This window comes from Raphanus sativus, chromosome 9, assembly GCF_000801105.2.
Source record: "Raphanus sativus cultivar WK10039 chromosome 9, ASM80110v3, whole genome shotgun sequence".
Classification (NCBI taxonomy): domain Eukaryota; kingdom Viridiplantae; phylum Streptophyta; class Magnoliopsida; order Brassicales; family Brassicaceae; genus Raphanus; species Raphanus sativus.
This window is the reverse complement of record NC_079519.1, coordinates 17,935,673-18,003,348: the sequence shown is the minus strand read 5'-3', so window position 1 is coordinate 18,003,348 and position 67,676 is coordinate 17,935,673. Positions and strand designations below refer to the sequence as shown.

General features: G+C 39.5%; 5 protein-coding genes, 1 long non-coding RNA gene and 1 pseudogene across 6 annotated transcripts; 3 read left to right on the top strand and 4 right to left on the bottom strand.

The window, feature by feature from the left end:
* The first annotated feature begins 204 nt into the window (after positions 1-204).
* Positions 205-1,070, top strand: LOC108838403 (plant UBX domain-containing protein 4-like; annotated as a pseudogene).
* A 14,617-nt stretch (positions 1,071-15,687) lies between these two features.
* On the top strand, positions 15,688-16,632 carry LOC130499593 (protein SINE1-like). The gene is made up of 2 exons (XM_056993822.1): positions 15,688-15,977; positions 16,058-16,632. The coding sequence occupies exons 1-2, from the start codon at positions 15,924-15,926 to the stop codon at positions 16,454-16,456; spliced, it is 453 nt and encodes a 150-aa protein (XP_056849802.1). The 5' UTR covers positions 15,688-15,923; the 3' UTR covers positions 16,457-16,632.
* A 7,069-nt stretch (positions 16,633-23,701) lies between these two features.
* On the bottom strand, positions 23,702-25,729 carry LOC130499557 (uncharacterized). The gene is made up of 2 exons (XM_056993727.1): positions 25,451-25,729; positions 23,702-24,976 (listed from the first exon to the last, which is right to left on the bottom strand). Exon 2 carries the CDS (start codon positions 24,969-24,971, stop codon positions 23,976-23,978), a length of 996 nt encoding a protein of 331 aa, XP_056849707.1. The 5' UTR covers positions 24,972-24,976; positions 25,451-25,729; the 3' UTR covers positions 23,702-23,975.
* A 5,304-nt stretch (positions 25,730-31,033) lies between these two features.
* Positions 31,034-32,738, bottom strand: LOC130499525 (putative defensin-like protein 256). The gene is made up of 2 exons (XM_056993665.1): positions 31,580-32,738; positions 31,034-31,400 (listed from the first exon to the last, which is right to left on the bottom strand). The coding sequence occupies exons 1-2, from the start codon at positions 31,635-31,637 to the stop codon at positions 31,198-31,200; spliced, it is 261 nt and encodes an 86-aa protein (XP_056849645.1). The 5' UTR covers positions 31,638-32,738; the 3' UTR covers positions 31,034-31,197.
* LOC108824935 (plant UBX domain-containing protein 4-like) lies at positions 32,258-33,068 on the top strand. The gene is made up of 5 exons (XM_056994852.1): positions 32,258-32,261; positions 32,324-32,466; positions 32,531-32,626; positions 32,705-32,829; positions 32,945-33,068. Exons 1-5 carry the CDS (start codon positions 32,258-32,260, stop codon positions 33,066-33,068), a joined length of 492 nt encoding a protein of 163 aa, XP_056850832.1.
* Positions 33,069-39,373: 6,305 nt separating this feature from the next.
* Positions 39,374-41,419, bottom strand: LOC130499770 (uncharacterized). The gene is made up of 4 exons (XM_056994153.1): positions 41,054-41,419; positions 40,472-40,860; positions 40,310-40,403; positions 39,374-40,201 (listed from the first exon to the last, which is right to left on the bottom strand). Exons 2-4 carry the CDS (start codon positions 40,504-40,506, stop codon positions 39,509-39,511), a joined length of 822 nt encoding a protein of 273 aa, XP_056850133.1. The 5' UTR covers positions 40,507-40,860; positions 41,054-41,419; the 3' UTR covers positions 39,374-39,508.
* Positions 41,420-42,929: 1,510 nt separating this feature from the next.
* Positions 42,930-44,849, bottom strand: LOC130499771 (uncharacterized). Its single transcript, XR_008938633.1, has 3 exons — positions 43,460-44,849; positions 43,322-43,370; positions 42,930-43,065 (listed from the first exon to the last, which is right to left on the bottom strand). It is a non-coding gene; the product is annotated as an uncharacterized LOC130499771 (long non-coding RNA).
* Positions 44,850-67,676: the final 22,827 nt, after the last annotated feature.

Below are 67,676 nucleotides of genomic sequence, written 5' to 3'. Positions count from 1 at the left end.
TAGTTGAACCGAAAGCCTTTTCAAAAAAAAAAGTAATATGTTAAACTTTAGGTATATGGATTCTTTATAATCTCATTTGTACATTTGATTTTGGATCCACATTAGTCTACCACTCTACCTTATAGAAGTATACTTACATGGAAAATGTGTATTTTTGTATGTATATCGATTATATGTAGTAAGTGGATGCTTGATTTTGACTCAATGAAGATCCATCGAATAGCCGTTCGCCGTAAAAAAAAAAATCCATCGAAGAAAGATGATGTTGATGAGATATTCAATCAAGCTAGACAACTGGGAGCTGTTGAAGGACCTCTTGAGACTCCTTCTTCTTCGAGTTCCAGAAGCTTTACAGGAACTGGGAGGTTGCTTTCTGGTGGAGAAAGTGTTTCAACTGCTCCTCCTCAACAGCCTGACCCTGTGGCTCACACCATTATCTTCTGGTCTGATGGTTTCACCATTGATGATGGTCCTTTGAGGAAGTTGGATGATCCAGACAATGCTTCTTTTCTCGAGGTACTACACCTGAACCAAAATGTCCTCTTGTCTTTTCTCTGTTTGACTTATGTTTTTTTGTTCTGTAGAGTATTCGAAAGTCTGAGTGTCCAAAAGAGCTTGAGCCTGAAGATAGAAGAAACCGATCCGACCACATCGATCCAGATTAGACTAACGGATGGGACCCGGCTTGTGGGTAAGTTCAATCACCATCACACGGTCCATGATATTCGCGCTTTCATTGACTCCTCTAGACCTGGAGCTCCGGTTAATTACCAGCTTCAGACAACGGGGTTCCCACCTACTCCTTTGGCTGATCTCGCTCAGACCATTCAACAAGCTGGTTTAGCCAACTCTGTCGTTCTTCAGAAATTCTAGAAATTTCTAGATTGTCTGTTCCTATTTTTTTTTGGGTCTTTCTATATGCATTATGGATCAGAGTTACATAACTGTTATTATAATCAAGAAAATGTTGGCGTCTCTGTAAGCTACTTCTACGCAGCATAAATGGGTTTTGGGAGGAAAAGACTTGTCGTATAGATTTCTTAATTTGTTGAAAACAATATTTTCATTAAGCGTTTTGGGGTTATTCATGTTTTTCAGTTATATATTTTTCTGTATTCGTTTGGTAAGTGTATAATCAAATGTCATCTTGATGGTAACAGTGATTGTATATGACTAGTTTGCTAGGAACTAGGTACCAGTTAATATAGATTATAATAAACTTGTTGAGTATAATAGGAAATATGTTACTTTTAGCAATTATTTAGCTCACTAATTAAGTTTCTTTTTGGCAAAAAGTATACAGTAGATTTTTTTTTTGGCATTTTCTTCTATATATATATAGTATCTTATGAAAAAATATTTTGGAATTTTTTATATGGCCTCTAAAATGTTAATTGTATGTTTAAAATTTTGTGATCTTATTTTTTATAGTCTAAATAATCGAAAACATGAGTGAACAACAAAATTCTTAAATGAAATTATATTTTAGTCGGCAAATAACTAATTATATCAAACATATTATCATAACATGATGTGCTTTATATAGGTATTAAAAGTAGATAATTCGTTATAGATAAATGGAAATAGTACAAATCCTAAATCAATAAGGAAAAAGTAAATCGCCTAAGTGAAGAAGAAATTGCATCTTTGGTTATTGCATTTATTAAATGTTTTATAAAACTCTCCCTTGAATGTTATAACCATTAAAATCTTGTAATACGCTTTGGATGTTGCCTCGTTAAAACCTTTCTATGAAAACCCAATGGGACAAAACATGTAATTGTCTTGTTTCATCATTGTAGGAAAGAGAGAAGCCTAAGGTTTCATTTCAGGGTGTTGGAAGGACTCTTGGTGGTACCTCATTGGTGGCTCCTGATTCCGCACCCGTTCCTGTACAAACCCTAAATTCAATCAACAGCTACAGTTAGTTATATAACAAAACCATATAAACCCTAAACTATGAAAATTGCAAATTCAAAATCCCGATTGAACCACCAAGCTATCTAACTATGCTTTCAGATAAAAATAAAATCCAACATGTATATGCAAACAAAGAAGCAAATAACAATAATTAATATCATAGATTAAGTTTTAAACCGGTTGTAAAAAACCGGAACATAAGTCCGAACATGAAACGGAATAAACATAAGCATAATTATGTAACAAAGTCTGACAGATTTAGAAGCCAAGGAGTCACTAAAACATATCTGGTTCACCTAGCTTAAACCAATCGATGTTAGGTACCTTAACATTGGCCATCTTCCTCTTTGCAACCCTAACATCTGCTTGAAGTTTAACTTTCTCAGACATCAGGAAGAGGCCTCGTTAAGATCGTCAAGTAGCTCCAGTTTGGCTCCAATACGGTTCAGCTTGACGGCCTCTTCATGTTTCGCAACAATAGCACTCGTTTGTGCCTTGTACATAGCAAGCTTCTTTCTATAATGCGCCTTGGTTTTCCTGCTTCCCTTTTTGAAAGCATCTTTGGAAGATGAACCGTAATCGATCTCAGCCGGACGTTTTCCTTTGAAGTCTCTGTTGTCTGCCATGTTCACCTATTTTTTGCTAGCATTCGTCTAAATCTCCTTCATCTTTTCAAGTTTGACAGCTATGAAGATATGTCAACTGTTTCGGTAGTCATTTTTTTGCGCTTAATGGATGGAGTTGACATTTCCTCGCTGTTATCTTCGTCATCGTTGAGATGCAAAATACTCTAAAGACATTTTCATTAAAATTATAAATCAGATTCATAGGTATAAATTAACAAATCTACAAAAACATGATTAAATACCTCTTCACCACTCGTTAATGTGACACATTTGTCTGAAAGAGAATATGTTTGAGTTCCGTCAGTGTTCAAGCATTCCAATCTGTCTTTATAGACCCTTCCAACCTTGTAAATTTCGGAACCATATACAATATGCTCATTCTCTACGTAGATTCCGAAAGTGAAAGTCTTGCCAACAATCTGAGTAATTGCTTCAGACAAGTATTCCGGATCTTCGAGCTAACAAAACAAACCTCTAAATAAATATTGCAATTTAATCAGGAAAATACAAAAACACGAATATTGTACCTCGTCAAAAGAACCGTTTAAAAGTTCGGTTGCGGATTCTGAAATCAATCCAGATGTAACCATGTCGAGAAGCATGAGGCTTGCTTCTCCGGTATCATCCTTCACCATCAGATGAAGCTTAAACCTAGAAAATGAATATAAGCATCTCACATATTTGGTAATATAGATAATTGTTAAACATTTAAAAATTATCATATACCTTGGGGATATAGAAGTAATGTGAAATAATCTCTTGTCCGTTAAGAGTCCTCAGTCACATTAGTTCCCACCTTAGAAATATTTTTGTTGCATGTCGAACAAACAAAGTAATACCATCCCCAGTCCGAATCAATTGCATAGACAATACACATGACCAAGTTTTTTTCAGCCTACGTTTCAAGTTAAAAAGCAGTCATGTTTAAACTTCATCGGACATCAAATCATTAACGTTATCTACAAATCAAAAAAGAACTTAAAAATATCACTAACCTCAAGACATCCAGTTAATTCACTTATAGTTCTTCGCGGCGACAACAGCCACTTGTCACGCTTATCTTGCACACCATTAAGAGATTCGATTTCGGGTTTTTCATCTCTAGTATCACAAAGGGCAAGGGGTTTTTCGTCTTCATTAAACTTGTAGAGTGTTAATTTTATATCAAATCAACCTCTCATCTAATAACTAATAATTATAATTGTAAATCAGGAATGTTAATCGGAATACAAACCAAAATTCTTTGATTGCGGCAGCTTCTAATCTAACTGGATTAATAACGATGTCAGACGCTTCAAATGCATTGCACAGTTGTATTTCTCATGTCAAATAAAAATCCTGCTGATGTCAAATAAAATAAACTACCACCATATATTAGTTTCAGGTTAAAACATTTTAAGAACATAAAAAGAGCTCTGAATCATCCAATCTTCGCCCATCTGATGAGACAAATTGTCATTCCATCTTCGTTCTGTGTGCAACCTTCATACAGGATCTCGGCGTACTTTCCCCATAAACAACATGTAATCCTTGAATCACTGTATTGCACAGAATACTCAAAAATTATTACAGTATTTAACCTTAACATATAAATTAACTCATAAAAATATAATATGATCTTGAAATATAGTTAGTACAGAACAGAATTGATGTCGCGCAGATGAAACTCTAGTTTCCTCATTGGTTTACCTGAAACCTAAATTTTTTCAAGCTCTCCCAGGTCAACAACCTGACCAATAACGTCTGTAATTTTATATCAAACAAAATATGTTTTCAGAAAATTATTAATAACAAAAGAAATAATGTGTATAAATTTAAGAAAATTAAATTGTGTATAATACCAATGAAAAAACATTGTTGAAGGGATCCACTCATAACCAACTGAAAATCGACCAAACTGAGAAACATGTCCTCGTCGACATGAATGGATCTGGTGATTGTGGTATTCTGAACGAACGCCATCGTATAGGAATGCTCAGTTGGTCGGTACATCCTTGTGGCAGGGCTTAGTGAGAAATTTTGAATATTTCTCCAAGCTCCAACTGGTCCGGATTCTGTGCGAAAGCCAATGACAAGTAACCAAATAAACACGGATAATATGTGAAGACAATAAATCGAGTTTAGAAAAAGATCTTTATATCGAATCCGCGTGAGAGCGTTGCGATCATTACAAAAGGTTATACAAAATATAGCATATATAACGCTTTGTCCTCTTGCTAAAAAGTATTAATTTTATTATCCATATATATATATATATTAATAAAAAATAAAATTAAAATATGCATTTTTATATTGGATGCCATAATCTACCCCTAGAAAATTTGACCGCAAGAGAAAGGGGAAACGAAACTGCAATAGCAGAAACGTTCTTCTACACCTTTAGAAGTAATACTCTTTTCACATTTACTACATCGATCAATATTCTTGTTTTTTTTCTTGAAATCTCTTAGGCAACTTTGTATTCCATCATTGCCACATTTTCCAGGGAAAAATTCTCTACTGGTATATCTCTTGGGAGAAGGAGGATAACTGCAATGGCAGAAACTTGTTCGGTACCATTTAAGACTTTAGTGACTACACATTTACTACACTTATTAATATGGGAAATTACTTACAATAACACATATCTTTTAAGTAATGACTAGAATGACATACCAAAAAAGAAAAACATAAAAAGGTGAGTTAAAGTCCAAAATACCCTAATTTTAAATGAATTAAATCAATTTTAAAAATAAACATTCCTAAACAATTTTAAATATATAAGAAAAGGTAACAAATCTTAAAAACAGTCATTCATAAGCTACGATGAAAAAAAAATTGAAACCTCTTTCTCCCGACCCTGAATAGCTTGTTTTCTAAATTCTTCAGTCTCTTTCGTTTTTACTCAATCTCCCGGCCCAGACTCCCCCAGACTCGTGATCTTCTTATCACCCTTCTCTGCAACTAAAAGCTTCCAATTCACAAGGGTAGCAAACTTGAATCCGACGAACCCTAAATCCCCTTTCTGAAATTCTGGGTTATGTTGATAACGAGTACAACATGACAGAGGACACATTGTATACCAGTAAACAAGTGAGACAAATAAATTGTCTACAAATAAATTGTCTAACTAAAAGCAAGAAACAAGTGAGTCAAACTGTATAACCAGAAACAAGAAACAAAGAAACAAAAGGTGGGAAGAAACCTTACAATTGACAGATATTCTCAATTTTTGCTGAGGGTGTGTCAAGAGTAAGATTCTTCAAACTCTTCCTGCTGACATGTAACTCAGTTCAATGTTAACATGTCCTCTATCTAATCTGTAATCCGTAAACCATTTTTATCAAATCTTCGAAGCTTGGGTTGTCATCAACTAGAATTACTTTGGTTCCTCTTCTGTTATCAACGTGAAACATCCACCTTCCGTTCTCAAATAGCCACTGACCGCAAACTGTTTTAAGACCTTTCATCAATTTTTTTCTTGGGATTAACGTGAAATCCAGTTGTTGATAAAGAAGAAAAAGTGACTTGGAGAAGATGTTACGGCTAAACCTAGGAGTTAATGATCGATTTTTTTTGGGCTTAATTCGTCCTTACTTAATCAGAAATTTTAATCTTACTATGTTCAATTAGTAAACCGGAATCTGGTTTATGTAAAAAAATCTGTCACTACATAGAACTCAAAGTCTGCCATTTCGTACATAAAAGTATGCCATGTCGTACATTACCTTATAAGTTTGCTATAAAGAATACTATTAGAAAACTTTGCCATAGATAAAGTAAGATAGTATAAGTTTGCCATCTCGATTATTAAAAAAATCTGCCAAAATATAAAAAGTATGTGAGAAAAATCATAGATCCAAAAAGAAGTCTTTCACATATTAAGAATCTGCTATCATAGGACTAAAAGTCTACTAAAAAAGTCTTCCAGGTTGAACAAATCTGCTAACTTAAATATGTCTATTGTAATGTATGGCAGAGTTTTCATAAAAGTCTATAACAATATTAAGTCTGCCTAGATAAATCTGCCGGAGAAAATTAATTTGCCAGAAATTAATAAATCTGTTATCATGTATAGCAGGTTTTTAACGGCATACTTTTTATCAATTTCGAAAATAATAATTATTTTTTGATAAAATTTTAGTGGTATTTTTGGTAAATATATTTTTTGTTAACAAAGGACATGAGGGCAATTCGGGTACAAAAAACAGTTTTGTAAATAAATAAAAATAAGTGTTAATCTAGTAATAAAAACAAACATTAGTATTATTATAGTAATCTTCCCTGAGGCAACTCTGTATTCCATCATTCCCGCATTTTCCGCTGAAAAACATTGAAGTGGAACAGCTCCGGGAAACAGCTTTTGATTCTACTGTTTTATATCAACAAAGAAAAAGAAAATTTATATAATAAATAACAAAGCTTAGTTTTTCTTTTCAAAATGCAGCAATTTGAAAATTAGGTTTATACCTCTGTCTCTATAGTCATAAATGAGTATTATAATATATACCTTGAGGATAGTTTAAAACGAACAACAAAACAACACAAGAAACAATGAATAAAATAGGAGATTTCATAGTTCAATATATGATATGAGATCGCATAGACAATGATTTGTCCTCTTGTTAAAAAACTGCATCCTAACGCTCATAATATATACACACAACAGATAAAGTAAAAATAGTTTGTTTTATTCAACTTGTAAAAATAGAAAAATAGAACGAGGTCAACGAAATTATTGTGATCAGCAGTTTTTTCATATTTTTATACTAATTTTGGAAAATAAAAAACTCAGTGCACAGAAAAAAAAAGGAAATTGCAAAATCATAATTGACCAAGTCAATATGAAAACAAAGAAATTTCATGTATCAAACAAATATTTTTGTGAAAGTTTTTAGTGTTGTCACGTATATTAAAATCATTATTATTATTAAAATATATCATTTTATTATTATTTAAATTAGGACTAATAGTAATTCAGTTAACTTAACCAGGTTTTAAAACTAAATAATAAAACAGAAAATAATGAATACTAATATGTTTAGGAGTTATCTAGATACTAGGTTTTGGCCCGCAATTTTGCGGGTAATAATATTATATACAGAAATATATATATCATCTTTACCCTGTTATAATTTTTGAATAATAATTAGAAATTTAAAATTTTAATTCAAATATTTGAATAATCAAAAATTTCAGTATATATTTTTAGAAGATATGTGAGATTTAAAATAGTTCAAAAACATAAACCTTAGTCATTACAAAAATTTCCCTTAGAGAAAAGAATATTATAATTGATTCAGATAATTGGTTGTAGAATTACTTTATATTTTAGTTTAACACATGAAAAACCGAAAATACTCTAGCTTTCAAGAGAAAAAAAAGAGAGTGTATATATTTTTGTGTAACTCCAATATAACCAATATAATGATTGGAGGCTTTTATCATGAAAGATCTTTTGTAAATGGTTTTGTGTGGGATTAAAAACATAAAAGTTATAATAATTCCTTACCTACAAATATAATTATCTTATATAATATTATATAACCAATAAATTTATTTCTATAAAAATGCGAAAGTATTTTATTTAATTATATATAACTAATTGATAAGGCATATATATTCTTTCTCTAATTCTACAATTAGTTACCATAAATCATAATTTGTAATATCATTTGTGTTATTAGGTGATTTGTATTAATTAGTTCCAGAATTACCTTTTACTTTTAGATCTGATTAACATAATAACTAATAAATGTTAACAACCAATCAAATTATAGCTATTTTTAAACTTAACCTATTAAAGACACATAATCAAAAATCATTTTAGTGGTTTTTCAATTAATATAAAGTAGGATTTATCTCTTTAAAACTAAGGATAAATTTGGTTAAGGTAAACTAAAAACATGTATTAGGAAAATGGTAGTTTAAGCAATTTTTCTCATAATTTTTTCCAAATCACACTTTCTCACTGCAAATCTTTCATGTATGTGTCATCGGCCCAACTGCCAATTGAATAGTTGCCTTCTTTGTCGATTGTGTCATCGTATTGGTACTCGATCGCTGTTGGAGGCTGAGTATCGAAAGCAAAATTCAGATAGCAGTGTCTTGGTAAGACGATGTTGTTACTAGCATGTGCACTATCGGTCGATTCTCAAAGATTTGTGTCGATCGATGATGGACTAGTGCTGTCGATCGATTGTTGAGAGGGGTTGTCGATCAATGCTCCATTCTCTGACTCGTCGTCATCTTCACAATAGCATGCTGCTGTATAAATTTCATGTTTTCAAAATTTATCAAAATTTTTTTAACATAATTAATATTATAAAACGTTTTTCAAATTAGTTTTTATTATATTTATATATAACGAATATATTTATTATAAAAAACTGTAAATTTTATTTTACAAAATGGAAATAAAATAATTGCAATTATATATTTAAATATTAAAAAAAATATATTTACGAAATTTCCGACGAATTATATCCGTCAAGAATTTCCGATGGATAATTTTTTTTGGAATTTCGTCAGAATTTCTGATGAATTTCGAACGAATTTTTTTTTCTGACCAAATGATATAAACGACGTCTTTCGTCGGAAATCCATCGAAAATAACTTATTCCGACGAATTTCCGATAAAATCTTCCGTCATAATCAACTTGTTTTCCTGTAGTGCACCAAAAACCAAAATACTCGAACCAAAACCGAATGTTGGAGACTCATAATTCATAATGCATCTACGTTTAAATGGTGAAAATAAAACATTCTGCTTTTACTATTTATTTAACTCTTTTTAGTGGATTACACATGTGGTTATAGACGTATTAAGATATAGGCATGTTTTTTCTTTGTTGACACTGTTCATATTCGATTATGCCACTTCCATTGACCCCAAAAAGAAAATTATTGTGATTTTGTTTGTTGGATCCTCGCAAGTGTCAACACTAGAGACCCAATCTTCGTTAAGCTTACTTTCTGAAGCTCATTCAGATTCTCATAGTCTAGTAAGTTTTCACAAATGCAATCTTGAGACAAGTCCATTTTGATAAGTATGATCTGCCACAAGATGGCTTTGCTCGAAGAATAAAAGTTCATCCTGCATTTGTTTAGTTAGTATTCTCACAGACCGAACACTTGAAAAAGCTAATGTAGGTCTTTCTACGCTTTTGATTCCCACATCTTTAGAGAAATGCTTAAATCTATCCAACGTTGCTAGGTAGTCAGATTGAGAAGCAAAGTAGTAACTCAGATTGAGTTCTATGATTATTTTTTATCGATTGTGCTTTGGAAGTTGTTCCAAAGAGATAGGAAGATTGAGTTCTATGATTATTTTTTATCGAGGCTGTTGATACACACGGGGATAAGGATATTGTTAGGACCGCTACAAGCTCAAAGGTGTCGACTTTCCTTGAGTCTGAAGCAACTGTCGTAAACCGAGACAGAGAAACCGAACCGCAACCACACAAAAGCTCAAGAACAGAGCAAGCGTGAAACAGAGTATCCCAAAACAGAACAGAAGAAAAGAAAGCAGTAAAGAACACAAGCAAGTTTATCCAGTTCGTTCCCGTTAACGAGGGTAGCTACGTCTGGCCGAGTCGGTAACTCGGAATCCACTATATTCAGGAATACGTGTGTCCACACTGATGCCCTTCACTAGCACTCAATGCACATGCTATCAGTTTCTTCCTTAGAGAACTAGCAAGATACAAAGTTTATACTCTCAAGCTATTCTCTCTCAGCTCTGTTTACAAACCATACACTTATGATTTCTCTCAACTCTCTCTCTCTCTCTCTCTTAGCCTAGCGCACATATATATACTAATACACACTTCTAGGGCTTACTCATTGTCTTCTGTCACCGCCGTTAGATGAAAGATACGCTCCTGCATCTTGACAGAGTAGTACTCTTGCAAGCTGGACAATTAGCCAAATCTTCTTTATGACTGTACCTTAACACGCCATCAATCATCACCTCCTTTTGAATGAGCCGTTGCTGGCGCGTTGTCCTTGGTGTTGCTTTTCACTCAACCATGGTTTGGTTTATACCACCTTTGGTTAAGCTAGAGTACTCCTAGCTGGCAATTTCAAATAACTCACTTGCAGATCACGTTAACATCTTTCACAAATCTCCACCTGTTAACATTATCATACAAAACCAGATTAGGCAATGAGTAACTTAAGAGAGAGATAGAGTTATAACTTTCTGAATATAGTATCTGGATTCCCCGACTCGGTTTTCCTGAGCTTTATTACTCAGCCTTGACACGGAGCAAGTTCAATGCAGTCTGCAACTTGCCCGTAGCCAAGATCTTCGTGAAGATATCTGCCGGATTTTTCTCTGTAGAGATCTTCACCACCTCCACAGTGCCTTCACTGATGATTTCCCTGATGTAATGACACTTTACATCAATATGCTTCGCTCTTTCGTGGTGCACATTGTTCTTAGAGAGAGCAATGGCACTTTGGGAGTCGCAATAGATCTCCACGCTTCTTTGACTGTAGCCAAACTCCTCCAACAACCCTTTTAACCACACTGCTTCTTTCACAGCCTTAGTGAGAGACATGTACTCTGATTCAGTGGTTGAAAGAGCAACCACTCGTTGCAGACCCGACTTCCATCTTATGGTGTTTCCACCAAGAGTAAACACTAGACCCGTGATGGATCTTCTTCTGTCTGGATCAGCAGCAAAGTCAGCGTCACAATAACCCACAATCTTGAAATCATCACTTCTTTTGTAACACAGCTTTGTGTTAACCGTTCCCTTGATGTACCTGAGCCACCACTTGACTCCTAGCCAGTGCTCCTTGATAGGATTGCTCATGTAGCGACTGACAATGCCAACAGGATAGGCTAAGTCAGGCCTGGTTCAAATCATGGCATACATAATGCTGCCTACAGCATTGGAATAAGGCACTGTCTTCATGAACTCTTCATCCTTCTCTGCCTCTTCTTCAGTCGCTGCCTTCATCTTCAGATGAGCCCCAAGGGGAGTTACAGCATGCTTTGCGTTTGACATGTTGTAAGTCTCCAGGACTCTCTTCAAGTAACCTTCATGAGATAACCAAAGGGACCTCGAGCTTCTGTCCCTCACAATCTCCATACCTAGTATCTTCTTAGCTGCCCCCAAGTCCTTCATCTCAAATCTCAGACTGAGATCCTTCTTTAACTGATTTATAGCATCAAGACTGTTGGCTGCTACTAGCATGTCATCTACATAGATGAGCAGATACATATTGGAGTCATCTGATAACGTCTTTATGTATGCACAACTGTCGTAGTTGCTTCTCACGAACCCAATCTCCATCATGTAATCATCAAACTTCTGGTTCCACTGCTTTGGAGCTTGTTTGAGTCCATACAAGGACTTGTTGAGCAGGCACACTTCGTTCTTCTAAAACATAGACTCATAGCCTTCCGGAGGAGTCATATAGATCTTCTCATTCAGTTCTCCATGCAGGAAGGCTGTTTTGACGTCAAGCTATTCCAGCTCCAAGTCTTCTTGAGCAACAATAGTCAGCAGTATCCTGATGGATACATGCTTCACAACCGGGGCAAAGATTTCATGATAATCAATGCCTTCTCGTTGTGCATAACCTTTGGCCACCAATCTGGCTTTAAACCTTGCTTCTTCTACACCTGGGGTTCCAAGCTTATGCTTGTAGATCCAGCGGCTTCCTATAATCCTCTGATTCCGAGGTCGATGCACAATGGTCCAGGTGTTGTTCTTTACTTGAGATTCCATTTCCTCATCCATGGCTTTTCTCCACCTGTCCCAGTTTGCATCTCTGGTAGCTTCATTGTAGTCTGATGGCTCAACTTCTTCACCATCTTCTGTAGTATAATGAGCTTCAGAGAAGTAGTCTTCATCATCAAACCTTCTCGGAGCTCTTACTTCTCTTCTTTCACGATCTCTTACGAGATGGTAGCTTAACGGAGACTCAGCATCAGGGCCATAGTCTTTGTTATTATCAGTTGGAGCTGGAGTAGGAGACCTTGGATCACTTGCAACAATAGGTCTCCTCTGTTCTCCACCCGAGGGAGTATCACTCTCAGCTTCAAGATCAAGATCCAAGTGTCCACTATCTTGATCGTCTTCTTCTAAGGGTTGAGCTTCTTGCCGTTTCTTCAAATCTCTGTAGACTGCATTCTCTTGAAAAACAATGTTTCTGCTGACCACAAACTTCTTCTCCTCAACCAACCAAACCTTGTATCCCTTTATCCCTGAAGGATATCCAACCAGAACTCCCTTCTTGGCTCTAGGACTCAGTTTCCCATCATCGGTATGGACAAAAGTCACACATCCAAACCGCCTCAGATAGCTGTAAACTGGAGCATTGCCATGCCACTTCTTGTCTGGGATATCAAAATTCAACGCAGATGAAGGAGTCTTGTTGATGAGCAACACAGCAGTGTGTGTAGCTTCAGCCCAGAAGCGCTTTGGTAGACCAGAATCACTCAGCATACTTCTAACTTTCTCCATTATGGTTTGGTTCATGCGCTCTGCAATCCCGTTTTGTTGAGGGGTGTAAGCGCATGTCCGGTGCCTCTGGATTCCCTTGTCTGCACAGAACTCATCAAACATCTTGTTACAAAACTCTAAGCCGTTATCGGTTCTCAAAGTTTTGATCTTCTTATCACTCTGATTCTCCACCAAACTTGCCCAATCAACGAATTTCTGAAATGCTTCATCTTTTGTCTGCAGAAAGTATACCCATACTTTTCTAGTGTAGTCGTCAATGAACGAGATGAAGTATTGACACTTCCCATGTGACTGAGGAACTGAAGGAGCTCCCCATAAATCAGACGAACGTACTCCAACTTCTCTGCTGTGTTGTGTTGAGCTAGCGTGAAGCCAACTCTCTTTGTTCTTCCATAAATGCATGCTTCGTGCGGGTCGAACTCTGAAACCTTCTTCTTGTCTAGTAGACCTTTTCTCACCAGCAGTGTCATGTTCTTCTGGCTCATGTGACACAGTCTCCTATGCCATATGACTGTGTCGTCTTCTCTTCTGCTCACAGCGTGAGTTTCTTCAAGAACACGCGACCACTTCATTAGATACAAAGTATCATATCTTCGGCCTGTGAGAATGGACTTGTCTCCGGCTTTTATACTCAACACTCCATTTCTTGACTCAAAGCCATAACCAGCCTTCTCAAACGTTCCCAATGATAGTAGATTCCTATCCATATGAGGAATGTATCTCACATTTGACAGTACAACTGTCAAGCCTTCTTCGTTCTTGACTTTGATCGTTCCTACTCCTTTAACCTGAGCGTAGGTTCTGTTTCCCATTCTGACAGAACCTCCAGCCTCTTCATCAAGGTCATCAAACCACTCTCTCTTATGTGTCATGTGATAACTGCAACCGGTATCCATGATCCATTCATCCTCCAGATGTATATCTGTTGATGGCAATGCTTCAGAGACGTATAAGCCATTGGCTTCAACTAGATGACCTGCTCCATTTGAGGACTCTGCTTTGTTGGAGCCTTGATATCTGGTTTTGTGGTTCGTCTTCCCTTTGTTTGGACAAGCATTTTCGAAATGCCCATCCTCTCCGCATGTCCAACATCCTCGCTTACTCTTGGATTTGGACCTTGAACGCCCCGTCTTGCTCCCCTTATCTCTGTTCTCGCTTCTACCTCTTGTCTCAGCTTTATCTTTGGCATAAAGTCCTTCAGCTTGACCTTTAATGCTCTTCTTGGTTGAGCCAAACTCCAAATCTTTCGAGTAGATAGCAGCTGTGACTTCGTCTAGAGACAGGGTAGTCCTTCCTGAGCCATACTTGAGTGTGTCTCTCAACTGATCAAATGGCTTCGGCAGAGACATGAGTAGTAAGATAGCTTGATCTTCGTTTGATACTAGAACATCTGTGTTCTCCAAATCTGCTATGATATGAAGGAACTCATCAATGTTGCCTTCTATAGACAGGTTCTCAGACATCTTGAAACCGTAAAGTTTCTGCTTCAGATAGATCCGGTTTGGAAGAGCTTTAGACATATACAGTTTGTCTAAAGCGCTCACCATAGAAGCTGCAGTCTTCTCTTTCTTTATCTTCCTCAGGACTCTATCAGTAACACTCAGAACAATGGTGCTCCGAGCCTTCCTATTCTTTTCTTCCAAAGCTTCTAGATTTTCTTGCTTCGCTTTTTCATCTTCTTCGTCGCCTTCTTTCGGATCTGAGACTTTAGCAGTAGTCTCGTCTTCTTCTTTTAGAGCCACACTCAGACCCATGATGTCTAAGTGCGCCATCAACTTCTCTTTCCACATCGTGTAGTCCCCACGACCATCGAACTTCTCTACCTCTATCCTCGCCGACGTCATGATTCAGAATCGCCTTTCTGAACCAACACGAAACCTGGCTCTGATACCACTCTGTTAGGACCGCTACAAGCTCAAAGGTGTCGACTTTCCTTGAGTCTGAAGCAACTGTCGTAAACCGAGACAGAGAAACCGAACCGCAACCACACAAAAGCTCAAGAACAGAGCAAGCGTGAAACAGAGTATCGCAAAACAGAACAGAAGAAAAGAAAGCAGTAAAGAACACAAGCAAGTTTATCCAGTTCGCTCCCGTTAACGAGGGTAGCTACGTCTGGCCGAGTCGGTAACTCGGAATCTTCTATATTCAGGAATAGAGCTTTACAAAGTGAAGAAATGATACGTGTGTCCACACTGATGCCCTTCACTAGCACTCAATGCACACGCTATCAGTTTCTTCCTTAGAGAACTAGCAAGATACAAAGTTTATACTCTAAAGCTATTCTCTCTCAGCTCTGTTTACAAACCATACACTTATGATTTCTCTCAACTCTCTCTCTCTTAGCCTAGCGCACATATATATACTAATGCACACTTCTAGGGCTTACTCATTGTCTTCTGTCACCGCCGTTAGTGAAAGATACGCTCCTGCATCTTGACAGAGTAGTACTCTTGCAAGCTGGACAATCAGCCAAATCTTCTTTATGACTGTACCTTAACACGCCATCAATCATCACCTCCTTTTGAATGAGCCGTTGCTGGCGCGTTGTCCTTGGTGTTGCTTTTCACTCAACCATGGTTTGGTTCAGACCACCTTTGGTTAAGCTAGAGTACTCCTAGCTGGCAATTTCAAATATCTGCAAGTCACGTTAACATCTTTCACAAATATGATTCTTATCACCTGATGAGTCTTTGTCACCTGAGTCGCGGACTCTTGGTGGGTCTTTTAGTGGATATGATTCTCCTATCGAGTCTTCGCCGCGTAGTTCTTGTAAAGGAGTGTGAACCGGAAACTATGGAGAACTAATGGACTGGTTGATATCTCTTTGAAGGATGGTCTGTTCTCTGGAGACACCACTGTGTCTGATTCACCTCTTGTCCCTTGTGAGAATGGAAGTGATGAGTTTGAAGGTTTTGTAATGGGAAGTTTGAGGAACAGGAAGATGCAGAACTCAACTCCTACTAGTCCACAGGTGAGAAACTTTGATCATTATCAAATCCATCTTTATTGTTCTAATTTGCTTGTTTCTGACTTTGTTTTTTGAAGCAACAGAGACAGTGTTGTTCAAGAAACATGAATGCTGAAGATTTCAACATCTATAGCACACCAAGGAAGCTAATCAGTTCTCTTCAGTATCCTGATGATGTGGACTTGTATCATTCTGACATTCAGAGTCCAGTGCTATCTCGCGAGAAGACTAAAGTCAAAATACAATCGCCAACCAAGGCTGCTGAAACAATCTCATCATCATCCCCTGTCAAGTATAGTGAAGAAACAACACCTCGATCACAGATGATAATGAGTAAGAAGAAGAAGAAGAAGAAGAAGAAGAAGAGCATGAGCTATAGCAAACTCATGTTTGCTATATCCTTTTTTGTGGTGGTGCTGTTTACAAGTGTGATGATGTTCAATCAAGATGATGATGTTGGTTACCACACTGTTCCCACATGATGATTCCACCTCTCTTTGGTGGTAAGTTTAAATCCTAGTGTAACGGGGAGACAAGGTTATTTAGTTATCCAATTCACATGTTGGTTATTTGTAATGTACTTTTAGTACAAGTTGTAAAATCTTCTTCTACTCTTTGTTGGCATTTTGTTTTTAATGCAAATCTACATTGAAACAAACACTGTTTTTAGTATAAATCTAGGGGTTAACCCGGGCTACGCCCGGGACAATTTTAATTTTTCAAATATTTTGTATACAATTATTTCGTTGGATGTTGTATTCTGACTATATATTTTTGTGAATTTATGAATAATTTATATTTATAGTATGCATAATAAAATTTGAATATTTTTTAGTTTGAAATTATTTTATTTTACATTGATGTAAATATTTTTGTGATAATTGATTTTTTTTTGTTTGTATTTTTTGTGATAGTTTAACCTTTGAAAGTTTTGTATGTATTTTAACTCTTATTTCTATTCTTTATGGAATCTAATAAATATTTTCCAACGGAATTTTATATTATATAATCAGAACATTTGATATAATATATGTTTTTATTTTGACTAAAAATATTTTTTTCCTATCATTTTGTTTTTGTTTTTGAAAATTGGCTTTCAAATTAACCAAGTCAAATGTCAATTAAAAACCAAAAACATGTCAACTGGTCTCAGGTTGTATCTCAGTGAGGAAGAACTTAAATGCAAGAGGGTTGTCAAGGGATACACATTGCGATAGGTGCGGAGCTCCAGAGGAATCGATTGATCATGTGTTCTTCGAATGTCCTCCAGCGATTCAGGTTTGAGAATTATCTCAAATTCCATCTAATCCAATAGTCTTTCCCACCGCATCCTTTTTCACAAATATAGACCATTTATTTTGGAGAGTCTCACCGAAATTGGAAGATCATCAGTTCGCATGGATCCTATGGTACATTTGGAAAGCTCGAAATAATAAGGTTTTTAGCAATTTGGATGTGGATTCTAGGGATACTCTCTAGTTTGCGGAAGTAGAATCAAGGCTTTGGGCAGAGGCACAAATATTGATTACACAAGCGACAGATCGACAAGACCCGACAATACCGTCTATACCAGGACGATAGTGCTTTGTGGATGGATCTTGGAAGGACACAAAGATGTTCTCAGGACAGGGATGGTATAGCACACTGGAAAGATATACGGGTCTAATGGGTGCCAGAAATGTAAGGGTTTCACTCTCTCCACTTCACTCTGAAGTAGAAGAATTACTTTGGGCAATGGAATGTATGCGGAATTTACGTCAGTTTAGAGCCACGTTTACAACAGATTGTTCTCAATTCTCCCTTTGCTCTCCAAGTACGCCTTCTTGCAGGTAACATGAATTTTGTATCTCTGTTTCATGTTCATAAACAAATGCATTAAAGTTATTAACATTAAGATGAATGCAAACAAATTATACACTATATTCAATGAATTAAATAATTAAAATGAAGTATTGAAAACTTACATTTTCGTCTGATAGATCATTTCAATTGTTCTTCCAGAGACGGAGTTGTACTGTTTCCAGCTATGTAACACTTTCACGTGAACCTTCCAGCCGCATCTAAAAGGCTTCACTTCACTCAACTGCGTGAAAGGCATAAGAAAACTCATATTATTTTTGTTTTTCGTTGAAATGGTTGTGAGTTTTAAGTAGATGGAAATAGTTCTATTTATAAGCAGATATACAGACAGGGTGCTCGCAAAACCTAAATTTTATTGTTAAAGAATATATAGATTCATATTTTAGGTACTAAAATATCTGTTTTTTGAATACTCATCTCCTAAAGAACAATTATGCACTGAAGATAATATTTTTCATAATATTTATGAACCTAAACTTGCGGATCAACTAACCATTTCAAATTAATAAAGAGATTTGTTTCTAAAACAGCGATATTTGCCTTGAAGTGCATTAGCTGTTTAATCAATAGTATCTATACTGTTAGAGTATCGACCAAGTATGTAATTAATGCACCAAGAAGATATAGAAGCTTTGCATAAATTTGTTGGTTAATGCATTGACCATCAACCAAGTTTTATTGAGCATTCAAATTCTAGAAGGACTGAATAACTATTTTGATTTTCAAAAAATGTAAACGAAAATAAAAACCCCCATATTGTTAGGATTATAATAATTCAGGGTTTTTTAACTATAGCTATAACTGATTAGCTATAATTGTTTTAAATGGAAGGTCTAAACAGTTTCACCGTAAATGTATTATAGAGATAGTATAATCTAAATACTAAAAAAACAGTTGTTACACGACTGAATAACTATTTTGATTGTAGAAAAATGTAAACGAAAATAAAAAAGCACATATTGTTAGCATTATAATAATTATAGATTTTTTTAACATAATCTGTAACTGATTAGCTGTGTAAATAAATACATATGTAAAATCTGTTAATATTTTATAACAATCCATGAAAAACGACATCAGTTAGCATGATCAGGAATATACAAAAATATGGATTGTATAACAGATGCTTTCATGTTTGAAAAAAAAAACATTACGTATTCGGATCAGGGGTTGCGTTCTTATCTATGAACAAATTTATGTATTAGTCAAAAGAAGGATTTTGTTCATATGATGAAATGTTGAGATCATGGGATCCGAAGGCTGAGATGAATTGGTCACTGTAAATAGCAATCATAATATGAGTGCGCCGGTGACAATTAATCGTCAATATGAAATAAGATACTACGTTAGAGGATTCAGGTTTGAGTCACGTGGGTTGAGCGGAGGTCGAATAGTTTGAATTTAGGGATTGGACCCCTAACTGTGTTGTCATTTGGTTCCAGGGAATAAATCATGGTATACCGGATGAGATAGAGGTTGAAGTGGTCTAAAACCAAACCAACAAAACGGTTTGAGAGAAAAGACGCAGGCTCGAAATGGAACCCGTCTCGAAAGAGCAAAACGACGCAGTTTCAGACAGGAGAACAATGGCATGATTATTTGATCTGGTTATCTAATCGGAATGTAGGGAACCGAAGAAACGGTTTAAAGGAAAATGGGTATCGAAGGTCGTTTCTACCCTCGACGCAGGGGACGGCAATGATAAAGCGCAGGGGCATTGGGAGTAAAAAGAGGAGGGGTGCAAGCTCTTTTAAATAATACCTGATCCAAGTAGGCGATAACCACCGGTTATTGCGTAACCGATAACGGTTAAAAAGTAACTGGAGCGGAAAGTCCTAAACTACCCCCTAATGAGACGCATCTGAATAGGCGATAACCGCCGGTTATTGAGTAACCGAAAACGGTTAAGAAATAACCGGGGCTGAAAGTACAAAACTATTCTTACTGAAAAAAAGGAAACGCTTAACCGGTAGGAACAAAAACAGTAAAACGTCCGAAGTGTATCTTGTTTTAATAGTATAAATATGTTATTTTTAGCAATTATTTAGCTCACTAATTAAGTTTCTTTTTTGGCAAAAAATCTACAATTTGTTGTGAAATAAAAGAAGATAACAAAAAAATGAACTGATTTATTTATTATGTGTATGTGTGTTTGTGGAAAACACGAGGGAGAGAGTAATGAGTGTTTGTAAACGTTCAACTTAATTATAAAATGAACGTGAGACACTCCTATTTATAGGAATGAAAATACAGCTTAGTCATCTCTCATTTTACAAATACAAGACATGTATTGATGATGAAGCTGATATAAAAACAGGACATGTGTCCATTGGATAATCATCAATATTTAACACTCCCCCTTGATTATCCAATTTTTATCACGTAGTGCCTCGTTAAAAACCTAATCATGGAAAAACCCAATGGGATAAAAACCATGACAAGGGAAAAAGAGTACACTGACGTAATCTCTCCCTGAAAGTAATGGACATAGCTTTTTCTTCATAAGTCACGCAAACGCCGCATCCCGATACCGTCGACGTGTTTCCGGAATGTTGTAGTCGGAAGAGACTTGGTGAACAAGTCAGCCGGATTGTCGCATGACCGTACATATTCGATGTCCACTTCTTTATTTTTCTCGAGCTCCCGAATGTACGAGAAAAATCTTGGAGGGATGTGCTTCGTTCTGTCGCTCTTAATATAGCCTTCTTTGAGTTGAGCGACGCAAGCCGAGTTATCTTCAAAAACTTTCGTCGGCTCTTTCTTGTTAATTATTCCGCTTGAATCTTGTATGTGGTGACTCATTGATCTTAGCCACACACATTCTCGACATGCTTCGTGAAGCGCAATAGTCTCTGCATGATTCGAAGATGTTGCAACCAGAGTTTGTTTTTGGGACCGCCATGAGATCGCGGTTCCACCAATTGTAAAAACGTAGCCGGTTTGCGATCGAGCTTTATGAGGATCTGATAAGTATCCTGCATCTGCAAAACCAACCATACCAAACTCGGGTTTTCTAATATACATTAACCCTAAATCAACTGTACCTTGTAAATAACGGAATAAATGCTTTATTCCGTTCCAATGCCTGTGAGTAGGAGCAGAGCTATATCTTGCTAGGAGGTTAGTTGCAAAAGCAATATCAGGCCTGGTACAGTTTGCTAAGTATAAAAGCCCACCGATAGCACTCATATAAGGTACTTCAGGACCTAATATCTTCTCGCTATCTTCGCAGGGTCTAAAAGGATCACTCTCAACATTGAGAGATCTACCAACCATTGGAGTACTCAAAGGAGTTGCTTGATCCATACGAAAGCGTTTCAATAACCTTTTCGTATAGTTTGATTGATGCACAAATATTCCTTCTCGTAGGTGCTCTATCTGGAGCCCAAGATAAAACTTTGTCTTGCCGAGATCTTTCATTTCGAACTCCTCTTTCATATGAGTTTGAGCATCATCAACCTCCTTTTGAGTTCCAATCATGTTCAGGTCATCTACATATACAGCGATGATCACAAAGCCAGATGACGATTTCTTAACAAAAACGCAGGGACATATCGCATTGTTCACATATCCTTTACTCAAAAGATAGTCACTTAAGCGATTGTACCACATGCGTCCGGATTGCTTTAATCCGTATAGTGATCGCTGTAACTTGACCGAACATACTTCCCTGGATTTCTCTTTCAATGCCCCTGGCATTTTCAATCCTTCAGGGAGTCTCATATATATATCATTATCCAACGATCCATACAAATAAGCTGTCACAACGTCCATGAGATGCATTTCAAGATTTTTGACGCCGTAAGGCTCATCAAAAATCTAAATGTAATTGCATCCATTACCGGGGAATACGTTTCCTCAAAATCAACTCCCGGTCTCTGAGAAAAACCTTGGGCTACTAATCGGGCTTTATATCGTGTTACTTCATTCTTTTCATTTCTTTTTCTCGCGAATACCCACTTATACCCAACAGGACTTATATTCTCAGGCGTTGTGACGATAGGTCCAAAGACATTCCTTTTATTCAGGGAGAGTAATTCAATTTGAATGGCCTTCTTCCACTCCTCCCAATCATGTCTTTTCTGACATTCTAAAATGGACCTTGGATCGGGGTCATCACTTTCGTGATCTATTTCTTTGGACACAGAAAAGGAGAACATTCCATCGACATCTTTTATTTTATTTCTGATCAATAATTTTTGATCAAGGGCGTAGTTGATGGAAATCTCATACTTTTCTGTTCCCTCCTCGTCATCTGGATCCTTATCTTTATTTGGTTCTTCTTGAACCTTTTCATCTATGCCTTCTTTCAGACATTTTTCAATATCAGGTTCTTCTGGAACCTTTTCACTTTGTTCAACCAATTTCTTTTTCTTTCGGGGATTTTTATCTTTTGAACCCGCTGGTCTCCCCCTCTTTAACTGAACCCCAGGTTCATTTATTTTGTTTCCATCAGTTTGTTCCCCAGAAACAACAACTCTTGATGGAACATTTTCAGCGGGTATATATGATTTTGTCACCCTTCTCGTATCTGTGAACGCATCTGGTAACTGATTTGCCAATTTATGCAAATGCACAATTTTCTGAACTTCCAGCTCTCTTTGATTCGTAGGGGGATCAAGGTGTAACAACGACTGTGTACACCAAGTAATCTCTTTAGGAATTTCTCTAATTCCTCCCCCTAATGCTGGAAATTCATCCTCATTAAAATGGCAATCGGCGAATCTTGCCGTAAACATATCACCAGTTACTGGTTCCAGATATCTTATTATACTTGGTGACGTATAACCCACATATATTCCCAATCTCCTTTGTGGGCCCATTTTTGTTTTTTGTGGCGGAGCTATCGGAACATAGACCGCACACCCAAAGACACGGAGATGGGATACATCTGGCTCTTGCCCAGATGCCAATTGTGATGGGGAGTACTTATGATATGCACTCGGTCTCAACCGAATTAGTGCAGCTGCATGCAAAATAGCATGACCCCATATAGAAATTGGGAGCTTTGTTCTCAAGACTAACGGTCTTGCAATCAACTGCAACCGTTTTATCAACGACTCAGCCATGCCATTTTGTGTATGCACATGGGGAACTGGATGCTCTACATCAATCCCCATTGACATACAATAATCATCAAAGACTTGCGATGTAAACTCACCAGCATTATCAAGCCTTACTTTCTTAATGGCATACTCTGAGAACTGCGTTCTCAGCTTTATTATTTGGGCAATGAACTTTGCGAAAGCCGTATTTCGTGTTGTCAAAAGACACACACTTGACCATCTAGTAAATGCGTCAATCAATACCATGAAATATTTAAATGGCCCGCAAGGTGGGTGAATCGGCCCACATATATCACCATGTATTCTTTCTAAAAACATTGGTGATTCATTGCCTACTTTTGCTGGTGATGGCCGAGTTATAAATTTTCCTTGAGAACATGCTTTACATGTAAACTCGCCCGTTTGCAAAACTTTTCCGTATTTCAACGGATGGCCATTCGAGTTTTGCACTATCTTTCTCATCATGACTGAACCAGGATGTCCTAGCCTCTCATGCCAGATTTTAAATGTATCAGTAAACTTCATGTTTACCACGGCATAGGACTCAGTCATGTTTATTTTTGTACAATATAGTCGAGAGGATAACATTCTTAACTCTTCCAATATATGTTTCCTCTCGGACTTAATGCAAAGAAACTCAATGCCATCTTTACTCATAGTCTCAATATGATATCCATTCTTTCGGATATCCTTAAAACTTAATAAATTTCTATGAGACTCGGGGGAATACAATGCATCACTTATCTCAAATATTGTCCCCCCTGGCATTGAAAATTTCGCTCTACCAGAGCCCATAATAATCTTTGCATTACCAGATATTGTACTTACGCTTCCAACGTAATCTTTCATTTTGAGACTGGAGAAATATTTTCTATCTTTAATTATTGTGTGCGTTGACGCACTATCCGCCAAGCACATATCTCCATCCAAAGTCTCAAAGTCTGGCATTCTTTCTGAATTTAAAATATTTATAAAACATATATTATTGAACATGAAACAAGAAACATAACATATATCTTACAACAAAAGATAATGATACTATAATACAGTAGACTTATATCACATCGATCTTATATCACACATCGATGTTTTCTGGCTCAACCAGAAAATCTGATACGTCGAGATGAGTATCATCATTTAAATCATGAAAGGATGGCCCGGGTTCATCCGAGATGAAATTCGTTTCACCTCCACTTTTCTCTTTTCCCTTTTGGGATTCTTTATACAGATCGGCTAAGTGTCTTGGTGTACGACAAGTACGTACCCAATGACCTTTCATGCCACATCTGTAGCAAACCTTTTCTGTTTGCCTTTTATCATCCCGGCCCCTTTCATTCTCTTGGGAGTCCTTTTTAGTTCTTTCATCATACGGACGGAATCTTCTTCCTCGTCCTCTCCCACGACCATGATTTCGACCTCGACCACGTCCACGTCCTCGTCTTCTCCAATTATCATAACTGGATGATGCAACATTCACTTCGGGGAATGGAGCAGATCCAGTGGGACGAGCCTGATGGTTTAATAACACGAGTTGATTATTTTGTTCCGCTACAAGGAGGATTTGCATCAACTCCGAATAACGCTTAAATCCATTCACCCGGTACTGTTGCTGCAGGACTACATTTTCAGGATGGAACGTGGAGAGAGTTTTCTCGATCATATCATAATCGCTTATTTTCTCTCCACATAACATCATCCTTGAAGTAATTCCGAACATATCGGAATTAAACTCACTTACACTTTTGTAGTCCTGGAACCGGAGATGGATCCACTCGTGTTTGGCTTTTGGTAAGATCACATACTTCTGGTGATCAAACCTCTCTTTAAGAGATTGCCAGAGGTCCCCAGGATCCTCTTTCGTAATATATTCATCTTTTAAACCATCATGTATGTGGTGTCGTAAAAATATCATGGCTTTAGCCTTTTTCTCATCCGACACCGTTTTAGTATTATCGATGGTTTCCAAAAGCCCGCTACCTCTTAGGTGCATTCTTGCACCTACTGCCCAGGTCATATAGTTATTTCCCGTAATATCCAGGGCATTAATTTCGAGCTTTGTCAAATTCGACATGATTACTGTATTCATAGAATAATAATATAATATAGACGAGAATTAAAAGCATAATTTAAATGCAGAAATTAAAAGCATAAAGTAAATGCAAAAATTAAATTGCGTAAACTTAAATTGCATAAATTTAAATAACATAAATAAAATTGGGGGTCCAGCCCACCATATGATCCAGGAGTCTTAGACTTCCATATTTGATCATTTTCAAAGGTTCGAGGCGACATAGTCGGCCATATTAACCTTTTCTTTTAATCAAGGTCCGAGGAGGCTTAGCCTTCCATTTTTAACCTTTTATTCACGGAGGTAAAACCTACCACGTGTTTCTTTGATCGTGAAGGCTTAGCCTATCTTAACGATCAGCCGGGGAAGGCAACGCCTATCATCCCGGAAAATAAATAGAGAAGGCCTAGCCTCTCACTCCGGAATAATAAATAAAAATTTAAATAAATTAAATATATTTAAGACATAAATTTAAACATCACCTCGCTTGCTTGGTCTAAGAACGGTCGGTATAAGAGAGCTCGTCGTGCTGATAACGTGTTGTGAAATAAAAGAAGATAACAAGAAAATGAACTGATTTATTTATTATGTGTATGTGTGTTTGTGGAAAACACGAGGGAGAGAGTAATGAGTGTTTGTAAACGTTCAACTTAATTATAAAATGAACGTGAGACACTCCTATTTATAGGAATGAAAATACAGCTTAGTCATCTCTCATTTTACAAATACAAGACACGTATTGATGATGAAGCTGATATAAAAACAGGACATGTGTCCATTGGATAATCATCAATATTTAACACAATTGAATTTTTTGTTTTTGGGCATTTTCTTCTATATATATATATATTATTTTATAAAAAAAAGTATTTTGGAAAATTTTATATGACCTCTAAAATGTTAACTGTATAGATTTAAAATTATGTGATCTTATATTTTAATATAAATAAATAATCGAAAACATGAATGAACAACAAAATTCTTAAATGAAATTATATTTTATTCAGCAAATAACTTATATCAAACATTTATCATAATTTTTATCATTACACTTTTAATTGTTTTGGTGGAGGACCTCCACGACAACGGGATATTCTGGGATACACGGATCAATGGTAGAAGCAATGTTTATTGCATTTATATTGTATAAATTAGAACACACGCAACTTCCACGAATATTGCAATAGCCTCCACATAACTTTCTGCAGTCATTGTTGTTCTTGCAAAAATTCTCCACTGCAAGATTCTGACCTGCAACACATGAAAATGTAATAAAAGGATATTAAAAATAAATAATATACTAATTTTTTTAAAGATAATTAATCTAAAACTGATTTCAAACAAATATATTTTCCTCTCTCTAGAATGGATTTATGTATATTGGTTAAAAATATACATTTTTTGTTTGTTTGAAAATTATATGCATGCATACTTACGAAAAATGACGACAACAAAACAAGCCAATAACAAAAACTTAAAGGAAATGGTCTTCATTTTTCACCTAAATGGTTTTTTTTTAAAGACTTAAGACTTATTTTTGGGTTCACCCCTTAGAGTGAACCTCTAGGTTCACCAACCAATAGTGTTTGAGTATTTAATATTTGATATCTTTTAAAAAAGGAAGTATAATTGAATTTCTAAATTAGATTAAAATAAAAAATATCAAATACATAAAAAATAGTAATATTTACAAAAATAAATAAATCAATATTATTAAGGCTTCAGTAAAATACTAAATCCTATATCCTAAATCCTAAAACCTATACCCTAAATCCTAAACCCAAAAATTCTAAGTAAACCATAAGCCTTTTGATAAATCCTAAACCATAATTCATAAATATTAAAAACTAAATCATAATAACACTAAACCCTAAATCCTAATCACTAAACCCTAAATTCTTGGGTAAATCCCTAACCCTTGGATAATTCATGAACATTTAAGTTCACCGACCAATATATAATGTTTGAGTTTATGATTTATCCAAGGGTTCGTGGTTAATCCAAGGGTTTAGGGTTTAGTGATTAGGATTTAGGGTTTAGTGTTAATATGATTTAGTTTTTAATATTTATGATTTAGGGTTTAGGATTTTCTTTACATTGAACCAGAGGAATTCCGCCTCCTCCGACTATCAAAAGGCTTAGGTTTATCTCAAATTTTGGGTCTAGGATTTACCTAAGATATTAGGGTTTAGGATTTAGGGTATAGGGTTTAGTATTTTACTGAAAGCTTAATAATATTTTTTTTAACTATTAATATTTTTATGTATTTATATTTTTTTATTTTTAAAATATAATATACTTTGAAAATTAAATTTTATTTCTTTTTTTAAAAATATCAAATATCAAATACTCAAACACTATTAGTTGGTGAACCTAAAGGTTCACCCTATGGAGTGAACCTAAGAATAACTCAAGACTTAAATGGTTATTAATGATGAAATGAAGCTACTCTTCATGGCTTTTTATAGTCCAACTACATGATGGTTATAATCAACCATAAAATCTTGAACAATTGTTTTTTTTTTTAGCTTTTTTGTATATATATTTTTTTGAAAAAAACATTCTTTTTGTATATTTACTCAAGGAAATATAGAAGGTGTAATTACCAGGCCCGTCCCTCCCTTAAAGCAGATGAAGCATTGGCTTCAGGTCAAAAAATATAAAAATAAAATTTGGGCCACAAAAAACAAAAAACTATGTAGCTTAACTGGTTGTGAAGATATGTTAGAGTTCCTTGTCCCTGGTTCGAGGAACACCAAAGTCCTTTCATGGAAGATTTTTTGTTGATAATTTTATTTTTAAGGGCCACATATCTTAGTAGGCTTTAAGCTACATAAAGGTGTGGGACAGCACTGGTAATTACTACTATATTTTATGTCCAATCTACTAAAATTAATTGGGGCAATTTACAAATAAAAAGTAGCTACTATCAATAAATTTGGACATGTAGCGAAACTTTTTATTATTATTACTATATTTTTCTAACCAAATATGGTTATATTGAATGCACTAACAAAGTTGTTCGAGGTACTTCCAAAATCCAATTCAACTTCTTTTAAATGTTTTTTGGGGGTAATTAGGCTACGATTAGATTTCTACGAGCAAGTAATTAGTTGAACTTTAGGTATATGGATTCTTTATAATCTCATTTGTACATTTGATTTTTGGATCCACGTTAGTTTACCACTCTCCCTTATAGAAGTATACTTACATAGAAAATATGTGTATTTTTGTATGTATATCGATTATATGTAGTAAGTGGATGCTTGATTTTGACTCAATGAAGATCCATCAAAGAAAGATGATGTTGATGAGATATTCAATCAAGCTAGACAACTGGGAGCTGTTGAAGGACCTCTTGAGACTCCTTCTTCGAGTTTCAGAAGCTTTACAGGAACTGGGAGGTTGCTTTCTGGTGGAGAAAGTGTTTCAATTGCTCCTCAATAGCCTGACCCTGTGGCTCACACCATTATCTTCTGGTCTAATGGTTTCACCATTGATGATGGTCCTTTGAGGAAGTTGGATGATCCAGACAATGCTTCTTTTCTCGAGGTACTACACTGAAACCAAAATGTCCTCTTGTCCTTTCTCTGTTTGAGTTATGTTTTTTTTTTCTGTAGAGTATTCGAAAGTCTGAGTGTCCAAAAGAGCTTGAGCCTGAAGATAGAAGAGCTCCTGTACACGTCAATCTGATGCGAAGGGAAGAGAAATGTCCAGTTAGTGTTCTCTCCTCTCTATACTCATATCCATACATCATCAACAAACAACATGTAATGTCTTGTTTCATCTCATTGTAGGAAAGAGAGAAGCCTAAGGTCTCATTTCAGGGTGTTGGAAGGACTCTTGGTGCTACCTCATTGTGGCTCTTGATTCCGCACCCATTCCTGTACAAACCGGGGTCGCAGCAGCAGCAGCACCATCTCCGTGTCTTGTAATAGATGAAACCGCTCCGACCACATCGATCCAGATTAGACTAACGGATGGGACCCGGCTTGTGGGTAAGTTCAATCACCATCACACTGTCCATGATATTCGCGCTTTCATTGACTCCTCTAGACCTGGAGCTCCGGTTAATTACCAGCTTCAGACAATGGGGTTCCCACCTACTCCTTGTAGAAGCCGGAAAACCGAATCAAATAAACGATATTATAAATACGAGATGTTAAGGAAAGAAACGATTGAATATACGAAATAAAACCGGAACGGTAAACGTTTTCACAAACGATTATGAAGTCGAGATATGATATCTCTTTCCTTAACTCTTTATATTCGCTCCGTAGTGAGACGGGACTGTACGAATATAGAGTCCCAGGATAAAACCATGGCGACGATTCACGCTTCACTCGTGAATGCCCTATCGAACTATAATTGCTACAAAACACTCTGGAAACTAAAGACTTACGCTAAGGGATTTTTGCTGTGATGTGAAAAGTAAGTAAGTAATGAAGGAAGAGAGGAGGCGATATTTAAAGAGACGGAGACGACTCACTTCCCGCAACAGATGCTGCACATGGGCGACGATCTCGCGGAAATCGAGAGAGTTGAGTTGAGAAACTTTCTCTGCAAGATCTTCTCTTTTGACTTGTTCTCATCTTTGGGCGAACTGATAAACGTCGTGTTGTTTTCAGACGAACGTCATGCCGTTTTTAAAAAATTAAATGGCAAAACATTGAGCTTAACTTGGTCCAAAAAATTTAGTCTTATTGAGACGGGGGCCCAAGACCAAAGACCCAAGCCCAACCCAAGCCGGACGGCGACGCGCGCTTGGGGAGCTCTTCCTTCCACTGAGCTGATTAACCTCTCATGTCTCAAAGACATATATATGCAACTCCATTTTGTCTCTCACAACCGATGTGGGATGTTTGTATTAACATTCATTAAAGTCACGGGCTTTTAATGAATCCCGCAGGCCCATTTCATTCACCATTTGCCTCTTTTATTTAAGCCATTAAGCTTTAATAAATTGGCCCAACACTCCTTAGGCTGATCTCGCTCAGACCATTCAACAAGCTGGTTTAGCCAACTCTGTCGTTCTTCAGAAATTCTAGAAATTTCTAGATTGTCTGTTCCTTTTTTTTTGGGTCTTTCTATATGCATTATGGATCAGAGTTACATAACTGTTATTATAATCAAGAAAATGTTGGCGTCTCTGTAAGCTACTTATACGCAGCATAAATGGCTTTGAGAGGAAAAACTTTTGGTATAGATTTCTTAATTTGTTGAAAATAATATCTTCATTATGCGTTTTGGGATTATTCATGGTTTTTTTTTTGAATAATTGTTAAAATTTATTTATCCAAAACTTTTGTACGTCCGATATAACCTTGAGATAGAAATGCATATCAATTGACTATTCTACTATTTTAAAGAATCATCTTCTCGCTCCAAACCATATGCCTAGCCCTTAATCCATCATATGATCTCCTTCCCTCCTAATGGTAGAAAGTCTGTTCCTTACATTTTTATCAATGGTTTTAATTAGTAGAGTATAATCTTTTTCACCATGTTTGCGTCTATTTCTTTCCCTCCAGATCACATGGACAGCTGCTTGAAAAGTATATCTTAGCAAAAAATTCCGTATAATTTCCTGTCTAGAATCCATGAGAAGTGCAACTATTTCCTCATAATCTTCTGTGTATCTATCGGAGTATACCTCTCATCAGACTCTGCCAAATCTGGTTCGAGTATGAACATAGATAAAACAAATGATTTGTCGTTTCAACTTGTTGTTTGCAGAGAACACTGAACACATATAGGATTCATGTTTGAATTGTTCATGGTTTTCAGTTATACATTATTCTGTATTCATTTGGTAAGACCGTAAGAGTAATCAAATGTCATGTTGCTCGTAACAGTGATTGTATATGACTAGTTTGCTAAGAACTAGGTACCAGTTAACGTAGAGTATAATAAGCATGTTGACTATAATAGGATATGTGTTTTTTTAACAATTATTTAGCTCACTAATTAAGTTTCTTTTGGCAAAAAGTATACAATTGATTTTTTCGTTTTTGAGCATTTTCTTCTATATATATATAATTTTATAAAAAAGTATTTTGGAAAATTTTATATGACCTCTAAAATGTTAACTGTATATGTTTAAAATTATGTGATCTTATATTTTAATAATTAAATAATCGAAAACATGAATGAACAACAAAATTCTTAAATGAAATTATATTTTATTCAGCAAATAACTTATATCAAACATATATCATAATTTTTATCATTACACTTTTAATTGTTTTGGTGGAGGACCTCCATGACAACCGGGATGTTCTGGGATACAAGGATTATTGGTAGAATCAATGTTAATTGCATTATTGTATACATTAGAACACACGCAACTTCCACGAATATTGCAATAGCGTCCACATAACTTTTTGCAGTCATTGTTGTTCTTGCAAAAATTCTCCACTGCAAGATTCTGACCTTCAACACATGAAATGTAATGAAAAGATATTAAAAATAAATATACTATTTTTTTAAAAGATAAACAATCTAAAACTGATTTCAAACAAATATTTTTTCTCTCTAGGCTGGATTTATGTATATTGGTTAAACATATACTTTTTTTTGTTTGTTTGAAAATTATATGCATGCATACTTACGAAAAATGACGACAACAAGACAAGCCAATAACAAAAACTTAAGGAAAATGGTCTTCATTCTTCACGTAAATGGTTTTTCTTTTTAAAGACATAAATGGTTATTAATGATGAAATGAAGTTACTCTTCATGGCTTTTTATAGTCCAACTAGATGATGGTTATAATCAACCATAAAATCTTGAACAATTGTTTTTTCTTTAGCTTTTTGTATATATATATTTTTTTTTGAAAAAGGGCATTCTTTTTTTTTACATTTACTCAAGGAAATATAGAAGGTGTAATTACTACTATATTTTATAACCAATCTACTAAAATTAATAGGGGCAATTTACAAATAAAAAGTAGCTACTATCTATAAATTTGGATATGTAGCGAACCTTTTTTATTATTATTACTATATTTTTCTAACCAAATATAGTTATATTGAATGCACTAACAAAGTTGTTCGAGGTACTTCCAAAATCCAACTCAACTTCTTTTAAATGTTTTTTGGGGGTAATTAGGCTACGATTAGATTTCTACGAGCAAGTAATTAGTTGAACCGAAAGCTTTTAAAAAAAAAAAGGTAATATGTTGAACTTTAGGCATATGGATTCTTTATAATCTCATTTGTACATTTGATTTTGGATCCACGTTAGTCTACCACTCTACCTTATAGAAGTATACTTACATGGAAAATATGTGTATTTTTGTATGTATATCGATTATATGTAGTAAGTGGATGCTTGATTTTGACTCAATAAAGATCCATCGAAGAAAGATGATGTTGATGAGATATTCAATCAAGCTAGACAACTGGGAGCTGTTGAAGGACCTCTTGAGACTCCTTCTTCTTCGAGTTCCAGAAGCTTTACAGGAACTGGGAGGTTGCTTTCTGGTGGAGAAAGTGTTTTAACTGCTCCTCCTCAACAGCCTGACCCTGTGGCTCACACCATTTTTTTTGTTTCTGTAGAGTATTCGAAAGTATGAGTGTCCAAAAGAGCTTGAGCCTGAAGATAGAAGAGCTCCTGTACATGTCAATCTGATGCGAAGGGAAGAGAAATGTGCAGTTAGTGTTTCCTCTCTATACTCATATCCATACATCATCAGCCAACAACATGTAATGTCTTGTTTCATCTCATTGTAGGAAAGAGAGAAGCCTAAGGTTTCATTTCAGGGTGTTGGAATACCTCATCGGTGGTGGCTCCTGATTCCGCACCCGTTCCTGTACAAACCGGGGTCGCAGCAGCAGCAGCACCATCTCCGTGTCTTGTAATAGATGAAACCACATCGATCCAGATTAGACTAACGGATGGGGCCCGGCTTGTGGGTAAGTTCAATCACCATCACACGGTCATGATATTCGCGCTTTCATTGACTCCTCTAGACCTGGAGCTCCGGTTAATTACCAGCTTCAGACAACGGGGTTCCCACCTACTCCTTTGGCTGATCTCGCTCAGACCATTCAACAAGCTGGTTTAGCCAACTCTGTCGTTCTTCAGAAATTCTAGAAATTTCTAGATTGTCTGTTCCTATTTTTTTTTTGGGTCTTTCTATATGCATTATGGATCAGAGTTACATAACTGTTATTATAATCAAGAAAATGTTGGCGTCTCTGTAAGCTACTTCTACGCAGCATAAATGGGTTTTGGGAGGAAAAGACTTGTCGTATAGATTTCTTAATTTGTTGAAAACAATGTTTTCATTATGCGTTTTGGGGTTATTCATGGTTTTCAGTTACATATTTTTCTGTATTCATTTGGTAAGTGTATAATCAAATGTCATGTTGCTGGTAACAGTGATTGTATATGACTAGTTTGCTAGAAACTAGGTATCAGTTAATATAGATTATAATAAGTTTGTTGAGTATAATAGGAAATATGTTACTTTTAGCAATTATTTAGCTCACTAATTAAGTTTCTTTTTGGCAAAAAGTGTACAATTGATTTTATTTGTTTTTGGCATTTTCTTCTATATATATATAGTATCTTATGAAAAAACCAGTGTTCTAAAATTTGGGTATGAATGAAACGATTTTTTTTCAAAACGATTTATTTAAAAATCGGTCTAGGCGTCCGAAAAAATCGGCTTAGGCACCCGAATAAACAATAATCCTTTATAAGACGTCTAATCACCGCCTAACGGTTTTTAGAATATTGGAAAAAATATTTTGGAATTTTTTTATATGGCCTCTAAAATGTTAATTGTATGACTAAAATTTTGTGATCTTATTTTTTATAGTCTAAATAATCGAAAACATGAGTGAACAACAAAATTCTTAAATATAATTATATTTTAGTCGGCAAATAACTAATTATATCAAACATATTATCATAATTTTTTTATCATTACACTTTTAATTCTTTTGGTGGAGGACCTCCACGACAACCGGGATGTTCTGGGATACAAGCATCATTGGAAGAAGCAATGTTAATTGCATTTATATTGTATAAATGAGGACACACACATCTTCCAGTAATAAGGCAATAGCCTCCACATAACTTTATGCACTCATGGTTGGTCTTGCAAAAATTTCCCTCTGCAAGATCCTGACCTTCAATACATCAAAATATAGTAAAAAGATATTAAAAATAACCATACTAATTTTTTTTTGAAGATACAATCTAAAACTGATTTAAAACAAATCTTTTTTCTCTCTCTCTAGGCTGGATAAATATGTATATTAATTAAAAAGATACATTTTTTGTTTGAAAATTATATTGCCATGCATACTTACAAAACATGACGACAACAAGACAAGCCAATAACAAAAATTTAAGGGAAATGGTCTTCATTCTTCACGTAAATATTTTTTAAAGACCTAAATGATTTTTAATGATGAAATGAAGTTACACTTCGTAGCTTTTTATAGTCCAACTAGATGAAGGTTATAATCAACCATAAAAGCTTGAACAATTGTTTTTTCTTTAGCTTTTTTTGTATATTTACTCAAGGAAATATACAAAGGTGTAATTACTACTAAATTTTGTCACCAAATATTGCTACTGAAATTAATAGGGGAAATTTACAAAAAAAAATATCCACTATCAATAAATTTGGATATGTAGTGAAACTTTTATTATTATTACTATACTTTTTAACCAATTATGATTGTATTAGGTATTTTTCTACACCATGTGTAGAAATAAAAGATTTAGAATCTAGATATTATATTTGAAAAGTAAGTTTTGTTAATTTTTAGATTTCATTATTTGCTTACAATTTATAATTTAAATTTTACATTAATTATATGTAAAAATTAAGATAAAATAAATATTTTTTATTTGTGTTCAATATTATATATGTATATATATATATATTAAATTATAATCTTGGAAATATTTTTAATCTATTTATTTTGATTAAAATATAGTAAATAAATTTCTATAAAATTAAGAGAAAACTTGTTAGGTATATAAATATATATACTATTATTTGAGAAGTAAATTTTTTTAGGGCTTATTGCAAAAGTGACTCAAAACTTGAATTCAAACAGAAAACTAACCTTTTCTTTTGACTCATTTTTTTTTGAGTTTTTAACCCCACATCTGCATTTTATCTACGAAAATGCCATTAACCCTTTTTTTTTGTTTTTCGAAAATGGCTTCTTTACTGTCTCAACCTTATTTTCTTCAAGTATTTACAATATTGCCACTGCCATGAATAGTGGGAACAACCTTGTACGAACTGTTTGGAGCTTTTAATGCCCTTTAATGCACGTAAATCTCTTTACACTCTCTCTGTTTCAATTGTTATGAACTAAAAACAACATTTCTTTCACTTTCTCTCCATATTCATCCAAAAAACTGAAGCTTTTGATTCAAAATATGGTCGATGGTTGACAGAGCCATATTTCTTTCGTTTTGACTTACGGTTGCTTTCGTTTGAGGTTCTGGGTGGTTGGAGAAGACCCTGTGTGCAAACGAAGTCATCTCACCTAGTTTAAGGTACGAATTTGATTTTTTTTCAAAATCTGTTCGCGTAGAAGACTTACAAGTAAGTCATCTGTATATAGAAGACTTACTGATGAGTCTTCTGGTGAAACGGACGACTTAAACTAAGTCGTCCAGCTTTTTTTGTTGAAAAAAACACTCCAGACGACTTATATAAGTCGTCTACGAGAAACATGCTAGTTTTGCATTTGACCGAATCGTGTCAGATCTTTGACTATTTCTGGACGACTTATAATTCAGTCGTCTCTGGGAAAGTTAAAATTTCAATATTTTATTAAACTAGACGACTTACGTGTAAGTCGTCTTAGGTTAGTTTTGTAGTTGAAAAATAAAACTTCATAATTTAACTTTTACCAGACGACATAATATAAAGTCGTCCCGTCAGAAGACTTAATTTAAAGTCGTCCGGGGAAAGCAAAGTCGTCCAGAATTTTTCCCAATTAAGTCGTCCAAACCTTGCTTATCCCGGACGACCTTAAATTAAGTCGTCTAGCTGGACGACTTTTAGTTAAGTCGTCTGGAGAAAGTTAAATTTCAAGTTTTATTTTTCAATTACAAAACTAACCTAGGACGACTTACACGTAAGTCGTTTAGTTTGAATAAAATATTGAAATTTTTACTTTCCAGAGACGACTGAATTAGAAGTCGTCCAGAAATAGTCAAAGATCTGACACGATTCGGTCAAATGCAAAACTAGCCCGTTTTTCGTAGACGACTTATATATAAGTCGTCTGAAATTTTTTTTTTAACAAACAAAGCCGGACGACTTAGAATTAAGTCGTCCCTTTTAATTTTCAATTGCAAAAGTGACCTCTTTAGACGACTTACCTTTAAGTCTTCTGGACGACTTAAATCTAAGTCGTCTGTGATAATGTTTATTGAACTTCTTCATTTTCTCTATGTTTACTAATGTGTTTTATTTTGAATATTTGCAGATGATTTTTAAGTTACATGCAGTGTATGGAGAATGGTTGTTGAGAGATTTCCGTTGGGATTTTGTGGTTGATGATCTCAAAGGAGCAAGATTGTTTTTATTGAATGAAGATTCAACACATGCTGAACTTGTTGCAATGGCTCAAGAAGATTATAACCTGGACATGAGATCAGTGACTGTGGAGATTAGCTACTCATTACCAGCAGAAATGATGATGACTCTAGGCAGTCCTCCCATTCATGTTACAAGTGATAGACAAGTTCGAAACTTGCTCGAGATACTCAAAACGCATAGAGTATGTCTTTGTGTATCAAGCCGCAGCAAGGTGGAAACGGTTTCAGAGAAAAGAGAAGAAGCTGGTGAATGGGAAGAAGATGTTGGTGATAATGATGAAGCTGGTGAATGGGAAGAAAATGTTGGTGATAATGATGAGGCTGATGAATGTTTTGAAGATGTTGGTGATAATGAGTCTGTTGAAGATGAAAATCAAGATGGGAAGGAGGAAAATGGGGAGGAGGAAAATGGGGAGGAGGATGCTGATAACACTATTGTTGGTGAAACGGATCAGAATGGTGGGGATTACAGTCTTTATGGAAAGGTTCTAGATGAGGACGAGGAAGATGATGATAATATTTGTTTTGAAGAAATTGAAAAGACATATGCTAAGACAAATGCTATTGAAGGAGGAAAATCGGATTGTACCAGCATCTATGTCAACCAGAGTTTTGTTAGCAAGGATGCACTGCTTTCAGAGCTGCGGTTGACAGCAGCGAGGGGTAGGTTTTCTTTCAGAATATACAAATCAACAAAAACTCTCCTTGTGGCAATATGTCGGGTTAGCGGTTGTGGATGGAAGATCAGAGCGAGTGTGAAACATGGGCCAAACACGTTTTGGGTAACAAAGTATGTGGAAAAACATTTATGCTCAATTGGAGACCGAATCGCTCAGCGGAGACACTGTACTCCAAAGTATGTTGGTAGTCTTTTCATTGATCGTGTTGGGATCATTGATGGGATAACTCCACAGCATATCACTGATGCAATGAAGAACATGTTTGGCATAACGCTTGATTACACCACTTCATACAGAACACTGTTATATGCACAGAAATTGGTGAGAGGATCAGCAGAAGAAGGGTATTCGCGTCTGCCTTCATATCTCGAGCAAATCTCCATTGCAAATCCTGATTCTATCACGGCTATAGAACTTGATTTTAAGAAAAGATTTAAGTATCTATTTCTCTCTTTTGGAGCTTCTATCAAAGGTTTTAAGTATCAGAGAAGGGTCATTGTGGTGGATGGAACTCACATAAGTGGAAAGTATGGAGGTGTTATGTTAGTTACAGCCGCACAAGATAGCAATTTTCAGATATTCCCATTGGCTTTTGGGATCGTGGATGCTGAAGATGAACCTTCTTGGGAATGGTTTTTCACAAAATTGGCTAGTTGTATATCTCATGACAAGCCTCTGGTGATAGTCTCTGACCGGCACGCGGCCATTAAAAGTGCGTGTGAGAAGGTGTTTCCTTGGGCAACCCGAGGAATATGTTATTATCACCTTTAAGATAACATTGTCAAAAAGTTTAAAGGGAAACATCTCATGTACTTGGTGAAAGGGGCTGCTTATGCATACATGGTTTACGATTTTGACCGGTACATGGCTGAGATACGGAATGCAAACCCGGAACTTGCAACGTATTTGGAGAAGGCCGACGCCAAGCTATGGTCAAGGGTTTATTGTAAGGGGAACATGTTCAACATAAAAACAAGCAACATCGCTGAATCTATTAATTCCGCACTGAAGCGAGCAAGAGGATTTCCGATTCCGTTCCTGCTGGAGTTCATAAGGCAGAAGTTAGGAAAATGGTATTGGAAAAGGAGACAAGATGCTTTGAGTCTCCCAACTGAACATAATCGGGGTGTTGAATACTTGCTTGCTGTTCGATCAGAGATAGCGGATACGATGACGGTCGAACCAATTGATGGATGACGTTTCTTTGTCAAAGGTGGCAAAATGGACTGTGTGGTTGATTTGGAACATGTAAAGTGTGATTGTGGTGTCTATGGAGTGGAGAAAATACCTTGCTCTCATGCTATAGCAGCTGGAACACATGCTGGTGTGCATATCGACACACTTGTATGTCCACTTTACTCAAAGAATCATCTGTATGCAGGATACTCAGAGAATATATATCCTATCGTGTCACAACATATTGAGGAACGAGAATGCTTTTCTCCAAACGTAAAGCGTGGTCCGGGGAGACAGAAGAAATCAAGATGGCAATCTTGGTTGGAGCTATCTAGGATGAGATGACACAAACCCAGGAAGAAACACAGGGCACGGAGATGCTCAAACTGCAAGGAAACTGGCCATACGAAACCACAATGTACACAACCAGTTGACTAGTTGTCCAGACGACCTAAATTTAAGTCGTCCAGTCTTGATTACCCGTCCAGACGACTAATTTCTAAGTCGTCCAGTGTTTCGTCTACCTTCTACGAAGTCGTCCAGTGTATTAGACTACCTTCTATTATCCCTTCAAGTGTATTTTTTTAGACGACCTTTTACGAAGTCGTCCAGTGTATTTAAGTCGTCCAGTGTTTAGACTACCTTCTACTATCCCTTCAAGTGTATTTTTTTTAGATGACCTTTTACGAAGTCGTCCAGTGTATTTTATTTTTAGACTACCTTCTACTATTTTTAGACTACCTTATTTGTAAGTCGTCCAAACCTTCCAGACGACTTATTTGTAAGTCGTCCAGCTAGAAAACCTTCCAGACGACTTATTTGTAAGTCGTCCAGCTGGAAAACCTTCCAGACGACTTATTTGTAAGTCGTCCAGCTGGAAAACCTTACACAAGTTAGAAAATCTATACAAGTTAGAAAATCTATACAAGTTAGAAAATCAAATAAATCATACATGCCCACAAATATACAAATAGATTTGTGTATACAAATAGTTCAAATATACAAATAGATTTGTGTATACAAATAGTTCAAATATACAAATAGATTTGTGTATCTATACAAGTTAAAAAATCTATACAAGTTAGATTTGTGTATCTAATCATACATGCCCACAAACATACCACCATCCTCATTATCTTTCAAATGCTGATCAACAAGCTCCGTCCATATAACCAAAGCCATATTATCCCTCATAGTCTTCGCATTGGACCTAGCAAAGTCTTTAGGGCTAAAGGGGACCCCAAGAGCATGACATTCAATGTACTTTGCAGCGTACACGCCACAATCACCATTGTTGGCCGTGGGTACATCTTTCAGCAGTCTCTCATATGTGTATCGCTCCAACCCATGCATCTGGTCTCCGCACTCCACAATCAGATAAGGGACCATCTCGAGAAAAGGCTCCATTATCTCATCCCATCTTTCTGGTATGGTAGTTGAAGGTATGATGTCCCAGACGACTATGTGCCTCTTAGGGATCGATATCCAAATAGCAACCCAATGTTTGTTGTCCAAATTCAGTGGCGCATAGATATCATCAATGTCCTCCCCCCACTTCTTGTTTGATTGGCAAAATGAAGGCATTGATCCGTCATACAAACTCGCCGCCCCACTAGGTAGCATTTTTCCTAAACCATTGTGATCAGACGACAATGCTTTGAAGAACATATACTGTTCTCTCCAAGACTGGGTAAAGTTGTGATCCAGGAAGCACATTCGCTCGCTCCAGAAACATTGTGGGTTCTCCTTATACCTCTGCCTCAGCACATTCATCCAAGCATCTATATGCTGCATATAAAATAATACAAGTTAGAACCTTCCAGACGACTTATATATATTTACAAATCTATACAACGACAAGTTACCAGACGACTTAAAGATAAGCAGAAGACTTACTACATCTTTCAGCCATGCTTTGGGTGTCCGGAGTTTTTGATACCACCAAGTTGGTGATGTACGTGGTTTGTCCTCTTGCTTAGTGAAATAATCACTGCAAACAAAAAAGCAATCAGTTTTGGTAGACTAAATCAAGCTATTATGGGTAAAGCAATCACTTACGGATCAGTTTTCAACCAATCAGCGAGCTCCTTCATCTTAGGTCTGTTTAGTGTGGGAAATGGATTATACTTTCCAACTCTAAGGAGTTTCCTTCTCTCTGCCGTATAAGGAGATATCTGCGTGGGAGCAGGTTTCTTCGTTCGTTCACTCCTTGCACGCACAGAAGCAGTGGGAGCTGTTTTGTCCAATACAACCAGGCTCGGTTCTGAAACTGGAACGCTTGGATCGGTGGAAGCGAAGCTCGGTTGTTGATCGTTGGAAGTGAAGCTCGGTTGGTCAGTGGAAGTGAGAGGAACAATCTCTTTGGAGGTGACACCATCTGCTTTATCCTCCGGCAAGATCTTATATACCGAGATCGCCTCATCTGCTGTATCCTCCGGCAACAATCTCTGCAATAAAAGTTGCAAGTTAACCCTGGACGACTTAAATAAAAGTTGTCTGGACGACTAGTTGACCCTGGACGACTTAAATAAAAGTTGTCTGGACGACTAGTTGACCCTGGACGACTTAAATAAAAGTTGTCTGGACAACTAGAAGACCCTGGACGACTTAATTCTTGTTGGGAGAGGATTTGATACTAACCTCTTTGGGCAGAGGAGAAGGATGTTTCTTTTGAGGAGAAGGCTTTGCCTTTTGAGGAGTAGGCTGTTTCGTTTGAGGAGCAGGTTGTTTCGTTTGAGGAGCAGGCTGTTTAGTTTGAGGAGCAGGCTGTTTCGTTTGAGGAGTAGGCTTTGCCTTTTGAAGAGTAGGCTTTGCCTTTTGAGGAGCAGGCTGTCTGGTGGGAGGAGTAGGATGATTGGTTTGAAGTGTAGGCTGATCCTTTTGAGGAGTAGTCTGTTTGTTACTAATCCCGGTTTCTGGGGCTAGAGGGGTAGGCTGTTTGTTACTAACCCGGTTTCTGGGGCTTGAGGGGTAGCCTGATTGGTGACACCAACCTTCTTCTCCACAGCTTCCAATCTATCGGACATCTTCCTAATCTCCCTGATGCACTTCTTAAACCATCTTTCATCATGTCACCTAAGCCACTTCTTAAGTCCTTGAACATATTTTCTAACTCCTCTCTGGTCACCCAACTAGCCTCTTCTCTAGCCTCTTCTGTAGCCTCTTCTCTAGCCTCTGTAGGAGCCTCTTCTCTAGCCTCTTTAGGAGCCTCTTTACGAGCTTTCTTCTGAGGTCTCTAATTGTCTTCCTCCACCTCCTCCACAACCATCTCTTTGGCTCTTTTCGATGGAGTCACAAACTTAGGTTTTGTACCAGTGACTTTCCAGCAATCCATGATCCACTTCCACGGTCTCCGATCATACATGACTTTAATGATGTTCTCCGCGGGCACGTCCTCAACCTCAGAGTCCCATTTTGGCCACATTTCACTAATGTCCTTCTCAACAAAGTTGATCACGCGGGTCTGCAGTAAATAGAAGAAGAATCGAGTTAGATATTTGAAACAAAATACTAAATAGACTACTTAATTATAAGTCGTCAACTAAGTCGTCCAGCTGGACGACCTTCCAGACGACTTATTATAAGTCGTCTACTAAGTCGTCCAGCTGGACGACCTTCCAGACGACTTATAATAAGTCGTCTACTAAGTCGTCCAGCTGGAAGACCTTCCAGACGACTTATAATAAGTCGTCTACTAAGTCGTCCAGCTGGAAGACCTTCCAGACGACTTATAATAAGTCGTCTACTAAGTCGTCCAGCTGGAAGACTTTCCAGACAACTTAATTAAGTGAAGATGGAAAGGTACCTGACTCAAGATAGCAGCTTTCATGAATCTGCGGCCTCTGCTGCCCTCGTAAGCCAGAATCGGTGGAGACGGACTGTTTGCTCTGGGTAGACCAATACTAGCACCCAATCCCGAAATAGCTGTGTACGCCCAGACCTGAAGAACTTGTATAAACCCATCCACGGTGTAACAGCCAGTAATATCTTTGTTCCACAAAGAGTCCATCAGCACCTTAAACGTGACTCTCCCCCATGGATAATTCTCAAACCGTTCTAAATCCATCACTAGCCTTGCCAGAGTAGCTCGTGTAGCGCTTGAGAACTTTCTCCCTTCAATGAATCCAGTGAAGATGGAAAGGTACGCGAGTCGCTTGCGATCTTCCCTGGACCAATCCCCGCATCTCTTCAGTGCTGCTATTATCTGATCAGTAGTTGGCCCAGCTTCCCGATAAACTCCCATCATCCCCAGAAAGAAACCATCTGTGGGGTAACTTCACATTCTGGTGTTTCAAGGTCCTCGATGTACTCGCAGTTTAGACCAGTGATGTTTTCATACTCTAACAGTGAAAACCTCGCAGGTTCTGGACCAACGAGACACCACATCTCGTACTTCTTCTTAATGTCTAGCTTTAAACCGAGCAAGTAGTGAACCAGCCTTGAAGCCCAACCAAATCCCTGCTCCTTGAACTTGATGAAAACTCCCAATCTCGACTCCTTGAGCTCTTCAAATTCAGCATCAGTGAGAGCTTCCCTAAGAGCAGTATGCAACTTCGTGTTATCCGTATGATACGAAATGCTATTGTGGGGTTCTGGCTCTTCCCCTAATGTGTATAACCTACGGGGGAGTTCTGGAATATCCATCTTTTTGTCTGCAAAATAATCAAAGACAACAATAGAAGTCAGAACACAAGCTAAATCAATCACGCCTTAATTGTTACTCGAGACGACTTAGTAGACGACTTAAATATAAGTCGTCTAGAAAGTCGTCCAACTGGACGACTTAGTTGACGACTTATATTTAAGTCGTCTGGAAAGTCTTCCAAATGGACGTACTAAGTCGTCCAGGTTGAAGACTTTCCAGACGACTTACTTACAAGTCTTCCAGTAGAAAAATTTCAAGCGGACCTGATTAGTCGCAGAAGGAGTTCGAGTACTCGTCATTGTGGTTATAGATCTGAAAAAATAAACGTGAAACGGTGAGAATGAGTAAATTGAAAGAGACAACGTTTTATGTTCATCTTTTCCACGAGTTTGATGACTTACCGGCGTTAGGGTTTACAGAGAAACGGCGCTACGGTTTACAGAGAAGAAACGGCGGCGCTAGGGTTTAGAAGAAGCAGCAGCGCTAGGGTTTAGAAGAAGCGGCAGTGCTAGCTAGTGTTTAGAGGAAGCGGCGGTGAGAACGTTGGTGAGCACGGTGGCGAGGGCGACGGTTTGTTTGGAAATAGTGGAAGCGGGGGCGCTAGGGTTTAGAGGAATCGGCGGCGCTAGGGTTAGAAGAAGCTGCGGCGACAATAGTGAGAATGAAGTGAGATAGATAGCCGACGTTGAGAACGATGGTTGTTCGGAAATAGTGGGAATTCGAATCGCCTTTGATATCGCCGGTGAGAGAGAACTATTAGGGTTTTCTGTTCGCGGAAAATGAAAAAAAAAATCACCTTATATATTGGGTAAATAATCCGGTTATCTTTAAAAGTACATTGGTAAACTTTAAGGTTTGGTCCGGTTTAGACGACTTATTATGGCTGATAATGTACATCAGACGACCTAATATTTAGTCGTCTGGGAACAGAAGACTAAATATTAAGTCGTCCAATACCCTAAAATGAACCCTTAAAGTAAAATGACTAAATTAACTTACTAACTGTGGGAACCGAAATTCGCACTGTCGATTTTAGTTAAGTTGAAACGTAGGAAAACTAAGTTGACCTAGTTTTCCCCGAGGATCCCGGCTATCTGCTGGGCCACGCACGACAAATTTAAAACAAGTCTAATTCGAGAATAAATGCGTAAAATGAATAGAGCAAAAAGAAAGAATCTTATTTCCGAATCTGCGGAGAACGTTTGGACAACAGGTCGAGATCTCGGCTGTAAGAGCTGTCGATCGTCGCTAGTCTCGAAACCTAGATCTAACCTAGTTGAGTCGCAGCTCGCTAAAAAGGAAATAAGCGCCTAAGTTCTAAATTGCTCTGGAGTGGTTTCTTTCTTCTGATTTCGGATCCCCCTTCCTCTGCTCCTAGCATTGCTTATATACTCCCATATGACGGTCTATCCTTGGTGGGCTGAGTCTGCCGTGGGCTGGACTTTTTCCATTTTCGTCGGCTTTCGTGTTTATCGGGAAAGTTGACATTTATCTTTTCGGAAAGTTGACATTTATCTTTTCGGAAGTTTATCATTTATCTTGTCATGCGAAGATAATTGTAAACCGTCGCATCTATCCTTTAGAAAATCGTAAACTGGTCGTCCGATCGGAGTTGGTCCCTTTCGGGCCGCATTCCGGGCTTCCGCTGTTTTTCTACGATTTCTCTGAAAGGATGCTCCTACTAGGATGTCGAGTCTCTCGGAAGATCTTCGATCCATTGCTGAGGTGAATGGTGTTGTACGATAACCATCACCGTTTTATACGAAGTCTTCCTATCCGTTGACGTCTTAGGGGTTTCAGAAATCCCGGAACAGAAAAAAGGAGTTTTATTTATAAGGACTCGGAAAGTCGTGAAACGCGGATTTCTGGCGACCCGGAGGCTTGGAACTTATGCACGAAGACTAGCCGTCCGACGACCCGAGCGAGCACGGGGCTAGCCGCCCGGCGACCACGGCCAGCACGGGCGCTAGCCGCCGGCGGCCACGGCCAGCACGGGGCTAGCCGCCCGGCGGCCACGGCCAGCACGGGCGCTAGCCGCCGGCGGCCACGGCCAGCACGGGGCTAGCCGCCCGGCGGCCACGGCCAGCACGGGCGCTAGCCGCCGGCGGCCACGGCCAGCACGGGGCTAGCCGCCCGGCGGCCACGGCCAGCACGGGCGCTAGCCGCCGGCGGCCACGGCCAGCACGGGGCTAGCCGCCCGGCGGCCACGGCCAGCACGGGCGCTAGCCGCCGGCGGCCACGGCCAGCACGGGGCTAGCCGCCCGGCGGCCACGGCCACGTCCGGTGTTGGCTGCTCGATTCCTTCGGCGCGTTCGTGTTCTTTGCGTTTTTAGTTTTCCGTAGGTTTTTTCCTTGTGTAGAAAATGTTTCTAGCAGTTGATTTCGAGACGATGAATCTCGAACTTAATTTTTTCTTAAGGTTTCTCGATTAACAATTAGTCTCTCGAGGTTGCTTTCACATCTTTCATATTTTTCCGAGATTTTCGGACATCGATTTCGTCTTGACCGATTTTGACCCCAACAGTTAGCCCCCCAGCTAGCTAGGAATCGTAGGGTTTGGAGATCCTAGCTTGCGGTATGGTTCATGAGGAAAGAATGGAGACGAAATCGTATCGAAGGTCGGGGTGAATAGTAAAAATTTTTTTGCCTATAAGTACTTGTGAATTCTTTACCATTCTTACTTCACCCAAGAATCTCAAGCTAATCTCTCTCTTGCAAATTCTCTCTCTACTTTTTAAGAAAAGAATGACTTCAAGATCGAAATTCTCGAGGAGGCAGTCTCACTCGTCTTCGGATAGTTTTCACGCTGAAGAAAATCCGAAGCCCGAGGTTTCAGAGATCAACAGGAACGCGTACTGCGACGCTGTCTTTGGCACTGATGCTCCCCTTCCCGTGATCCCGATTCCCCGGCGACCTCTGAGGGCGCGTGGAGAAGTTGACTCACCGAGCGAAGTATCCCCCGAATATCTCGAAACTCTTCGAGAGTTTTATGGGGTTCCGGAGGGAGTTGTGTTTCGCATTCCCTGCGGGAATGAGAGTTCGGAGCATCCTCCGGAAGGTTACTTTACTTGTTACGAGGCGTTCTTGACGCAATGTCGACTGTGGTTCCCAATCCCTGGGGTCATTGTTCAGGCCCTCGACCGTTTCGGAATCGCAATCAGCCAGCTGAATGTGTCAGCTTTGGAGAGCTGGCTCGGCGTTGTGATTTTGAGTTACGAGTTAGGGATAGACCTTAGCCCTGCCGATTTCGAAGGGTTATGGAACTCCAAGGCGACGAGCATCAATGGAGTTTACTCCATGAAGGCGAGGACCAACTTTTCGGTAATCAATGGAGTCACCTCGCACGCCAAGGATTATGTCGATCGTTTCTTTTTTGTGAGGATAGACGGAGAGTCTGTCGAGGAAGGCTTTCTCCATCTATTCCCGACAGACTGGTTGTACCAGCGAGGTAAGATTGTCGCATCCCCTCTCTTATAATCCGAAAGGCGAATACCGAACGTGTTTGTTTTTTTTTTTTTTAGAGAACAGGTGTCTCGCGCATGTTCCTTCCGATCTTTCGGTCAGGAGGGATCTTTTTAGGTCGAGGCCTTGTTCCTGGAACTCCTTTACTCTTGACCGGATTCGAGGGGCGGTCGCGCTTCACCGATCGCGAGGTGGTACACGTCCCTGTGTGAACGATAGGTCCTACGTTTTTGCCCCTTTGAGGCAGAGGCGGAGACCTCGTAAGGATAAAGGGATCGCTTTCGAGACTTCGTCGGGAGATGGCGCGCCGCCGAGATATGATCCTGGCTTTACCTCAGAGAATCGGGATGTTCCTCCCCGGGTGACTTCTTTGACGAACTCCCTCCGGCGTTTTCCCGTGACGAGTCTTTAGACAACGAGGAAAGGGACAAGGTGACTGCGGAGGGTGCTCGCTTGGTCAACGAGGTTTGTTTTTGAAACTTGAGTAACTCCACTTTTCTTTTTATTTGACCTCGGCTTCTTTGCAGGCCGTGAGAGTGTGGAATGCATCGATCGATGGGAGTTTCCGCACTGCCCGGCTGGCCCGTTTCAAAGCGGAGGAAACGGAAAGGGAATTTGCTAAGTATCGGCTGGAGGTGGAGGAGCAAAATCGCCGGCAAGCCAAGGTCCAGGCTCGAGCCCTCGCTCGTGCGGAAAGGAGCGGACGGAGAAGAGCTGCCGCCGAGATGAACCGAAGGGCCGAAATTTTTTCTACTGAGTTCGAAGCGTACAAAGAGGCTCAGGACTTTGTAGGTGATTTTCGCGAGTGCCGTGGTTCGGTCGGTACCCTCAGCAAGATGCAGCGTGAGGACTTCTCTCTTTCCGGCGAACTTGCCACGATGGATGGCTCGATGAGGATATGTGCCAGCGCCGAATCCTTTGTTCCTCCGATTGAAGGGAGAATTCGAGAACTGTGGAATCCTATCCAAGTCTCGGAGGATACGGCGGATGTAGGCGAGGGTTCAAACGCAGGCGACGGGGGTGAGGAGGTCGACCAGCCCGATTCTTCGTTCGGAATATCTCTAACCGACTGCTATGCATTTGATTATAATTTATGATAGGCCAAGTGTGGCCGTTTGTATGTATGTGTCGCGACCCCTAGGAGGTCGCGTGACTTTATGTTTTTCGGGATCGGCCGTTGGTGGCTTTCGAATCCCTGTTATAAATGCCTTTTATGAACTATGCGTTTTGATTTATACTTTCGTCAAGTGTTGAGGGTTTGAATACGCGTAGTCACTTCGCATTCAATCTCTTTTTTTGTCGCTAGGTCCGTAGGTCACTTCGTAGTGAACGTTAGGTTTGTAAGCGATAAGAGGCAAATTTTGGGATCTCGTATTCTGGATACTTATGCCTATGAGATGTCTTAGATACCAGCAAGGCCGGGTTTAGGGCAAGACCTAGGTCTACTTTCGGACTGAAGCTGTGCGATGACAAATCGGCTTTCGTTTTGCTTGTTTGCGATTTTGACCTGACTCGTACCGTTCTAGAATCTGCGAAGTGCTTATCGGCTTATATGATTCGTTTGGGTACGAGTCGAGCTACTTCCTTTACGAAGAGCTAACCAAAATTTGGATTTTTTGTATAGCGCGCTATGATATCCTTGTCGGATGCAAAAGGACTTCGTTAGAAGCCGGACTACGAATTTGATTGAGTGAAACGTTTCTGTATTTTTCCGTCGGGGCCAATCGACGGAAATGGTTTTTAGAGTCGCGGATGGACTGTTTAGTGGAGTTTTTAGAGTCGCGGATGGACTGTTTGGAGGAAAATGGAGAATCGAGACCTTTTGGGAACTAACGACGTCTCGCGTTCCTTAAAGATATGATTTTCGTTTTCCTTAATGTTTATGCGTTGAGTAAGCATTTGAATCAAAAGGATTTATCATTTATAATGTAGACTACATGCGAAAAGTGTTTTTGCGGGAGTACAAGGATATCCGTTCCCATCTCCCCCCCCCCTTTTTGGCGAGGGGGATAGCTGAACTCGTCGGGTTGCGACGAGCTGCCTACGTACCTCTTGCGAGGATCAAGCCATCTCGTAGTTCTGCTTCTATCACGGTTGTTATTACTCCACGATTTCTGGCGCCTTGACTGTTTCAGCTAAGTCGGCGGTCGCGTCGGGAGTTGGATCATCCGTTTTTTCGGCGACGGACTCGAGGATTTTTCCAGTATCCTGAGTTGTGGCCTGTTCGGATAAATCCGAGTTGCTTTTTGCTGAGTTCTCGGAGGTACTCAGGTTCTTCTTGGTTCGCTTCGGGTTAGCTACTGGGGCGTTCCGATTGCTGCGAAGTTTATGTTCGGCTAGGAAGCAGAGTCGCGACTGTTTTTGGCTTCCCCAGATTACCGCTGTTCCAGTTGGTGTTGGAAATTTGACGCCGAGATGGTAAGTGGACGGGACTGCCTTCATGGCATTTATCCAAGGAGTTCCCATTATGGCGTTATAGATAGCCGGGTTATCCACTACCGCGAATTCGACGATCTTCGTGACTTCTTTAGCCATGACCGGGAGTCTGATTTTTCCGAGGGTCATGGATGTGACGCCCGAGAATCCAGTTAGTGGTCTTGGCTCTGGGATGACTTCTCCGAGGGGTATGTTCATCCTCTGCAGAGTGTCGCGGAACATGATATTGACCGTGCTTCCTGTGTCGATGAGGATGCGGCCGACTTCGAGATCTTGAATCACCAAGTCGATGACCAGAGGATCGTAGTGGGGTTTATCGAGTCCGGTCGTATCCTGTTCCTCGAAGGTGATTGCGTGACTGGGAACGTCGTCCTCCGGACACCATCCGGGGCTTGTCTCGGCCTTCCGTCCGTAGGCTTTGATCGACGACACAGAGTCCTGGTAAAAATGCGATCCTCCGATGACCATGTTGATCCTTTGGCGGTTGTTGTTGTTTCCTTCGCCGTCTTGTCTCCGTTCGCGTTTTTCGCCCGATTGAGTTCCAGGAGCGTTATTGGGATTGGCTCCGTCGGTCCTCGGCGGACGGTCAGAATCTAGGATCAGGTCTTTCATGCTCTTGACCGTTGCTAGTTTGCCGTCGAGCAGCTTCATAATGAGTCTAGCGCCGAGGACTTTGCAGTTGGCGGTGGAGTGACCTCTCGTCTGATGGAACTCGCAGCTGGAATTGTCCTTGTACGAGTTCCGCGTCCAGGTGTTTCCGGAGGTCCTTCCTTGCTCGGAATTAACGGCGTAATTATGTTCGCCTTGGACGTCTTCCCCCTCGTGATGGACGTACTTGTCGTTACGAGAGGTTTTCTTCTTGCCGGACGCTTTCGGCGGTCCATGCTTTTGCGCTAGGATTTTCATCTCTTCTTCCATGATGATGAAATCCGTTGCCTTGTGGAGGGTATCTTGGATGGTGCGTGGCCTTTCCAGAGAAATCCACTTTCGGAACTTCGATTTGTACCAGAGGTTCTTCCTCAGGGCGTCGATGGCGACTCTATCGCTGAGGCCTGTTACCCTGGACATCACGAGTTTGAACCTCTTTATGTAGTCGCGGAGCGGTTCGTCTTCCTTTTGAATTAGGCTCCAAAGGTCCACGTCGGAAGTTTCCCTGTCCATGAACATGGAGAATTGCTTCAGAAAAGCTGAAGCAAGCTGGCGGAAACTTCCGATGGAGTTTCTTTTCAAGTGTGAGAACCATTCGAGCGCAGCACCTCTGAGGTTCTCGACGAACAGGAGACAGCAGCCGACATCCTTTTCCCGCTCCGGAAGTTTAGACCTTGCCATTGCAATCTGGAAAGACTGCAGATGTGCCTTTGGATCTGTGGTTCCATCGTAGGTGGGAAGCTTTATTTTCCCAGGATCCGAGACTCGCGCCTCCGTGATTCGAGAGGTGAACGGGGTTTTTCTCGACTCCTCGAGGAGCAGGTCGATCTCGGGGGCAGTGCTGGTCGCGTGGTGAATCTGCGATTTTACCGCTTTCACCTCGGCTGCAGTTTTGGCGATGTACTCACGCAGATCGTGAATCTCGCTGGTGCCGTTTGCGCTCTTCTGTCTACGCTGGCGGCGATAGGCCCGAGTCTGGTCCTCAGCCAGCCTTTCTTGCTCTGACCAGTAGAGGTCTTCTTCCTCTTCTGTCATGGGTTTTTCGAAGGCTGCCGCCAGTCGAGCTGACTGACTTCGGGTCCTTCGGTGGTGGATGTCGGCGTCTTCGTCGGACGGATCCGATTGATCGCTGATATCCAGATTGATTCTTTCGACGTCGTCTCCTTCGTTGTCCCTTGCGGGAGGTGGAAGGTTGCCCGTCGTTTTCTTCTGCCCCGTCGGAGTGGTATCGTCAGGGACGAGTTCCGGGGATTTTCTCGGGGCATCTTTTTCTTGGTCTTCGGAAGGTCCGAAGTCCAGCCTCCTGACACGCCTCACCTTGGTGGATCCGCGCGGGAGTTTGCTTTTCGCTGTTAAGGTATTGACCTGTTTAGCGAGTGAAGCCATTAGTTTCTCCTGTTCTTCCGACCGTTTCTGGGCGGTGGCGAACAGTTCCTTCATCTGGTCCAGCATCGCGGTGTTTGCCTCGGCAGTGACCGTCGATACGTTTCCGTCAGGAGTCTTCTCAGCGTTGACATCGACGGCTGGTCCGTCGTGTGTTTGCTTGTCTTTTTCCGCGTCAACAGACATGCTTAACTGGGCGTGCGTAGTTGCGAGAAAGATAAAGCCGTGAATCCCCCTCCTTCTAGCGCCAAACTGTGGGAACCGAAATTCGCACTGTCGATTTTAGTTAAGTTAAAACGTAGGAAAACTAAGTTGACCTAGTTTTCCCCGAGGATCCCGGCTATCTGCTGGGCCACGCACGACAAAGTTAAAACAAGTCTAATTTGAGAATAAATGCGTAAAATAAAGAGAGCAAAAAGAAAGAATCTTATTTCCGAATCTGCGGAGAGCGTTTGGACAACAGGTCGAGATCTCGGCCTCAAGAGCTGTCGATCGTCGCTAGTCTCGAAACCTAGATCTAACCTAGTTGAGTCGCAGCTCGCTAAAAAAGGAAATAAGCGCCTAAGTTCTAAATTGCTCTGGAGTGGTTTCTTTCTTCTGATTTCGGATCCCCCTTCCTCTGCTCCTAGCATTGCTTATATACTCCCATATGACGGTCTATCCTTGGTGGGCTGAGTCTGCCGTGGGCTGGACTTTTTCCATTTTCGTCGGCTTTCGTGTTTATCGGGAAAGTTGACATTTATCTTTTCGGAAAGTTGACATTTATCTTTTCGGAAGTTTATCATTTATCTTGTCATGCGAAGATAATTGTAAACCGTCGCATCTATCCCTTAGAAAATCGTAAACTGGTCGTCCGATCGGAGTTGGTCCCTTTCGGGCCGCATTCCGGGCTTCCGCTGTTTTTCTACGATTTCTCTGAAAGGATGCTCCTACTTGGATGTCGAGTCTTTCGGAAGATCTTCGATCCATTGCTGAGGTAAATGGTGTTGTACGATAACCATCACCGTTTTATACGAAGTCTTCCTATCCGTTGACGTCTTAGGGGTTTTCAGAAATCCCGGAACAGAAAAAGAAGTTTTATTTATAAGGACTCGGAAAGTCGCGAAACACGGATTTCTGGCGACCCGGAGGCTTGGAACTTATGCACGAAGACTAGCCGTCCGACGACCCGAGCGAGCACGGGGCTAGCCGCCCGGCGACCACGGCCAGCACGGGCGCTAGCCGCCGGCGGCCACGGCCAGCACGGGGCTAGCCGCCCGGCGGCCACGGCCAGCACGGGCGCTAGCCGCCGGCGGCCACGGCCAGCACGGGGCTAGCCGCCCGGCGGCCACGGCCAGCACGGGCGCTAGCCGCCGGCGGCCACGGCCAGCACGGGGCTAGCCGCCCGGCGGCCACGGCCAGCACGGGCGCCGCCCGGCGGCCACGGCCAGCACGGGGCTAGCCGCCGGCGGCCACGGCCAGCACGGGGCTAGCCGCCCGGCGGCCACGGCCAGCACGGGCGCTAGCCGCCGGCGGCCACGGCCAGCACGGGGCTAGCCGCCCGGCGGCCACGGCCAGCACGGGCGCTAGCCGCCGGCGGCCACGGCCAGCACGGGGCTAGCCGCCCGCGGCGGCCACCACGGCCGGCTTTCGCGGCGCTAGCCGCCGGCGGCCACGGCCAGCACGGAGCTAGCCGCCCGGCGGCCACGGCCACGTCCGTGTTGGCTGCTCGGTTCCTTCGGCGCGGTCCGTGTTCTTTGCGTTTTTAGTTTTCCGTAGGTTTTTTCCTTGTAGAAAATGTTTCTGCTTGATTTCGAGACGATGAATCTCGAACTTTATTTTTTTAATTAGTTTCGATTAACTTTCTAGTAGTCTTCGAGATTGCTTTTACATCATTGCTTTATTTTTTCAGATTTTTTCGTTCGTCGATTTCGATTTCGATTTTGACCCCCAACACCAAACATCAGAATGAATAAGATTAAAACATTTCTCATAAACAGTAGAAGAGTTTGGAAAGACAGTTTTACAATGCTTGCCTAAAATACAAGCTTCACAATCATTATTTCTCAAAGAAACACCTGGCAACATCAGTTTAAAAGCCTTATTATGAGGGTGTCCTAGTCTAGCATGCCACATGCATTTTTACTCAAACCAGAAGCAGAAATAGTAGTAAACAAGCAGCTATAATTTTGAAACAGGAGCAAGATCTTCAAGCAAATACAAGTCACCCTTGGTCACTCCTTTTCCAATCATCTTGCTGCTTTTAATATCCTGAAACTTCACATCATCAGGGCTAAAGATAACATTACATTGCAAATCAGTAGTACATCTCTTGACAGATAAAGGTTTGAAGCAAAATCAGGCATATAAAGAGCTTGAGACTCTTTATCAAACAGCTTGAGACTTCCTATTCCTTTAATAGGAATCCTATCACCATTAGCAATCATCACATGACCAGAATGAGGGAGAATATTCTTAATCAACTTATTGTCACTTATCATGTGATGAGATGCACCAGAATCAACTATCAATGGCTTTGATGCACAAGATTTAGCAATGAGAGCAAGGATGCTAGAAGGCTTGAAAGAATGAATATGATCAGTCCTAGCAAGACTAGCAATACTAGAAACAATGCTATCAATGCTACTCATTTCCACAGGATTATCTACCATCCTAGCACCAAAAGAATAACCAAAGTCATTACCAAAGTTACCATGATCCTTGAAGTGTTTTATGATTGCATCAAGGTCGGATTTCTTGATGTAATCATCACAAGGATTGCTGCGGATGGTAGGAGCACCAGAAAAGGCCACCAGGGACTTGCCATCACCACCAGTATCCTGCATAGCAACTTCCTTACCCTTGCTAGTACCAGCTCCACTTGATCCTCCACTTGAGCTCTCGGACATATGAGCCCTTGCTTCTTTGTCCTTCATGAACTTAGCTGGCTTCAAGTGCGGATGAAGTATCCAACAGCTACTCTTCTTATGCCCATGCTTCTTACAGTGATCACAATTGCTATTGAACTTCTCATACTTCCCTTGTACTGCCTTGTTAGCTTGGTAACCCTCTCCTGGTTCATCTTGACTTGCTTTGTTAGCAAGTGATATCTCTCCCTTCTTTCCAAATAGTCCAATAGACCCTTGCTCTTTTTGAATCCGGGAACACACTTCCTCAAGGTCTGGCATATCATCTTCTCTTAGCAACTTCAGTATCAAACCATTGTATGCCGGGTTCAAAGTGAGGAGCAAACCAAAGACCTTGTCTTGCTCTCTTCTCTTGTTGGGCTCATCAGCATCTAGAGTACTTGGTCTCAACATTTCCAGCTCGGACCAGAGTAATCTGAACCTTGCCAAGTGTTTAGTGAACTCCATATCCTCTTGTACAAGCAGATTGATTGCTTGCTTAATCTCAAACACTCGGCTTAGGTTTGATGTGTTGCCATACACCTTCTTCAGGGTATCCCACAGCTCCTTGGCTGTTTCACAGTAGCTATATGCTTCCAGTATAGCTGGCTCAAGTGATGCGTGGAGAACCGACATCACCAACATGTCTTCTTGTTCCCACTTCTCAAGCGCATCACTTGAGGTTTCTTCTCCCTCTTCTCCTTGAGTAAGAAGCTTTGGAGGATCTCCTGGTATGATATGCTTCCAGAGACCCTTGCATCCGACTGTGGTTCTCACCATCCGAGACCACACCAAGTAGTTGCTTCCCTTGAAGCAAACCGCAACCTTCATATTGTTGTAATCACCTGAAACAATACTCAACAATCCCAGACTTGTACTCACAACTCCACACACGAGAGAAATGAACAAGCTTTTAGGTTACCCGCAAGAACACAACACAAGAACACTAGTTTCTCTTTGGATCTTCACTAAGGAATCACCAAAGATCTCAAAGAACTTAGACTCTATCCGTTAATCTGACTAAGAACACTAACTTTTCCTTGGATCTTCACTAAGGAATCACCAAAGTAACTAAAAGTGCTTAACAAGTAACCGCAAGAACACACCAAGAACACAAACCTCTCTTTGGATCTTCACTAGGAATCACCAAAGAGTCTTCTCGAACTCAGATTGACTTCAACCTGGCTCTGATACCATATTATTTTTAGTAATCTGAGAGTTTATGAAAGATTGAAAGAGATTAAGAGACTAAGAGACTCAAAGATTGGTGAAATAGATTTCTAGATGTAATAGTAACTTGAGACTTAAGAGAGAAAGAGACTCAAAACTTGCTTAATCTTATTAATGAGCTGAGATTACAAATATATAGTAAGAGAGGAAACAAGGGTTTGCGCAAATGAACCTAGACAGATTACTATACTAAGCATGTGGAGTCAACATGGCAAGGCTAGATGGTTTGAATTGTATGGCTGAGAGAGCTCACATGCTTTGGACCTTTACAGCCTGTCCAAAGCTGTATGCTCGCCTCTCTTCCTTCACACAAGACTCAACGGTCTGATCACTATTCAAAGCCTCTCCTTTAGTCCAAAGCTCTTGCCATCTCTTCTCACTTGCCCGGGTAACTTCTTTTCACCTTTCACTATTACAGTAACTTCTTATTTACTATGGTAACTAAAAGTTACTGTAATAGTGCCAACTCCAAATATGCTCAACACTTCTTCTCTTCTCTTATTACCACTTCATCTCAACACTTATGAGATTTATTCAACTTCCTGGTTATTCTCCACTGATTAGTGGTTCCAAATAAAGCTTCTTAGATCGTGGTTCATCCTGGTTTGATAAGAATCATGAAGTTGTTGCCATATGTCCGAACAGGCTAATCTGGAACCATCTGGATAGAAAGTAGGATATCTTCTTCCTCACAACTCCTATGAGATTTATTCAACTTCCTGGTTATTCTCCACTTATTAGTGGTTCCAAATAAAGCTTCTTAGATCGTGGTTCATCCTGGTTTGATAAGAATCATGAAGATAATGGCATATGACCGAACAGGCTAATCTTGAATCATCTGGATAGAAAGTGGGATATCTTCTTACTCACAACTCCTATGAGATTTATTCAACTTTCTGGTTATTCTCCACTGATTAGTGGTTCCCAATCAAGCTTCTTATATATTGGTTCATCCTGGTTTGATAAGAATCATGAAGATATTGCCATATGTCCGAACAGGCTAATCTGGAATCATCTGGATAGAAAGTGGGATATCTTCTTACTCACAACTCCTATGAGATTTATTCAACTTCCTGGTTATTCTCCACTGATTAGTGGTTCCAAATAAAGCTTCTTAGATCGTGGCTCATCCTGGTTTGATAAGAATCATGAAGATAATGGCATATGTCCGAACATGCTAATCTGTAATCATCTTGATAGAAGGTGGGATATCTTGTTGCTCACAACAGTTATGAGATTTATTCAACTTCCTGGTTATTCTCCACTGATTAGTGGTTCCAAATAAAGCTTCTTAGATCATGGTTCATCCTGGTTTGATAAGAATCATGAAGATAATGGCATATGTCCGAACTGGCTAATCTGGAATCATCTGGACAGAAAGTGGGATATCTTCTTACTCACAACTCCTATGAGATTTATTGATATAGGCACCAAATGGGACCTTCTCAAACTGGTTGGATAGATGGTAGATTCAATGGACCGGCTAGTGATGAGATGGTTTGAGGTGGAAGGCCTTGATGATAGAGATGAGTAGATTGATGGATCCGGATGTATTGAGCCTTGAAAGAACAATTGTGGATGGAAAGCACCACTTGGTCGTATAACCAACTTGATACTTCAAAAGGGATGGAGATGGCTTGGATATGGATATGGATCTAAGTTGCTTGTTCGAATAAACAACTCAACAAAGACAAAGAGATGGACTGATGTGGTGAGGTTTTGATTGATTCACACAACCAAAGGATGGATCGAAGTGTAACCACAAGTTCTATGATGAGGAACTTGATAAAACACGATTTGCTCTCAAGAATGCTTCTCACAAACTCTCAAAAGACTTAGTATTTGCTAGGGGGCAAACTGACTCATATATTTCATAAAGGTTAAAAGATACATGACTGCTTATAAGGGACTTATATAGTGTCCAATGCAGTTGTGCCCTTCTTGGGGTCTTTGAAACAAAACGATGGTACATGACTCTCTTGGACCTAAGAAAACATTAGGCTAAACAATGCCTTGACTCAACAATGAAATAAAAAGAAACAAAGACTTGGACCTGCATAAGAAACCATATGATATAATGAAAATGTGACTTACCTTACTTACCTTGACGCGGAGTGGTTTGAAAGGAAGTAGCCGTTGGAGAGGAGCGTGTCTTTGATTCTTGCAAAGTGATGTCGTTTGGAAACTTGGCTCTCCTCTTCTCAATACTCACCGTATCACTTAGGTGTGATGACAAATAAGGAAACCATTCCTTTGTGAGGAAGAATGGACCATATGTTATCATCATCCTGTGGACCAACTTGTATAACATAAGCTTCTTCTTTATTAGCTTCTCCTCCGGTTATTGTAAACTGATCCATACGGTTTGTGATGGCTTCTAGCTTGGTGTTGATGTTGCTCTTGATGAGAAGGACTTCTATGGCTTTGTTAAAGCTGGCAGCAACACCTCTAGTTCCTGATCTTGTTCTTGGAGCTTGTCTAAGTGTGGGGATGTTGATATCTGGTTCTATGTCCTCATCATTCTCTCCCTCTTGAGAAGGTTCTGACCTCAGAACAGTTTCATCTGCATGAAAGTAAGATAAATCTGACACATTGAAAGTAGAAGAAACATTAAACTCAACCGGCAGCTCCAATTGGTAAGCATTGTCATTGATCTTCTTCAAAACTTTGAATGGGCCATCTCCTCTTGGTGAAAGCTTGGACTTTCTTTGCTTTGGAAACCTCTCGGACCTCATGTGTAACCAAACCCAATCTCCTGGTTCAAATGAAACCTCCTTTCTTCCCTTGTCACCTTGCTTCTTGTTCTTCTCATTTTGCTTCTCTAGGTTCTCCTTAACCTTCTGGTGGATTTTCTTCATAAGCTCAGCCTTAGTCTCACCATCAGTACTCACCATTTGATCCTTTTGGGGTAGGATAGGAGAGAGATCTAAAGGAGTCATTGGCTTGAAACCATACACAATCTCAAAGGGTGAAAGTTTAGTAGCTGAATGAGGAACTCTATTATAAGCAAATTCAATGAAAGGTAAACAATCAAGCCAATTCCTCAAGTTCTTACCAACCGTGGCTCTCAAGAGAGTGGATAGAGTGCGGTTAACAACCTCAGTTTGTCCATCAGTTTGAGGATGGCAAGTGGTAGAGAACAAGAGCTTGGTACCCAGCTTCCTCCAAATGGTCCTCCAAAAGTGGCTCAAGAACTTTGTGTCCCTGTCAGAAACAATAGTTCTAGGAATACCATGAAGCTTAACCACTTCCTTAAAGAATAAATCAGCAGTTTGAGTAGCATCATTAGTCTTATTGCAAGGAATAAAATGAGCCATCTTAGAAAACCTGTCCACCACAACAAAGATGGAGTCCTTGTTCCTGATCTTTGGCAAACCTAAAACAAAATCCATAGAAATATCTACCCAAGGTAGGTCAGGAATAGGTAAAGGAATGTAAAGACCATGAGGATGTAACCTGGATTTAGCTTTGAGACAAACAATGCATCTTGCGCATAGCTTCTCAACATCTCTTCTCAAGTGTGGCCAATAGAAGTGTTCTGCCACTATACTCAAGGTTTTGTCACGTCCAAAGTGTCCCATAAGTCCACCACCATGTGCTTCTCTCAAGATCAAGTCTCGCATGGAACCTTGTGGGATACACAACCTCTTATCTTTAAATAGAAACTCATCATGCTGATAGAAAGATCCAAATGCGGCTTGCTTGCATTGCTTGTAGATGTCTCCAAAGTCTGGATCTTCTTGGTACTGCTCTTTGATGTGTTCAAACCCCATTACCTTGGCTTCCATCAAAGATATAAGCGCATGCCTTCTTGACAAAGCATCAGCTACAATGTTCTCCTTTCCTTTCTTGTACTTGATGATATAAGGAAAAGATTCCACAAACTCTAGCCACCTTGCGTGCCTCTTCTTCAAGGTAGTTTGTCCTCTCAAATACTTGAGTGTCTCGTGGTCAGTGTGGATCACAAACTCCTTAGAGAGTAGATAGTGCTGCCAAGTCTCCAATGACCTCACTAGTGCATATAACTCTTTATCATAGGTAGGATAGTTGAGTGTAGCTCCATGTAACTTCTCACTGAAGAATGCTACTGGCTTTCCTCCTTGAGTTAACACTGCTCCAATACCTGTTCCTGATGCATCACATTCAATCTCAAAAGTTTTGTTAAAATCAGGTAAAACTAAAACAGGAGCATTAGTTAAACTATCTTTGAGGTTTTGAAAAGCCTCATCCTGTTCACTTCCCCATTTGAAAGCCACATCTTTCTTGATTACTGAAGTTAATGGGGCAGCTATGGTGCTGAAGTCTCGGACAAATCTTCTATAGAAGCTTGCTAGTCCATGGAAACTCCTCACATGGCCTATTGTAGTTGGCGTGGGCCACTCTTGTACTGCTTTGATCTTCTCTTCATCCACTTTTAGACCCTGTGAACTAACAACAAAGCCTAGGAAAACTAGTTGATCAGTGCAAAAAGTACATTTCTTGAGATTAGCATAAAGATGCTCTTGGCGCAAGGTTTCCAAAACCTTTTCAAGATGAATAAGATGATCTTCTAAGCTGTTGCTATAGACTAAGATATCATCAAAGTATACAACTACAAACTTACAGATGTACTCCCTTAGAACATGGTTCATGAGGCGCATGAAAGTGCTTGGAGCATTGGTAAGACCAAATGGCATGACTAGCCATTCATAGAGACCTCTCTTGGTCTTGAAAGCAGTCTTCCACTCATCTCCTTCTTTCATTCTTACCTGGTGATAACCACTCTTCAAATCTATCTTTGAGAAGATAGTGGCACCACTGAGTTCATCTAGCATGTCATCTAGCCGTGGGATTGGATGCCTATACTTGATGGTGATGTTGTTTATGGCTCGGCAATCAACACACATCCTCCAAGTCCCATCTTTCTTTGGCACTAGAAGAACTGGAACTGCACAAGGACTTAGACTTTCTCTTATGTATCCCTTGTCCATCAAGTCTTGCACTTGTCTCTCCAATTCTTTGGCTTCCTCCGGATTGACTCTATAGGCTGGTCGGTTTGGCAATGGAGCTCCAGGTACTAGATCAATCTGGTGTTCTATCCCTCTTATTGGTGGTAAGCCAGCAGGAATATCTTCTGGAAAAAGGTCAGGGAACTTCTCAAGTAGTTGCACAACTTCTGGTGGAAGTTCTTGATCTTTATAATCTGTCAAAACACCTTCCTTAAAGATCATTAGTAGCACCTGTGTTTTGTTCTCTAAAGATTTTAAAACTTTAGATGGACTAATATAAAGATTAGTCTTACTTACCTTGTTTCCTTTGCTCATATCCTTTTGCAAGTCAAAGACTTGTTGTGGAGTTAAAGGAGCTAGGTTGTGCTTGCGGTTGTTGTGAGTGAAACTATAGTAGTTGGTGCGTCCATTGTGTATGGTCTCCTTGTCAAATTGCCAAGGCCTGCCAAGCAAAAGATGACCAGCTTGCATAGGAACCACATCACAAATTACCTTGTCAGCATATCGGCCTATGCTGAAAGAGACTTCCACTTGTTCACCAATCTTTAGCTCGGTTTCATCATTTAACCACTTCAATCTATAAGGTCTTGGATGTGTAGTTGTCTTGAGACCTAGCTTATCAACCAAATACTTGCTAGCAACATTAGTACATGAACCACCATCAATGATCAAGCTACATACCTTAGATTCAATGGTGCATTTTGTATGAAAGATGTTCTCCCTTTGAATAGTTTCTGGTTCGAACATTGCACTAAGTACTCTTCTTGTCACAAGTATCTCTCCCTCATCTGGATAATCAGTGATCTCCTCATCAGTAGCATCCGCTTCTGCTTCTTCTTCTTGAGTCTCATATCCCCCATCTTCTCTAAGGATCATGACTCTTTGATTAGGACAATCTCTTGCATAATGTCCCTTACCTTGGCACTTGTAGCAAGTGATGTCTCGGTTTCTAGGTGCACTAGACTTGCTTTGTTCAGCCTTGTTGCCCTTAGATGCATCAGTAGTGGAGTTCTTCTTGAACCGGCTCTCAACCTCAATAGACTTGCCCTTGTCATTTCTTTGAGCTGGTGGAGTCCAAGTGTTCTTACTCCTACTTGTAGCTGCGGTTTTGCGCTTGATGTGTTGCTCTGCTTGGATAGCAAAGTGGATTAGATCATGGAAATGCTCATAGTTCTGTCTCTCCACCTTTCTTGTTATCCTATCTTGGAGTCCATCCAAGAATTGTGCCATCAAGGTTTCCTCAGAATCTTGAACTTCTAAGCGGTTCCTCATAGCATCAAACTCTTCATAGTACTCTTCAACTGACTTGGAGCCTTGAGTGAGCTTTCTGAACCTCTTTTGCAAGTCACGGTAGTAGTAACTTGGCACATATCTCCTCCTCAGCATGGCTCTCATGTCATCCCAAAGAGCAATGGGTGCACGCCTAAGCCTTCTCCTCTCGGATAGCTCTCGATCCCACCATGTCAAGGCGGTTTCAGTGAGCTGAGCAGCAGCTAGAGAGATCTTCCTTAGCTCGGAGTAGTGGTAATAGTCAAAGATGTACTCCATGCGTGTCTCCCAATCAATGTAGGCGTCAGGGTTAACCTTTCCAGCAAAGGTTGGTGGCGTGAGCTTCAAGTCTTTGCCTCCTTGCCATTGGTCATGCTCTTGATCATGTCCTCTTCCTCGGTTCCTTCCTCTATCTCTAGCATTTCTTCTAGGAGGGGGCCTTTGTTCTTCTTCTTCTAGACTCGGCATGTCACTATCCGAATCATCCTCAGCTCGGGGGTTGTCTTGTTGTTGCTGTTGTGGTTGTTGCTGGTCTTGAGGATTGTTGTTTGGTCCTTGAGCCGGTTGGTTGGCTCGAGCTTGTTGCCCTTGCTCTAGGCGAGTCATCCTCTCACTAATGGATTGCATTGCAACTAGGAGTTGAGCCATAGTAGTTGCGGTATCATTTGAAGATGAGGTATTGTCTCCCATATCTTAACCTGAAAAGAATCTCAAGATCAAGTGACAAATATCAAAGAAGTAATACTCAAGGAAATGAAACTACAAATAAAATGCAATGGACCGAGATATAACTATATGATAGCAAAGAAATATGCAAAAGGATGGAAATCTCGAAATGCAAATGCCTTGTTCTATATATGGAAAGATGATATGCGATGGACTATACTAGGAAACTCGAAATGCAACAATCACAAAAACAGAAATCTTTTGGGTTTTTCTTGGGATTTTCGGATCAAACAATAAAACAAAACAAACTTCTTCTTTTCTTTTCGGTTTATATGAAACAAGAACACTAAGAGCTTAACAATGGTGAAACGCAAGAACTAAAGCAAAAATAAATTTTAAGGGTTTTTCTTTAATAAAACTAAGCGATCTATCTAAAGGGAAAAGAAACAACCTGAGTTGGAGCGTTTAAGCTCTGATACCAAAATGATATAGGCACCAAATGGGACCTTCTCAAACTGGTTGGATAGATGGTAGATTCAATGGACCGGCTAGTGATGAGATGGATTGAGGTGGAAGGCCTTGATGATAGAGATGAGTAGATTGATGGATCCGGATGTATTGAGCCTTGAAAGAACAATGGTGGATGGAAAGCACCACTTGGTCGTATAACCAACTTGATACTTCAAAAGGGATGGAGATGGCTTGGATATGGATATGGATCTAAGTTGCTTGTTCGAATAAACAACTCAACAAAGACAAAGAGATGGACTGATGTGGTGAGGTTTTGATTGATTCACACAACCAAAGGATGGATCGAAGTGTAACCACAAGTTCTATGATGAGGAACTTGATAAAACACGATTTGCTCTCAAGAATGCTTCTCACAAACTCTCAAAAGACTTAGTATTTGCTAGGGGGCAAACTGACTCATATATTTCATAAAGGTTAAAAGATACATGACTGCTTATAAGGGACTTATATAGTGTCCAATGCAGTTGTGCCCTTCTTGGGGTCTTTGAAACAAAACGATGGTACATGACTCTCTTGGACCTAAGAAAACATTAGGCTAAACAATGCCTTGACTCAACAATGAAATAAAAAGAAACAAAGACTTGGACCTGCATAAGAAACCATATGATATAATGAAAATGTGACTTACCTTACTTACCTTGACGCGGAGTGGTTTGAAAGGAAGTAGCCGTTGGAGAGGAGCGTGTCTTTGATTCTTGCAAAGTGATGTCGTTTGGAAACTTGGCTCTCCTCTTCTCAATACTCACCGTATCACTTAGGTGTGATGACAAATAAGGAAACCATTCCTTTGTGAGGAAGAATGGACCATATGTTATCATCATCCTGTGGACCAACTTGTATAACATAAGCTTCTTCTTTATTAGCTTCTCCTCCGGTTATTGTAAACTGATCCATACGGTTTGTGATGGCTTCTAGCTTGGTGTTGATGTTGCTCTTGATGAGAAGGACTTCTATGGCTTTGTTAAAGCTGGCAGCAACACCTCTAGTTCCTGATCTTGTTCTTGGAGCTTGTCTAAGTGTTGGGATGTTGATATCTGGTTCTATGTCCTCATCATTTATTCAACTTCCTGGTTATTCTCCACTGATTAGTGGTTCCAAATAAAGCTTCTTAGATCGTGGTTCATCCTGGTTTGATAAGAATCATGAAGATAATGGCATATCCGAACAGGCTAATCTGGAATCATCTGGATAGAAAGTGGGATATCTTCTTACTCACAACTCCTATGAGATTTATTCAACTTCCTGGTTATTCTCCACTGATTAGTGGTTCCCAATCAAGCTTCTTATATATTGGTTCATCCTGGTTTGATAAGAAGCATGAAGATATTGCCATATGTCCGAACAGGCTAATCTGGAATCATCTGGATAGAAAGTGGGATATCTTCTTACTCACAACTCCTATGAGATTTATTCAACTTCCTGGTTATTCTCCACTGATTAGTGGTTCCTAATCAAGCTTCTTATATATTGGTTCATCCTGGTTTGATAAGAATCATGAAGATATTGCCATATGTCCGAACAGGCTAATCTGGAATCATCTGGATAGAAAGTGGGATATCTTCTTACTCACAACTCCTATGAGATTTATTCAACTTCCTGGTTATTCTCCACTGATTAGTGGTTCCAAATAAAGCTTCTTAGATCATTGTTCATCCTGGTTTGATAAGAATCATGAAGATAATGGCATATGTCCGAACAGGCTAATCTGTAATCATCTGGATAGAAGGTGGGATATCTTGTTGCTCACAACACTTATGAGATTTATTCAACTTCCTGGTTATTCTCCACTGATTAGTGGTTCCAAATAAAGCTTCTTAGATCGTGGTTCATCCTGGTTTGATAAGAATCATGAAGCTATTGCCATATGTCCGAACAGGCTAATCTGGAATCATCTGGATAGAAAGTGGGATATCTTCTTCGTCACAACTCCTATGAGATTTATTCAACTTCCTGGTTATTCTCCACTGATTAGTGGTTCCAAATAAAGCTTCTTAGATCGTGGTTCATCCTGGTTTGATAAGAATCATGAAGATAATGGCATATGACCGAACAGGCTAATCTAGAATCATCTAGATAGAAAGTGGGATATCTTCTTACTCACAACTCCTATTAGATTTATTCAACTTCCTGGTTATTCTCCACTGATTAGTGGTTCCCAATCAAGCTTCTTATATATTGGTTCATCCTGGTTTGATAAGAATCATGAAGATATTGCCATATGTCCGAACAGGCTAATCTGGAATCATCTGGATAGAAAGTGGGATATCTTCTTACTCACTCACAACTCCTATGAGATTTATTCAAATTCCTGGTTATTCTCCACTGATTATTGGTTCCAAATAAAGCTTCTTAGATCGTGGTTCATCCTGGTTTGATAAGAATCATGAACATAATGGCATATGTCCGAACAGGCTAATCTGTAATCATCTGGATGTTGAGATGAAGCAAATAAGCCACAGCTAGTATGGTGACATAAGAAGGAACCAGGCGCATGAGAAATAAGCTAAGGAAGAACTTACTTGAGAAGCAAGTCTGTCCGTACACATCAGAAGCTAAACATGAATTGCAAGGCAAGGAAGTGAACCAAGTTGAAGTATAAACTCACCTTGACACTTACCTTGACGAGAATGAGGGAAGAGAGACGTTGGGGAAACTGATCACGTGTTTTGGTTAAGCTCAAAGTCAAATGGAGGCAAGAGAGACGTTGGGACAAGTCACTATCACTGCCCAGTCTGCGCAACCAGTCTTGGACTCACTCTAGCATTGTTTATTCATTTGTGTACTAGCTTAGTATTATCTTATTCTCCTGGTTTCTCTATTTATGTAACCTATCTGCATACTAAATGAATACATAAGAATTATTTCTCTAAGTCTCTCTCTCTTTACTCGTCACTCTCTCACTCTTTCTCACAATGTTCTTCATTTGATCACACTTTGATTCTCATATTCTATCATGGTATCAGAGCACTAAGCTCTTGAGACCTAATCAGTTCACATCTCTCTTTCAAAATTTCTCTATTCCGCAAACACTCTGATTTTTCTTTTCTATTTTAGGTAAAGTTCATCTTGTTCTTGAGGTGTTCTTCCTGTTTCATTTCCAGAATTTGCCAAAAATAGCAAAGTTCTTATTTACTCTCAACCCTGGCTACAATGACCTGATTAAGCACATCCTAAGGGGAGTTAGTCTCCCATCTCTTGATGAGGTGTGTGCTCAGATTCAAAAGGAGAAGGGCTCCGTGGGTCTCTTTGGAGGAAAGGGAGCACTGATCATTGCAAACCAAGCCAAAGAAGAAGAAGACATGGGCGTGGCAAACAAGGGCGCTTATAAACCAGAAGAGAAGAAAGTGTGGGTGTGTGATCACTGTAAGAAGAAGGGCCATGGCAAGGATAAATGCTGGATCCTCCACCCACACCTCAAGCCTCAGAAGTTCAGGACTCCATATGCTGATGCTAGAGCTCACTTCTCTGGTGAGACTGGAGGGTCATCTACACCAAAGCAAGCAATGGCTCCTGGTGATGGAAAGGCCTTAACCTTCAGTGGAAGCTCAGCAATGGGGACTGCTCAGGATGAGACTATTAGGAGGTCAGACCTTCAGGCTCTCATCAAAGTCCTCAAGGACAACTCTGGTAACACACTCGGTACCTCTCTTAATGCATCATTACAATCCCCTATTGCTTGCATTACTTCAACCCATGAACCTAGTTGTGTTAAGCCTCTTGTAATTGACTCAGGAGCTTCTCATCACATGATTAGTGATTCTAGGTTGATTAGTAATGTTAAACCTGCTCTAGGAAATGTGATGATTGCTAATGGGGATAAGATACCAATTAAAGGTGTTGGAACCCTCAAACTATTTGAAAAAGATACTAGCGCCTTTTATATGCCATCCTTTGCTTCAAACCTCTTATCTGTAAAAAGGGTCACTAATGATTTAAATTGTAATGTGATCTTTAGTCCTAATGAGGTTGTGTTTCAGGATATTGAGACTAGTAGGTTGCTTGGCAATGGTGTGAGCAAGGGAGACTTATACTTACTTGAAGACATCAAGCCGGCTTCTGATTTATCTACTGCTTTTATTTCAATTCCTGTTGACAATAATGTATTATGGCATGCTAGACTAGGTCATCCACACTCTAGGGCTCTGAACCTTTTATTGCCTAATGTTTCCTTTAAAAATGATGGCTGTGAAGCATGTATACTTGGCAAACATTGCAAGTCAGTATTTCCTCAGTCATCTACTATCTATGAAAATTGCTTTGATCTCATTCACTCTGATGTTTGGACAGCACCATGCACATCTAGGGAGAATCATAAGTATTTTGTCACTTTTATTGATCAAAAATCGAAATATACTTGGCTAACTATGATTCAAACCAAAGATAGGGTGCTTGATGCTTTCATAAATTTTCAAAACTACATAACTAATCAGTTCAATGTTAAGATCAAAGTATTCAGGTCAGACAATGGAGGAGAATACACAAGCAATGCATTCAAAAATCACCTTGCTAAACACGGAATCCTTCATCAAACAAGTTGCCCTTATACACCACAACAAAATGGTGTAGCTGAGAGGAAAAATAGACATTTGATGGAAGTGGCAAGGTGCATGATGTTCTACACCAATGTGCCCAAGAGATTCTGGAGTGATGCGGTCATGACAGCATGCTATCTCATTAATAGAACTCCAACAAGAGTTCTTGGTGATCTCACTCCTTATGAGGTATTGAACAACCGAAAACCCTCACTTGATCACTTGCGCATATTTGGTTGTTTGTGCTATGTTTTGCAGCCTAGTATGCAAAGAAACAAGCTTGAAGCCATAAGCACCAAGGCTGTATTCATTGGCTACTCTCCTAACCAGAAAGGCTACAAATGCTATGATCCCCACATGAGAAGAGTTCATGTTTCAAGGGATGTCAAATTTGTGGAATCAAGGGGATTTTATGAGGAGAAAAGTTGGGATGAGCTCAAGGATCTTTCTCAATCATCCTCTGATAGGGCAAATAATTTGAGACGGATAATGGAGTCTCTTGGCATCAATATGCCTCAGCCGAGTCAGAATCAAGCTGGTGGTTCTGAAAATGGAAGTACTAGAGCTGGGAATCAACCTCCAGCAGCT

Excerpts from the sequence above, each read along its gene's own strand:
- LOC130499593 (XM_056993822.1), top strand. The coding sequence starts at position 15,924 with ATGGGAAGTTTGAGGAACAGGAAGATGCAGAACTCAACTCCTACTAGT. Across the intron at positions 15,978-16,057 it reads CAACTCCTACTAGTCCACAG|AGACAGTGTTGTTCAAGAAA; the intron begins GTGAGAAACTTT and ends TTGAAGCAACAG.
- LOC130499557 (XM_056993727.1), bottom strand. The coding sequence starts at position 24,971 with ATGTCGAATTTGACAAAGCTCGAAATTAATGCCCTGGATATTACGGGA.
- LOC130499525 (XM_056993665.1), bottom strand. The coding sequence starts at position 31,637 with ATGAAGACCATTTTCCTTAAGTTTTTGTTATTGGCTTGTCTTGTTGTC. Across the intron at positions 31,401-31,579 it reads TCTTGTTGTCGTCATTTTTC|GTCAGAATCTTGCAGTGGAG; the intron begins GTAAGTATGCAT and ends CATGTGTTGAAG.
- LOC108824935 (XM_056994852.1), top strand. Across the intron at positions 32,467-32,530 it reads TGCTTTCTGGTGGAGAAAGT|AGTATTCGAAAGTATGAGTG; the intron begins GTTTTAACTGCT and ends TTGTTTCTGTAG. Across the intron at positions 32,830-32,944 it reads CAGCACCATCTCCGTGTCTT|ACCTGGAGCTCCGGTTAATT; the intron begins GTAATAGATGAA and ends TGACTCCTCTAG.
- LOC130499770 (XM_056994153.1), bottom strand. The coding sequence starts at position 40,506 with ATGAAGGAGCTCGCTGATTGGTTGAAAACTGATCC. Across the intron at positions 40,404-40,471 it reads GATTGGTTGAAAACTGATCC|TGATTATTTCACTAAGCAAG; the intron begins GTAAGTGATTGC and ends TTTTGTTTGCAG. Across the intron at positions 40,202-40,309 it reads AAGCATGGCTGAAAGATGTA|CATATAGATGCTTGGATGAA; the intron begins GTAAGTCTTCTG and ends TTTTATATGCAG.